Source organism: Desmodus rotundus, chromosome 6 (genome assembly GCF_022682495.2).
Source record: "Desmodus rotundus isolate HL8 chromosome 6, HLdesRot8A.1, whole genome shotgun sequence".
Classification (NCBI taxonomy): domain Eukaryota; kingdom Metazoa; phylum Chordata; class Mammalia; order Chiroptera; family Phyllostomidae; genus Desmodus; species Desmodus rotundus.
The window spans coordinates 144,545,996-144,601,263 of record NC_071392.1 but is presented as its reverse complement, the minus strand read 5'-3'; the positions used below and the strand labels follow the sequence as shown (position 1 = coordinate 144,601,263).

At 42.4% G+C, this 55,268-nt stretch overlaps 1 protein-coding gene, 1 non-coding gene and 2 pseudogenes across 2 annotated transcripts; 3 read left to right on the top strand and 1 right to left on the bottom strand.

The window, feature by feature from the left end:
* Positions 1-3,537: 3,537 nt before the first annotated feature.
* LOC128781300 (small nucleolar RNA SNORA57) lies at positions 3,538-3,660 on the top strand (annotated as a pseudogene).
* Positions 3,661-9,176: 5,516 nt separating this feature from the next.
* Positions 9,177-38,546, top strand: LOC112319477 (hepatitis A virus cellular receptor 1 homolog). Its single transcript, XM_053927420.1, has 10 exons — positions 9,177-9,222; positions 10,837-11,175; positions 14,047-14,120; positions 23,918-23,935; positions 25,676-25,754; positions 30,222-30,320; positions 32,273-32,328; positions 34,938-35,118; positions 35,876-35,912; positions 38,111-38,546. The coding sequence occupies exons 1-10, from the start codon at positions 9,177-9,179 to the stop codon at positions 38,217-38,219; spliced, it is 1,038 nt and encodes a 345-aa protein (XP_053783395.1). The 3' UTR covers positions 38,220-38,546.
* On the bottom strand, positions 10,137-10,240 carry LOC112319775 (small nucleolar RNA U13). The gene has a single exon (XR_002976375.1). It is a non-coding gene; the product is annotated as a small nucleolar RNA U13 (small nucleolar RNA).
* LOC112319774 (small nucleolar RNA SNORA79) lies at positions 16,797-16,958 on the top strand (annotated as a pseudogene).
* Positions 38,547-55,268: the final 16,722 nt, after the last annotated feature.

Genomic DNA, 55,268 nt, shown 5'->3' with positions numbered 1-55,268 from the left:
AAAAAAATGACTCTGTCTATTGGATGTCATCTAAACCACTAATAATTTTAGACCAAGTAGAGACAATATGTTCATGAAGACGAAATAGTCTGCAGTAAAGAAGTCAAAAAGGTCAAGTAAAATATGTAATTATCAGGAGTTTAAAATGATCTATGTCACTATTGTTTCTTAGAGGGGAAACCTGAACTGTGATAACATTCATAGGTATCAGTCACCTGCATCAAATCACTATTTGTGACATGATTTGGTCAGTGTTCATCTCTACCTGTACAGGCAAACTGCACAGAAAATGAGGGACTTGTCTGCCACATGCGCAACTGGATCCCCCAGCGCAGTGACGGATACTTACTAGGCACTTAATAAATATTTGATTACTGAATGCTCCTTGGGGCAGCCTGGTGACATAGAGCACTCATTATTCCCATCCTGCAGATGAGGATCCCGAGACACAGAGTTTACTAATATGAAGCCTTCATGAGATTTGTGTATTTTATTCACTGCTGTATCTCTTCCTGCGTAGAACAGTGTGTAACACACTGAATACTTCCTGAGTAAATGAATGAAAAAACAAAACCCAGCTTACCTAAGGTCATATAACAGAGAATTCAAACTCACATTTGCTTGGTACATAACATAAATCATTTCTTTATACTTTGTTCCTTGCTTCATCCATTCACCTTTTCACTTAGTCCCCTAAGCCACCTCCCCTCTGATAATTGTCCGTCTGTTCTCTGTATCTATGAGTCTATTCTTATTCATTGTATTTATTGATTTCTAGAGAGAGAGGAAGGAAGGGAAAAAGAGATTGTAACAACACTTTGTTTTCTCACTTATTTGTGCATTCATTGGTTGATTCTTGTATGTGTCCTGACTGGGGATCAACCTATGGGGATGATGCTCTAGTCAACCCAGCTACCCAGTCAGGGCTCTTCTATTGTTTTTAAAAATTGTTCCAGAGCATAGGAGAATTGAAATAATAGGACAATAAACAATAGAACCCTTTTCCTAAATCTGTGAACATTTTGACACATTTACCTTATATATTTCTCTATTTTTACACACTTCTTGTTCTGAACCATTTTAAGGATGTTTCAGATATCTTCACACATCACTATACTTCCACCTGAACCTCCTAAGAATAAGGATATTCTCTGAGATCACACAATGCCATTTTATACCTAAGTAATTCAGAGTGATACAAATTTTCTCAGTGTTCCTTACATTATTTTGTTCTGTTTTATGGTTTCCCCCCACTCAGGACCCAGTCAAGCCTCATGTACTGCGTTGGGTCGGTGTGTCTTCAGCAAAGCCTGTCCTCTTTAGTCTACAATGCCCAGGAAATGCTTACCTCAACTGCAACATTTTATTTCCACAGGCTCATCACGCTGGCCAGCCTCCCTCCCTCAGGCTTAGAAAACACATTCGCAGAGGGGATGCGCTCAAAGGAAAACATCTATACGATCAAGGAGAACATACACGAGATAGAAGACCCGTCAGAGTACTACACCTACGTCAGCTGTGGGTAGCGGTCCTGACAACATCTGGGTTGTCACTCTTCTTCGCCATCACACCCAGCTTCATTTTTGAGCTTGGGTTGTCCTCTCTGGAAACTGTGAAGCGTATAAGCTGGTGTTGTGTCTGCCATGGTTACCGAGCACCCTTTTCCATTTTCTGAAGATAATGGGCTCACAGAGGACTGGCCCCTGACCTACCTGCACAACACCCAGGCCAGTTACAGCATTACCTCTGCACTCCTGCCAACGGGGCTACTCAGCCCAGAGACTGCTCACTGGGGCATCAGCACTCAAGTGAGCTTCTGTGTAAAGTAGGAATTCTTACTGGGGGGGTCCCAGAGTTCCAGGAATTTCGGTTCCATAATGTGTCCACGAAGCTCCTGAAACTGTAGGGAAAGTCATGTGCTGGGGTGTGCGCGTGTCTTTTTGTCCAGAAAGTCTAAGGGCCACTGATTTTCAAGGAGCACAATGACTCACAGAAGGTTAAGAACCCACTGGAGCAGGACTAGGTGGTCTTGAAGGGTTCCCTTGAGACTCAGGGTTTCTGCTGCTTTGAGGGAAGACTCCAGCAGCAGACACCCCTGCACAGCTCTCCTGCCCCAGTCCAGGAGATGGCCCAGCGAGCTGGTGGCGGGGCAGGAGCACCTGGGGAAAAGGGAAGCGTGCTCGGTGTATGTTGTCAAGTTCTGCTTGGGGCGCACTCAGAGGGAAATGTGTCTGACCAACTTCTCCATTCACGGAGAGGACTGGAGCTGTGCTGTTCACAGAAGAAGAAGCAGTGACTGGGATGCAATGTCTGTTTCTTGGTGGAAAGAAGGCAAAGGGCTCCAGCAATCCCTGTTTGTCAGCAGTAAGCCCCTTGGTGGAAAGTCCCTGAGCTTCCATCCCAAGACCGTGGAGACTAGGTCTGCCTTACTTGTCTCCCTAGTGCCTGTCACTGCGCTCACACATCACAGAAATCCACAGACTTGGCTCTGTGACCTCGCTTCCTGGAGAACTCACAAACACCCCTAAGCTCCACCTGTGCTCTTATGCAGGCCAAAGTGGCTGTTGTCTCTCAGCATCATCTCCCATGTCAGGCGCTTGGAATCTGTTACCCCCCCATCTGTTTCCCCTTCCTGCTGAGCCCTCCTCAGCACACCAGGACCTAATCAACAACACACACCTGCCCCTGCCTGGGGACCGCCCCTCCCAGGTGGTGACTAAACTGCAGCTGTGCCCCAGGCCATGGATACTAGTCCCCAAAGGCACAGGCAGCCTGTTGGGTTGTTGTTAGGAGGCTTTCTGGCAGTCTGAAGTCTTGTGTGAATTCTAGTGTTCGGGCTGCGTCCAGGCAGTTTGGGGAAGCACTGGCTTGTTATAGGGAGCTGTGGGAAGAAGATCGTTTTGCAAAATCCTAGGCAGTGGCTATCACACCAGTTGAAAAATTAATTGTAAATGTTTTAAAGTTATGAAATTGTGGAAGGAAGGGACTTGAGAACACATTGGAGCAGCTCAGTGGCTCCCCTTCAAAGGAGATTCTCATCCTACAAAATCTTTAATCGAGTGTGTTTGTACACGGATTACCATTGCAAAGATGTGGGAGACTTTTTCCATCAACGGGAATCGTTGATTATTGTGATCCACGAGCACACGGGTGCAGGTAGAATTAGGTAGTTTTCATCATTGAGCTGTTTTGCTAATTGAACAAAATTTATGAATACTTACTATGTGCCAGGTACTGTGATGCTGAGACCAGAGAGGCAGAGCAAACAGACACATCCCTGAACCCCCCAGAGCTCCTAGTTCGACCGGCAGGAGTCCCGGTTCCATCCATTCTGTCTGTGAACGTTCGCTGGCGTCTAATCTGTCGGGTACTGGTTTAGTCCCCAGGAACAGCAGATAAAACCCTTCCTCTGACAAAGCTTATGTTACTTGTCAGAGGAGAATGCTGTATTTCTACTTCCAAAGAAATAAAAACTTTCAGAATAGATATATGTAGTTAATGCAATTTTTTTTCTTTACCTTAAAAAAGCCTGAGGACCCTTCTGTTCTTGGCAGAAGTAAGGTGTGCGGACCTGGTCTCTATAATATATGGAGGCAGAGGGAAGGGGCTCTGGCTCCTTTTGCCAGTCTGCCAGTTCTATCCTCTAGGGCTGGGAAACTTGTAAAAAAAATCTGGAAGACATTAAACAAATTAATATGTTTACCCCACAGGGGCAAATGGTCAATAGGTAGACTTTCACTTTTTTTCACATGCTTTTCTGTACCTGTCTAATGATCTCTATTTTCTTTTGTGATCAAAGGATAAGACTGAAGCATTACAGCAATTTGTCTTGTTTGCCCTCCTCTTCCTAGTAAGCAAGGTAGGCTGTTCTCTCCGAGGAGTAGGCACTCCCTCTCACTGCTTCACCAATAAACTCTCTTACACTAATTAAAAAAAATAGAAGGCAAGGAAGAGAAAAGAAGAGAAAAAAAGAAAAGAAAAGAGAAAAGAAGACGATAAGACTGGGACAGGTTGAGCAAATTAGAGGTCAAGGCTGGCAGTAGAGTGTGGCAGCAAGCTAGGGCTGTAACCCTGGTTTTCAGAGTAGGGTCCGCATTCCATCAGTTATTTGGAATGGGGAAAGTGGCAGAAAGGGGAACCAAGAGCTACCTCAAGTGCCCTGGAGATGACAAGAGTGTAGTAGTATTGGATATGTGGTTTGTTCATAGAGCTCTGCCTAAGAGACTCAGAGTTTCTTTTTAGAATGAAAAAGTGAGGGCTTACTATGTTTTATCTGTCTGTTACTTTTTCTAGGCTTGAAATTCCTGAGGCAGAAATTCCAAGTAGTTCCTCCTTCGTACTTCCCTTTATTGTGCTGCACCGGGGTGGAGTTATTTTTACAAATGGAGGGCAGGGTCCTTCATCAGCAAAAAGCTTCCCACTGGATTTATTGTGGGTGATCTGGGATTGAACCCACAAAATCTCCAAGGTGTCCCTGCAATTAATTTTGGGGTATCCCTTAAGCTTATTCTTACTTAAATTTAAAGTTCATACATTTACATTATTAAAAAAAATGAAACTAAATCACATTAGTTTGTCTCCAGCTTTCTAGTGAGAAAGTGTGGATCCTTCTGGAGATAAGTAGAGATGCCCCAGAGCTGTAATTTTTAAAAGTGCCGTCAACATTTTCTGGGACTCAGTTGGAAAGAGGGGGAAAGGAGTGGGGCAGCTGGGGGACCATTTGGGTAAAGGTTCTCAATCTTTAGGAGGGCTCAGATTTTGACCGATTTTAACTAGAAACCTGTGCAAAGAGCGGTATGAGTCAGAAATGTTGCTTTCAGCCTTCAAGCTCCTCTGTGTCTTATTATCAGTTAATTGACAACAATTATAAAGGACATTCCAAGTGACTCATTTCCTCATAGTAGTGATTTTTTTTTCTGAATTCTTGTTCAAATTCCTTTTGCTTATTGTGAATCTCTTTTCCCACAGAAAACAGTGAGATTTTTAAAAAAACTTTATTTATTTACTTTTAGAGAGAGGTGAAGGGAGGGAGAAAAAGAGGGAGAGAAACATCAACGTGCAAGAGATACATGGAGAAGTTGCCTCTCACATGCCCCCAACTGAGGACCTGGCCCACTACCCAGGCATGTGCCATGACTGGGAATCGAACCAGTGACCTTTTGGTTCTCAGGCTGGCACTCAATCCACTGAGCTACACCAGCCAGGGCAAGATTTCTTTTTTAATGGTTATTTAAGATATTCATGTGTGGTGGTGATGGTGGACTATTTGTTTAACTATGAATATTATTTTAATGTAGTTGTTTTGTGGTTGGGCCACCTTTAGAATATATTTTATAATATTTTATCTAGTAATAAATAACAAATCTTGGAAATGCCCAATGCTATTAAATCTCTTTGACCCCACCATCTTCTCTAAAGCTCATGTGAAGGACATGTCTTACAATCACGTGATAATGCTACAAGGCACACCGGTTACAGGTGAAAGTGTGGATCCTAAAGCAAATCTGTGATTTTTGTCCATGTTTCCAAGTGGATGACACCATTATTTTCGTTTTGGGGTGGGGTTAAGTCACCACGAGAGCATAATTGCTCAGGGAAACGGGCTGCTGTGCACAAGTAGTACTGCAACTGAACGCAGGTCTGACCGCCTGCCGCTGCGAAAGCCAATTCTCGAGAGCGGGTGCTGATGTAAAGGAAAGTGGTTTATTGGCAGATGCTGGCCACCTATAAGATGGGGGACTCACATCTCAAAGCCCATCTCCACACCTCAGTGGAGGCAGGGCTTTTTATAAGGAGAGGGGAACAGAACAAGGAGATCAAGGAAGGGGATTGAATAGTTCTTTACCTGCAGACAAGCACACTCCATTCCGATTAAGGCAAGTGACGGTCTGGTGTTCCTTATCCTGGTTTTAAGTCATCTTGGCTTCACATCATCCTGGCTCCAAGGATGAAGGTCTCAAATCTCCTGGAGCTGGGATGGCTGAAGGTTGGAGTTTGTATTTTTTGAAGTTGATTCCTAGGATCCTTATACAAACATGCTTTTTATCTACAAGCTACATATTAGTCAGAGTCAGCACTTACAGAAAGAATGTGAAAAGAATGGTGGAGTGGGTTATAATTCCCCATTATAATATTCCCCTGTTAAAGTTCCCTCTAGCTGTGTGGGCAGGAGCTCAGCTGACACTCAGCTTTCTGACATCTCTGTCATACACAAGTTCAATGCCCTGAGTGTCAGTGGACATGCTATTAACACCTGAAAGATGTGTATCAATTATACTGGGGTCTAGTTCATTTTTATTAAAGGTAGCAACTTGTTTCCCTAAATTTTTTTAGGGTAGAGTCTATAGGTTTTCTTTTATTTGGGGGAGGGGAATAGGATGTTCCCTTGCTTAGCATGGGTTGCTCAATGAATATTTGGTGGAATAATGTTCGTTGAGTGACAAGAACAGGCAGTAGGAGTGGGCACACCAGGCTTTCACATCTGTGTCTGCCCCATAGTATGTCTTTTATGGGCCCCATCCCCTAGTCCTTCTTTTGGTCCTCAGTTTAGTCCTATAAGTTGAACAGTTGCCTCAAGTAGTTTAAATTCCCTTTGTGTATAAACAATCTCAAAATCTGCATGACTTTTAAGGCCTAGAGTCTGACCTACAGTCAAGCTCTGTGCCAAATCTTTTAAAGACAGCCTAGCAGAGGACAGAATATTCCTTGTAATCTGTTTAAGTGAGTAAGAGGATAAATTCAGCAAGAAGGCTATCTTTCAAAGATACTTCCCAATGTTCTTATGTGAAGGCGTGGCAAAGAGATAAAGAATGGAATTCTGGAAGGTAGTTGTCTTTACCCATAAAACCTTTGGGGGAAGGTCAGTGACAACCACCAGAGGAGCTGGAAGCCTCCTGACTTACTGGTAAGTAGAACCCTGTAGAAATTTATGCCAAGGAGAAAATCAGAAATTTGTTGCTTGAATTTTCTGAGTATTATAGGGCATATTAAGACGATGATGACTGAGCCAATAGGAATTAGGGAAAATTTGGAGGGGGGCGGAGTCTATGCGGCTGAGCTGGTACATCCTGAACTCACTTCTTCCCAGAAGCACGTAAGAATTAAATCTAAATTGTAGCACAGCCATCGCTGGTAACCACCTGAAGACTAGCTGAACAGGAGGTCCTCTATGGTTATAAAGAAGAAGCCCCAGAGAGACAGGTAGGAGGGGTGGATACGTGGTCGCGGCAATTCCCACACGCCGGTGTGGGGAGTAATGAGTTGGAGGGACAGCTGGGCTGCAGAGGTCCCCCCTGATGAGCCAGAGCTCTGAGCGCCACACTAGGCTCCCTAGCATGGGGCACCTATGCCAGGAAGATGAGTCCCTGTAACAATCAGCTTTGAACACCAGCGAGGATTATGTCTGAGATAGAAGATGGGTTGCGGGAGACCAAGGCTCTGTACTTAGAGGGCTGGGCAGAATGTCACTCACCCTCTGCTCCAGCGCAGAGGCAGCACTTCCAAAATTGCCTGGGACATAGGGGAGGAACTAAATTGACTAACTTGAGGGCAAAGGCTGGAGGGACAGGGGTTGGTAGGAGCTGTTTTAGGGGACAGAAGCTTTGGCGGGTGTTATTCTTCCTTTGTTGTGCTCTCCTCCTATCTAGCTTGTCCTGAGGGAGCAGGCATGAAATTTCTCTTTCCATCAACCTGGCTAACACTGTCTGCCCTGCTCTGGCTTTTCCATGAGACCCTGCCCCCTACTCCCAACCCACTCAGCCTGCTGGGCCAGTTCTAGCAGCTCCACACCCTTCACTGGAGCCTGGGGGTCTTTGTTGTCTCTTCTAAATCCCTCTAGCACTATAGGATTACTGGGTTGCTTCTGGTTTTCCTTACAATCTCTCCCAAATGGCCCTCTAGCTATATGAGAGCAGCAGTTGGGCTGGGTACACTCTACTGCCCCTCCCAAATGCCCTCAAGCTCCAGAGGAGCAAAGGCAAACGGCACCCCCACCATCCCCACCATCCTCTAGAGTCTCCTACAAACCCTTAAGCTCCCTACAAATCCGTGGCTAGCCTCAGATCCCATTGTAGCTCCTGCCTTAGCACAAATGTCGCCAGCCTCAGCTCATACTGTAGCCTTTTGCAAGTGCCCTCAGCCTGGCACAAGTAGTGACTGGCCTGGGCTTACTCCAAGATAGCTTCAACCAAGTGGCCCCAGGTCTGGCACAAGTAGCAAATGGCCTCAGCCACCACCAGAATCCCACCTAAGCAGCTCTAAAACTGACACACCTGATGTGCAGCTAAAATAATGAATACCCCATAGGATAAGGTGGGTGTCAAAAGGTGTTAGTATAAATATTGCCACTAGCACAAAAGTGCATACCTTCCAAAATAAAAAAAATAATAATATGGGAGAAAATAAGCCACATAGCTATAAGACATTGAGAAAAGAAACTGAGGATGATACAAATAAATGGAAGGCTATACCATGCTCATGGGTAGGAAAAATGAACATTGTTAAAATGTCCACAATACCCAAAGCAATCTACAGATTCAATACAATCCCTATCAAAACACCAATGGCATTTTTCATAGAAAACAAATAATCCTAAAAATGTATATAGAGCTGCAAAAGAGCCTGACTAGCCAAAGCAACCTTGAGTTGGAGGTACTATGCTATCTGATGTCAAACTGTACTAACAGGCTAGAGTAATCAAACAGCATGGTACTGGCATAAAAACAGACACAGATCAATGGAACAGAATAGAGAACCCAGAAATAATCTCATACCTATATGGTTAATTAATCTATGAAAAATGGACAAACTATAGAAAAGATTAAAGGCAGCCTCTTCAGTAAATGATGATGGGAAAATGGATGGACATATGGAAAATAATAAAACGGGGTTACTTTTTTGCACTGCATACAAGAATAAAGGAGCTGGGAAATAAGGGTCTGCTTCTGAGGACAGCTTTGCTGTCTGTCGAAGGTGCAGAGCCCTCAGCCACCCTGAGCTAACTGGGACCTAAAGCCATTGTACACGGCCTCCAATCCCCAGCAGGGTAGGCTCGTGCGATTCACCCAGTCGGGGTGAAAGGAAAAGCTGCGGTCTGAGAATTGAGACTTGTTCCCATACCATCTGGTGGGGGGCACACCAACCAGTCCGTTTTCTCTCTCCTTTAGGCTGATACCGTCATGCATTCTTGGGTAGCCTTCACAAGCCTCGTGCTACTTTGGATAGGTAAGTGAACGGGGGGCTGGGGTTTGGAAGCCTGAGGGTGTGGGCGTGGTGGAGGAAGATGGATGTTCTTGGGCTCTGTTGGAAGGTAATGGATCAACAGGTGAGCAAAGACCCAAGCTGCAATCTTCCTACATAGAAATTGCTTACATGCTCTGAGTTACAAAACCTGTAGCTAGGTATAACTGTGTCATATGCTGCCATTTGTGTTTTAACAAAAAGGCGGTAGGTAGATAGTTGGTCATGCATGTGTGTGTAAGGAATGGTATCAGTGTTGTCATGGGGTGGGAGGGGATGGAAAGAAGAAATGGGGATAGGATGGGGAAGCGACCAGTCTTTCATTGCCCACTTTGTGCAGTTTGATTCTTAGGAAGACGATATGGGGTTTTAGTGCCACCAGCACAGGAGAGAGTTTTTGTTCTTAAGTGGCATAAGTCAGCACTTGATTGAATATTTTCCAATTCTCTGGCTTCACCAGGGGAGGTGGGCCGTGCTCTAGTGCTGCTGGCTTTCATGCACTCACGGGAACAGGGACCTACTTGGGTTTTTTAGAACAATCCTAAAGCACATGATAAGCCTTTGCTCCTCCTGGAAGTATTAGAAACCCATTTTTCAAAAATTGATTTCTAAAGAGTTTAATAGACTTCTGCCCTTAAGCCAACAATACTTTATTTTTAAAAATTTTTTATTTATTTATTTTTGGAGAGAGGGGAAGGCAGGGAGGAAGAGAGGGAGAGAAACATCAATGGGTGGTTGCCTCTCATGCACCCCCAGCTGGGAACCTGGCCCACAGCCCAGGCATGTGCCCTGACTGGGAATTGAACCAGTGACCCTTTGGTTCACAGGACGGCAGTCAATCCACTGAGCCACACCAGCCAGGGTGCCAACAATTATTTTTTATTTTTAAATTTTTTTTAAGTCAGACGGGTAATGTGCCAATGTCGTAACAAGGTTTGTGGGAGGCACATGTCACACAAAAGTGAGAACACCCAATCATCACACTTATGAACTACTAAAGGATCAGGGCCAACAATGCTTTACACAAAACATTAGCCCTGCTTATTTTTATGAGAGAGGGGTAGTGAGGTGACTTCATCTGCAATAGACATTTAAAAAATTGCAATAAAAATTAAAACCTCAATGGCAATTGAATTTTCAAACATATTCAACTGAGACACAGTGTGTGATTGGCTCTTGGGGACGGGAACAGCGACATGCTTGTGTTTCCTGTTTCATAAGCAGATCCTGTCAAACCCAGAATGAAACTCACGCCCTTGTGTTGCTACAGTGTCACTTGAACATTTTGGAAAGAAACTTGAAAAAAAGATGGAAAATATTTCTGCTCTTTATTCTGATGATTTCTCTTTTGGAAATTTATCCTATTAAGAAAGAATCCTAAATATAGAAAAAAGTTTAAATTATGTGTTATTGACAAACAGCAAAAAACAAAATGGTGATAAAGATGTAAACAGAACAGTGCTTACAATAAAATTTGTAGACTGAAGATGTAAAGTCACAGGATTACAAATGAAATAAACCACGTAAAGAGAGAAGCGTGGGGATAAGTGTAAAGCTAAAAAAGCGAGGCCTCGTGCCCTGTGTTCTCTTTATTTGCAGACGCTGTGGCTTCTCAGGCACGTGTGAATGGGGTGGTGGGTGAGGCTGTCACGCTGCCCTGCACCTACTCCACCGCTGTTGAAACCACGTCCATGTGCTGGGGCCGAGGGGCATGCCCCCATTCTCAGTGCCCACAGCAGCTCATCTGGACGGACGGCTACCGCGTCACCTTTCAGAAGAGCAGGCGTTATAACCTGCTTGGAGTGATTGCGCAAGGAAACGTGTCTTTGACCATCGAGAATGCGGCCCAGTCTGACAGTGGCGTGTACTGTTGCCGGGTTGAGCACTCGGGGTGGTTTAATGATTTGAAAGTCAACATATTATTGGATGTAAAGCCAGGTGAGCTTGTCTGCCTTTGATCGCTTCACGTGGGTGCACTGAGGTGGTTACTGTGTGGGAGTCATTTTCTCTCCCTTTAATAAAGAAAGAGGAGGTTCCTACAATCCCGTGTTTTAGTAACTCCTGGGAAACAGAAGTACTTAATTGTGTAGGATGAAGTGTTAAAGACAACCTTGATTCAAGAACATAGGCTAGAAGATCTTCCCAGTCAGTAAGCTGTCTCTTAAAGTGGTGCTTCCAAAGTGTTAGGTACTTCATGAAAGAGCATTCACTGCTCCACTGTGAAATATACTGAACGTGTTTATCAGGCCGAATTTATTCAGTTTTAAAACATCTATTTTTCTCTGAATTTGTGTCTTAGAAAAATAATGGAATGTCTTCTTAATATTCTAAAATTATTATGGAAAATTTCAAATATGTAAATAAGCAATATTTTACATAATGCTATCAAGGAGATCTGTCACCTAGTTTTCATATGTATCAACTCAACTGTGCTGCACATATGTTGTCTGCATGTATGTAGTTCAGCCCCACCCTCTGCCCCTACCTTGGATTTCAGGAAGCATAATTCATATCATATCACAACATCGCTTGTTTAAAAATTAAAATGAGTTTATTGCAATATGAAAACATTTGCATCCCAATAACTGTTCACCACTTGCTTTTAAGATTTTCCTGAAATGCAACAATCTGCAAGTTTACTTTGCTTTTCTCTTGAGGTGGGCATCTTAAAAGCCTTCTTAAGGCCTTTTGTTTTCTTAATCTCCTTCTAGTAAAGTCTTGTATTGACAACAGAACACAATATTTGTCCCCTTAATAAGCTGTATCTCTATTTCTCTTTTATTAAATTGGGAAAACTTTATTTGCATACTCGTGATGTTTGGACTAGGTTATTTCTCTTAAAATGGCAAGTAAGATAAGGTCAGTTTCCATGGAAAAACAGCTGACTCTGGGGAAAGTGTAGCTGGAAGGCAATTCAGGGAAGCCAAAGAGCTGATGAGAGAGAGCTCTAGAGACAGATGTGAGGAGGCAGCTCGTGAAGAAGAGATCATAACTACAAAACTTTGGGAGTTGTGAAATTATTTTGACCTGGTTAAATTTTTGAAAATGTCATGGAAAGGAACTAGTAGGAGGCTTTTACAGTGCTTACCAATTCCTTGATAGGCAGGTATTTAGAAGGCCACTACTCTATCTGGTGGGAAGTGGGTGCATAATTGAGACTAAGTGACTCTCCGGCTTCAATAACCAAGTCTTTGCTGAAGTTTCCTTGCATTTTTCACAGGCTCAGCTTAGTCTTCAACTTTCTGTTACAGCTTTTCCTCACCTGCATCTATATTTGTATCTTCCTTGCTTCTTTCTGGGGAAGATATTTCCCTTTGGTAAAGGCAAGTTCATTACTGATCTGTCTCGGTTTCCTCCACTTCATTTGTTCCTTATGCTCCTTTGATGAGATTTTTTTGCGTGTTTTTCCCTCTAGATTAGATTTTAAACTGGAGGGAAAGGACTAGGTTGTATACTTCTTAAAAGCCACTGACTCCAGCTTAGATGAGGGTCAGCAAACTATACAGCCCAGGGCCAGATCAGATTCAAAACAGGCCCACCGAGTGTTTTACAAAGTTTTATTGGAACAGCCATTCTCATTCATTATACCATCAGGCCTATGGCTGCTTTCACGCTGACAGACTTGAGCATCTGCCACTGAGCCCATCGGGCCCCCGCAGCCTAACACATTTACTGTCTGCCCCTCTCCAGAAAGTTTGCTGACCTCTGCTTTAGACTGATGTCTTGCACGTAATAGATGCTCGCAAATATTTGTGCAAAAAAATTTGTTTCCTCTTTAAGGCTTAATTCCAAAGTAAACTGATTCTCTAAAAAGAAGAGCATTGAAACCAATCATCTGCTCTCCAGGGGTGTCTTTTATAGTTAGTAGAGCTGAGTTTTAAAGAATCTTCTTGTAAAAAAAAAAAAAAATGCCTATTGAGAAAAATGTACATATTCTTTCTTTAAATTTATTGAGAGAGAGAGAGAGAAAGATTGAGAGAGATTACTTTGTTGTTTCACTTATTTATGCATTCATTGATTGCTTCTTACATGTGCCCTAACTGGGGTTTGACCCTGTAACCTTGGTGCATCAGGACAACACTCTAACCAACTGACCTAGCTGGCCAGGCCTTCCTTGATCCACATTTGTGCCAGGCACTGTGTTTAGGCTTACTTCTAGTTTCAGCTCTCTGTCTGGGTAGCTCTGAGACCTTTCTTAAGTGGTTTTGAATCCCACACCCCTCTGACCCTATGGTCTAGTCCACCTTCTAGCCAAATGTATAAATCATCTGTGTGATCTGACATAGGCTAGTGAGTGTGAGCTAATCCTCATTTAGGGTGCAGGTCCTTTGGGAGGGTATGCTCAAGACTGACTAAGTTTAATGCTATTTATTTATTTATTTTTAACTTCCTGGGCCTAGAAACTACTTTTTAAGTGAGTTGTTCACCACTGAAAGGACCATGAAGGTCCAGGTTCTAGACATTTCCCCCTCTCACTGATCTTTACGAAGATGCATAAATCTGACAGGCAAGGCTAGTCTTCTCAGAGTGCTTCAGTGTTCATCCCAGGTATCCTTTTCTACCTCTGAACTTCCCAAAATATATGCTTTTCAATCCAGCTGTGTTTTTGTTTGCACGTTTGACTTTTCTTCAAGGCCTCCTCTGCAAGGATTTCATTGACCAAGGATAGGAACTCTGAGTCCAGGGGAGGTTAGTGCCCATGTCTGCCTGGGGACACACAGTCTCTGTTCGTTGTGTGTGTAGAGGCCCAACACAAGGCTCTTAGTTTCCTGCTGCTTGATTAATCCTCACTTTCACATTTGTTTCTAGCTCCGCCTAAGACCACCGGGGCTCCGACATCACCTCGGGTCTCCACCTCTGCTCCTACAACTGCAACGCCCACAGTGAACCTTACGACAGGTAAACTGATGTGTTTCTGAGGCCAGAGGCTTTCTAGTGAGAGGATGTAGACCATCCATGGCATTGTGTTAGGTCAGATGTACAATCCAGGTTAAGGGTTCTTAGGGGGCTCCAAATGAAGGTATCACAGGGTTTGCGAGCCCTGGTCCAATACTACATGCAGCTTTTGTAACTTCAAGTACTTTCAGAATGAGCAGACCCCTTTGTTTTTATAGTGAGATTCATTATTAGCCAAACACCCCCAGGATACTGATCTTTGATATCTAATGAGGATGGTATTTCCACAAAGAGCACAGGTTTAAGAAGCAAATACAGGAAATGCCAGGGAAAAATGGTCATGTTAATGGGATTCTGTTCTCCCAAGGAGTTCTGAATAAAGATCCTTTACTTGACTCCTTTCCACAGAATAAGACTGTAGCAAGGTTAATATTTACTCTGTCTCTTATGTCAGGAGACATTATCACTTAATTCTTATCACAACCCTATGCATTGTAGGTGTGATTCAAATCTATTTTATAAGATACTGTCAAGCAGATGCAACACCAGCTTTAATAACTGTCCCTTCAATCTTGTTGCATATACCTTGTGTAAGCCCTAAAGAAGACAAGTTCATTAAACAATCTGGTTAGTTTTTCTCCTCTTTATTTTTCCTGTGTTTCTTAAATAGACTTTTTTGTGTGCTTGCTTTTTCCTTCATGTTAGATTTAAAACTAGAGAAAGGAGATTGGATTGTATCTTCCTAAAAGCCTCTGAAAGCCTCTGGCTACACCTTAGGTCAGGCACAGCTAACAATAGCTGCAGGACCAGATCTGATTCAAAGCAGGCCCACCTCCTGTTTTATAAATAAAGCTTTATTGGGACAGTCATACCCATTTACACTACCTTCCTATGGCAACTTTCACACTGACCGAGTTGAGCGACTGCCACTGAGCCCGCCCAGCCTAAACATTTACTATCTGTCCCTTTACGTCAAGTTTGTTGACCTCAGCTTCACATTAATGCCTTGCATGTATGTCATAGACACAAATATTTGCTGAAAGAGTTTTTTCTTCTTCAAGGAAACCATTGGCTTAATTCCAAATTAAACTAGATCTCTCTAAAGAAGTTTTCAAGTCAGTGGCCTCCTATACAAGGTTTGTCTTTTATACTTAGTAGAGTTTAGATTTAGGAAAGCTTCTTGTAAAAAAAAAGAAAAGGTACACAGTGAGAAAAAGTTACACATTCTTGAATCAGGCCTTCACTGATAGGCTCCGGAGCCAGGCATTGTGATTGGGGTTAATTTTCGTTTCAGCTCTCTCTGGATGGCTCTGAGACTTTCTGCAATTGACTTGCAAATCCTACACCTCCTCTGACTCTGGAAAAAGTCAAAGTCATTACCTGTGATGTACTCCCCTTCCATCCAAATCTGTGTTGTATAAATCCTTTCTGTAATCTAGCTAGTGGGCGTGAGTTAATCCTCTTTTAGAGAACAGGTCCTCGAGAGGGTACCCTCAGGACTGACTCAATTTAATGCTACTTATTTGTTAAACATTTTGGGTCTGGGAGCTACTATTTAAGTAAGTCTTAGTCATTCCCCACTGAGAAAACTAAGACACGTCCAGGTTCGAGACATTTTCTGTACCTCCCAGATGTTTATATGAAGACACATAAATCAGATAGGTACGGATAATGTTTTGAAAGTATTTCCGCCTTAATCCTGGGTAACCTTTTTCACTTCTGCACCTCCCAGAATGTATACTTTTCAATGCAGCTGTTTTCCTTTTGTGAGCTTGTCCTCATGCCCTCCCCTGTCAGACTGTAGTAGAACCAGGACAGGAACTCTGACTTCAGGGGAGATCAGTGCCCCATCTGCCTGGGGACTGTCTCTCATTGGTTATGTTGAAGTCCAGGCCCAGCACAAAGCTCTTGTCTCCTGCTGCTTGATTAACCCTTGCTTTCCTGTTGGTTTCTAGATGCACCCAAAGTCACCAGTGTTGGAACATCACCTCGGGTCCCCACCTCTGCTCCTGCAACTCCAGCACCAACACTGAAACTTAACACAGGTAAACTGATGTGTCTCTGAGGCCAGAGGCCTTCTAAGGAGAGGATGAAGACCACTCGGGGCATGTGTTAAGCCAGAAGAATGATCCAAAGTATAAATTGTTCCCTGGGTTCCAATCATGGTCTTCACAGGATATAAAGTCTCTTATTATATGTAGGTTTTGTGCCTACAGGTATTTTCAGAGGTAAGGGTCCATTGGTTTTAAGATCAAATTCTTAAAGTTATTTATTTTTAGGCAATAAACCACCAAAATTTTTGATGCCTAATGAGGATGGTATGAGTTTGGCCCCGTTGAGCACAAGTTTATGAGGAAAATATAGGGAAAGCCGAAGAGAAGGGTCAGCTTAACGAGACCCTGACCTCACACAAGGCTCTGAATGGAGATCCTGTAGTCCTCCATGAAGGTGGACCCTCCAAGGAAGGATAAGATTTCAGTGACGTTAACACTTAGTCAGTCCTCTCTGTGCCAGGAAGCATTGTAAGGGGTTTTTTTTTACAAGTATTATATCACTTAATTCTTATGACAATTCTATGCAATGTAGGTGTGATTCAATCCTGTTTTATAGTTGTGGGTACTGATAGGTAGAAACATCACCAGCACTAACAATTATCAACTCTTTGATGATAGGTCCTTCCATTGCCTTTAGGGCTAGCACTAGAATTTTAGGTCATCATAAATTAAAATTTGATTTTCTTTACTCAGAGCATATTAGAATAATATGTTTATTCTATCTGTTAGGACTATCTGTTTATTCTTTAAAAATTGAGGGATCAAACATTTAGGGAAAACAATTATCAACTCAATTTTATTGCATATACATTGTGTGAGCCTGTATAGTTCTACCCATACACTTTGCCCTATCTTGAATTTCTTGGAAGCATGTCTGACATCATCACAACATTGCTTATATAAACATAAAAATGACCCTATTGCAATTGAAAACACTTGCATCCCAATAACTGTTCACCAGTTGCTTTAAGATTTCATGAAATCCAGAAACTGGGAAGTTTACAGTTCTTCAGTCTTGATGTGGACATGCTAAGCCTTATTCGATGAAAGAAGTAGGTGTTTGAGGATTTCCTGCTTTCTGGTGCTCTTTAATAAATCTGTCCACCGAAACTTTATATTGACAGCAGAATACAAGGTCTGTGGCCTTCATAACCTGTATCTCTCTCTCTCTCTCTTTAATTAAGATAAACTTCCTTTTGTAAATTCACGTTTTTGGACTAGGCTTATTTCCCTTAAGAGAAGGAAGATAAAAGTCAATTCCGATGGAGACAACAGCTGACTCTGGGGAAACTATATCTGGGAGGTGATTCAGGGAAGCCAGCGAATCTGATGTGAGGAGGCAGCACGTGGAGACGAGATTAAGACTGCAAAATTTGGGGGTTGTGAAATTATTTTGATCTGGCTGAATATAACATGGAAAGGAATTAATAGGAGACTTTTACAGTGTCCCCCTATGTTTTTTTACTTTAAAAGATATTTTTATTTATTTTTAGAAAGAAGGAAAGGGATGGGAAAAGAGAGGGAGAAAAACATTGATGCGAGAGTGAAACATTGATCAGTTGCCCTGACTGGGAATAGAACCGGCGCTCAACCAGCTGAGCCACAGCCAGTCAGGGCATGCCTACCAATTCTTTAATAGGCAAGTATTTACAAGGCCACTGCTCTATCTGGTGGGAAGTGGGTGCATAACTGAGACAAAGTGACTCTCCGGCTCCAATAAGCAAGTCTGTGCTAAAGTTTCCTTGCATTTTTCACAGGCTCAGCTTAGTCTTCAACTTTCTGTTACAGCTTTTCCTCACCTGCATCTATATTTGTATCTTCCTTGCTTCTTCCTGGGGAAGATATTTCCCTTTGGTAAAGGCAAGTTCATCACTAGATCTGTCTTGGTTTCCTCCACTTTATTTGTTCCTTATGCTCCTTTGATGAGATTTTTTGCATGCTTGCTTTTCCATCTAGATTAGATTTTAAACTGGAGGGAAAGGACTAGGTTGTATACCTCTTAAAAGCCACTGACTCCAGCTTAGATGAGGGTCAGCAAACTATACAGCCCAGGGCCAGATCAGATTCAAAACAGGCCCACCGAGTGTTTTACAAAGTTTTATTGGAACAGCCATTCTCATTCATTATACCATCCGGCCTATGGCTGCTTTCACGCTGACAGACTTGAGCATCTGCCACTGAGCCCATAGGGCCCCCTCAGCCTAACACATTTACTGTCTGCCCCTCTCCAGAAAACTTGCTGACCTCTACTTTAGACTGATGTCCTGCATGCACGTAATAGATGCTCACAAATATTTGTGGAAAAAAATCTGTTTCCTCTTTAAGGCTTAATTCCAAAGTAAACTGATTCTCTAAAAAGAAGAGCATTGAAACCAATCGTCTGCTCTCCAGGGGTGTCTTTTATAGTTAATAGAGTTGGGTTTTAAGGATGTTTCTTATAAAAACAAACAAACAAACAAAACAGGTGCCTGGTGAGAAAAATATACACATTGTTGAGTCTGGCCTTCACTGATCTGCTTTTGTGCCGGACCCTGGGTCTGGCTTAATTTTAGTTCCAGCATTCTCTCTGGGTAGCTCGGAGACCTTCTGTAAGTGGTTTTGCATCCTAGACTCCCTCGGACCCTGGAAAAAATTGAAGTTATTTCCTGTGGTCTTGTTTACCTTGTAGCCAAATGTATAAATTGTCTGTGTGGTCCAGCACATGCTGGTGAGTTAATCCTCATTTAGGGTGTAGGCCCCTTGGGACAGACTGATCTGAAGGCTATTTATCTGGTAAACGTGCTTTGCCTAGGAACTACTGTCGAAGTCTTAGTCATTCCCTACTGACTAGACTAGGACAGCTTCAGTCTTGGACATATTTCCCGTGTGGGGCATGCTGATGAGGAGATACTTAGGTATATATCTGATAGGCGTGGCTGAGTTTTTCAAGTGCTTCAGGGTAAATCCCAGGTATTCTTTTCCAACTCTGAACTTCCCAAAATATATTCCTTTTAATACAGCTAGGTTTTGGTTTTTTTTCCTTTCAAGCCCTGCTCTGTCAGATTTTTGTGGGACCAGGACAGGAACTCTCAGTTCAGGGGAGATTAGTGCCTAATTCTTCCTGGGATCAGAATGCCTCTCATTGGTTGTGTTGAGGTCCAGGCCCAGCACAAAGCTCTGGTCTCCTGCTGCTTGATTAGTCCTCACTTTCCTGTTGGTTTCTGGCTCCACCTAAGGCCACCAGTGTTCGAACATCACCTCAGGTCTCTACCTCTGCTCCTACGCAGAAACTGACGACAGGTAAACAGATGTGTTCCCAAGGCCAGGGGCCTCCTAATAGGGGATGTAGATTGCCCAAGGCACTGTGTTCAAACAGAAGTCAAATTCAAGGCAAGGTTTTTTAGAAGGTTTCCAGGAGAGAATTTCACCATGTCTGTGAACCCTCATCCCATATTACGTACACCTTTTGTATAAATTTAAGCAGAATGAGGAAACTGTTAGTTTTTCAGTCCGATTCTCAAAGGGGTACATCATTAGCCCAAACACTCCAGACCACAGATCTTTGGCACATAATGAAGATGGTGTGGATTTGGCCCTGTTGAGCACAGGTTTCTGAGGAAAACATAGGGTTATGCCAAAGAAGAAGGATCATTTAATGAGATTCAGGCCTCACAAGCAGCTTTAGTCCACTCTGAAGTTGGATCCTACGCTTGAGGATTCGATTTCAGTGAATTTAATGTGTATTCTGTCTCTTTCGTCAGGACCCATGCTAAGTCCTGTGGAAGTATTACATTACTTAATTTCTAATGCCCACCCTATGTACCGTCGGTGTGATTCAATCCTATTTTTAGTGGTGGGTACTGTCGAGTGGAAACATTGCCAGTTTTAACAATTGTCCATTCAATCTTTTTGCGTATACTTCGTGTGAGCATGCGTAGTTCCACATCTACCCTTTGCCCTGCCTTCAATTTTTAAAGCATATCTCATACCATAACATTGTTTGAAAATTAAAATGACCTTATTGCAATATGAAACTATTGGCATCCCAATAACTTCACCCACTGGTTTAAGGAATTTCAAGAAATCAGAATATCTGGAAAGGTTACACTTTTTTCCATTTTGAGGGGGACATACACATAGCCTTATCATTTGATGAAAAAAGTAGGTGATACTTGGGGGTTTCCTGGTTGATGTTCTCCTTAATAAATCTCCGTCCACTAGGGTCTTATGTTGACCATAAAACCCAGTACCTGTGGTCTTAATAGCCTACCTCTACTTCTATTTAAGAGAAACTTTGTTTTGTAATCTCCCAAGTTACCAGCTGGGCATGTGTGTTAGGAAGGCGAATAAGATAAGGTCAGTTCAGATGGGGAGAACAGCTGACTCCGTGGAAACTGTATCGGAGAGAGGATTCAGGGAAGCAAAGAAACTGGTGAGATAGTGGGCCAGAGACAGATGTGAAGAGGCAGCAAGTGAAGAAGAAATGATGATTACAGCATCCCTGGGAGCTGTGAAATTACTTCACCTGGCTGGATTTTTAAAGTAACGTGGAAAGGAAGTGGGAGGAGACTTCAGTAGGTGGGTAATTACGAGACAACTGCTGTGTCCAGTACAAAGTAGGTCTGAAACTGAGCCAAAGTGACCCACGGCTTCCAAAACCAATTCGGTGCTTAAATTTTCTTGCATTTGCACAGGCTGAGTTTGCTCTTCAATCTTCTCTGAAGGCCTCTCCTCAACAGCAACTACCCCAGCCTTCTGTAGAGGATACTTATGACTGAGTAAGACAAGTTGAATAGACAATCTGACTGGTGTCCTCCTCTTTCTTGTTCCTTATGGTCCTGTGATCAGATTTTTAATTTTTTTTGTATGCTTGCTTTTTTTTCTCAAAATTAGATTTTAAACTGGAGAGGAGATAGGATGGGGCTCTTTTTTTTAGCTTCTGACTACACCTTACATCAGGGTGAGTAAACTATAGCCCAGAGCCAGATCATGTTCAAAACAGTCTCACAAACTGCTTTATGAATAAAGTTTTATTGGAACAGTCATACCTAATCATTATACTATCTGGTCTATGACTACTTTTGTGTCGACAGAGTTGAGCAACTGCACAGAGTTGAGACCATAGGGCCACCAAAGACTAAACATGTACTTTCTGGCCCTTTACGTGAAGTTTGCTGACACTCACAAATACTCGTTGAAAAACAGTTTTTCCTCTTCAAGAATTGGCTTGATTTCAAATCAAACTGGATCTCTTAAAGAAGAGCTTTCAAATCAATGGTCTCCTGTGCCAAGTTCTCTTTTCTAGTAGCAGAGTTGACATTCAAGGAAGCTTCTTGCAGGATAAAAAGGTGCCTTGTGGGGTAAAAAGAAAAAGTACACATTCTTGATCAGACCTTCACTGTTCTGCTTTGGTGCCAGGCGCTGTGTTTGGACTTAATTCTAGTGCCAGCTCTCTCTCTCTCTGGGTAGCTCCGAGACCTTCCGTAAATGCTTTGAAATCCTAAACCTGCTCTGTCATGGAAAGAGTCAGAGTTATTACCTGTTATCAGGTCTTAGTTGGAAAGTGACCATTAATGGCCGAATTCGCCTTTCGGCCAAATGTATAATGTATAATCGTCTGTGTGATCTAGCATATGCTACCAGGTGTGAGTTAATCCTTACTTAGGGTGCAGGTCCCTGGGGGTGCTATCCTCAAGACTGGCTGAACTTAATGTTCTTTATTTAGTAAAATTCTGGGCCTGGGTACTGCTGTGTAAATCTTAGTCATTCACCAATTAGAGAACAAAGACATTTTCCTTACTTCACCCATGTTTATAAAGGTAGCATATCTGATAGACACGGTAAATCTTCTCGAAGTGCTTCAGTGTTAATCCTGGGTAACCTTTTTCACTTGTGCACCTCCTAGAATATATACTTTTCAATGTGGCTGTTTTCCTTTTGTGAGCTTGTCCTCATGCCCTCCCCTGTCAGACTGTAGTAGAACCAGGACAGGAACCCTGACTTCAGGGGAGATCAGTGCCCCATCTGCCTGGGGACTGTCTCTCATTGGTTATGTTGAAGTCCAGGCCCAGCACAAAGCTCTTGTCTCCTGCTGCTTGATTAATCCTTGCTTTCCTGTTGGTTTCTAGATGCACCCAAAGTCACCAGTGTTGGAACATCACCTCGGGTCCCCACCTCTGCTCCTGCAACTCCAGCACCAACACTGAAACTTAACACAGGTAAACTGATGTGTCTCTGAGGCCAGAGGCCTTCTAAGGAGAGAATGAAGACCTCCCAGGCACCTGTTAAGTCAGAAGTACAATCTAGGGTATGAATTATTCCTGAGGTTACAAGCACGGGCTTTAAAACAATTGTCAAATTTGTTCATTATTAGCCAACCAACCACAGATCACAGATCTTTGACACCTAGTGAGGATTGTGTGGATTTAGCCCAGTTGAGCACAGGTTTCTGAGGAAAATATAAGGAATGCCAGAGAAGGGTCAGTTTAATGAGAGTCTGAGCTCACAAGGAGTTCAGGATGTTCATCCATTAGTCCTCTCTGAGTTCGGACCATGCACGTAAGGATAAGACTTAGCGAAGTTAACATTTACTCAGTCTTCTATGTGCCAGGAACTATTCTAATTTACCTTTATTATTTCACCTAATTCTCATGACACCCCTATGCACTGTAGATGTAATTCAACCCTCTTTTGTAGTTGTGGGTATTGACAGATGGATCACCATCCTTAACAATTGTCTACTCAATGTTATTACATACCCATTGTGTTAGCCTGTATAGTTCTACCTATGCCCCTGCAGTACCGTGGATTTTTGTAGCATTATCTCATATCAAATCACAATGTCGTTGGTTTAAACATTAGCATTTTAAAATTTAAAATATTATTGCAATATGAAAACAATGACAACCCAATAACCAATAACTATTCATCAGTTGGTTTAAAAATTTCATGAAATCTGTGCCCTGGTTGGTGTGGCTCAGTGGATTGAGCACCGGCCTGCAAACTGAAGGGTTGCTGGTTCAATTCCCAGCTAGGGCACATGCCTGGGTTGAAGGCCAGGTCCCCAGTTAGGGGTATTCAAGAGGCAACCAATCTATATTTCTCTCTTATGTAGACGTTTCTTTCCTTCTTTTTCTCACTTCCTTCCCCCTCACTAAAAATAAATATAATCTTTTAAAAAAAGAATTTCACGAAATCAAAAAATCTGGGATGTTTATATTCCATCTTGATGTGTACATCCTAATAGCCTTATTATTCAGTTAAAGGAATAGGTTCTTAATGCATTTTCTGGTTTCTGATGCTCCTTCTAAATGAATCTCTGCCAGTTTTTTTTTTTTTTTTTGACAGCAGAACCCAATAATGGTTGCCTTAATAATCTATGTTCTCTCTTTTTAACTGAGAGAAAATTTATTTTTTAATCTCCCACCTTTGGCCTTGGCTTGTTTCCCCCTGAGGAGAAGTACGGTAAGGTCAATTCAGATGGAAGAAATAGCTGATCTGGGAAAACTATATCTGGAAGGTGATTCAGGGAAGTCAACGGAGCTGGCGAGACAGTGGGCTAGAGACCGATGTGAGGAGGCTGAAATTGGGGAAGAGATTATGGTTTCAACTTTGTGAGTTGTGAAATTTGTATCTGCTTGAATTTTTAAAAATAACATGGCAAGGAATTTGTAGGAGAATTTTATATTGCCTCCCAATTCTTTTTTTTAAAATTTATTTTATTTTTAGAGAGAGGGGAGGGAGGGAGAAAGAGAGGGAGAGAAACATCAGTGTGTGAGAGATACATCAATTGGTTTACTCTCATGTGTCCCCAATTGGGGACCTGGCCCACAACCCAGGCATGTGCCCTAGCTGGGGATCGAACTAGCAACCCTCCAGTTCACAGGCTGGTGCTCAATCCACTGAGCCACACCAGCCAGGGTGTCTCTCAATTCTTTAACAGACAAGTCCATTGCTCTACCCAGTGCGAAGTGGGTCCATAACTGAGACACATGACTTTCCGCTTCCAATAACCAAGTCTTTGCTTAAGTTTTCTTGCCGTGTTTCACAGGCTGATGTTACTCTTCAAACTTCTGTTAGGGTTTTTCCTCACCTGCATCTATTTCTATATCTTCCTAGCTTTTTCCTGAGAAAGATATTTTCCACTGATGAAGTCAATTTCATGACACAATCTGACTAGTTTTTCTCCTTTTTATTGTTTCTTATACACATTTGAGCATATTTTTTGCATGCTTGCTTTTTTCTCTAGAGTAGACTTTGAACTAGAGGGAGGGAATAAAATTATACTCTTCTTAAAAGACTCTGACTAGACCCTAGATCAGTCAATGAATTATATCCCAGAGCCCGATCATATTCAAAACAACCTCACCAACTGTTTTATGAATGAAGATTTATCGAATGGATATACCCACTCGTTACACTGTCTGGTCTATGACTACTTTCCCACTGACAGAGTTGAGCAACTGCCCCAGGACCATAGGGCCACCAGAGCCTAAACATGTACTCTCAGGCCATTTACATAAAGTTTGCTGACCTCTGCTCTAGACTAATGTCACATATATACTAGACACTCACAGATATTTCTGGAAAAAAGTTTTTTCCTCTCAAGGCAAAAATTGGCTTGATTCTAATTAAACTGGATCTCTCAAAGAAGAGCTTTCAGAGCAGTGGTCTCCTGTGTCAAGTTTTCTTTTCTAGTGAGTAGACTTCAGATTTTTTGAAACTTCTTGCAGGATAAAAGGTGTCTGGTGAGAAAAAAAACATACAAATTGGATCAGTCCTTCCTTGATCCGTTTTTGTGCCAAGCAGTCTGTTTGGACTTAATTCTAGTTTCGACTCTTTCTCTGGGTAGCTCTGAGAGCTTCCGTTAAGTGCTTTGAAATCCTAAATCTGCTCTGTCATGGAAAGAGTCAAAGTTATTCCCTGTTGTCATCTTTTAGTTAGAATCATTCATCTTTCGGCCAAATGTATAATCATCTCTGTGATCTGGCGTACAAGTGGTGTGAGTTAATCCTCATTGAGGGTGCAGGGCCCTTGGGAGGGTACCCTCAGGACTGATTGAAATGACCGCTATGTATATGGCAAACATTCTTTGTCTGGAAACTACTGTTTAAATCTTAGTCACTCACCATAGAGGGGACAGACACGGGTCCTGGCTGTAGACATTTTCCCCACTTCGCCAATGTGTATGAAGATATGTAAATCTGATATGCATGGTTAGTGTTTCAAAGTGCTTCAGTGCATAACCCAAGTAACCTTTTTCACCTCTGAACCTACTGGAATATGCATTTCAATGCAGCTGTTTCCTTTTTATGGGTTTGTTCTCACCCCTCCCCTGTCAGGTGGTAGTAGAGCCAGGCAGGAACTCTAAGTTCAGGAGAGGCTAGTGCCCAGTTTTGTTGGGAGACTGCCTCTCATTGGTTGTGTTGAAGTCCAGGCCCAGCACAAAGCTCTGTCTCCTGCTACTTGATTAATTCTCGCTTTCATGTTGGTTTCTAGCTGCACCTAAGGCCACCAGTGTTCCGACATCACCTCGGGTCTCCACCTCTGCTCCTGCCACTGCAGCACCCACAGTGAACCTCTCGACAGGTAAACTGATGTGTCTCTGAGGCCAGAAGCCTTCTCATGAGAAGACGTAGACCACCCAGGGCAGGTGTTAAGGCAGAGTTACAATCTGTGCTACAGGTTCTTTCCTTGGGTTCCATCCGGCCTCACGTGTTCTGTGAAACCTTGTCCCACATTACATGCATCTACTGTACCTACATGTATCTTCAGAGTGAGAGGACCCAGTGTTTTTTAAATCAGGTTCTCAGGGGGATTCATCATTAGCTATATACCCCCAGACCACTGATATTGGACGTCTAATGAGGATGACGTGGATTTGGCCCCGCTGAGCACAGGTTTACGAGGAAAATCTAGGTAATGCCAGAGAAGAAGGGTCAGGCTAAGGAGACGCTGTCTTCACAAGCAAATCTGGGTGCAGTTCCTTTAGTCCTCTCTGTCCTCAGACCTTCCACTCAAGGATAACAAGCCCACCGCTGGTTTTGTATGAGGATTTTATTGGAACAGCCATATCCAATCATTACCTTCTCTGGTCCATGGCTGCTTTCACACTGACGGAGTTGAACAAGAGCCACTGAGACCACGGACCCTCAAACCCTAACACTTATTGTCTGGTCTGTTGCATAAGGTTTGCTGATACTTGCTTGACACTAATGCCTTGCATGTAACGGGCACTCACCGATATTTGTTGAAAACAGTTTTTTTCCTCTCAAGGCAAACATTGGCTTGATTCCACATTATACTAGATCTCTCAAAAGAAGAGCTTTCAAATCAGTGGGCTCCTATACCAGTGATTTCTTTTATTATTAGCTTAGATATAAGAAATCTTACAAGGAAAAATGTGGTGTGGGGAGAAAAAAGTATACATCGTTTTTTATAAAATTATTTTTTAAGTTTTTGAATACATTTTCCCCATCTCACCAATGTGTATAAAGATATGTAAATCTGATGGGCATGGCTGGTCTTTCAAAGTGTTTCAGTGCTAAACCTGGGGAACAGTTCTTTATTCTGAACATCCTAAAACATATACTTTTCAATGCAGTTGTTTTCCTTTTTATGAGCATGTTCTCAATTCTAATGGACCAAGGATTAAGAATTCTAAATTCAGAGGGATTAGTGCCTCAGGGAGATTAATGCCCAGTTCTGCTTGGGGTCAGTCTCATGGGTTGAGTTGATGTATAGGCGCAGCTCAAGGCTCTGTTTCCTGCTGCTTGATTAACCCTTGCTTTCATGTTCATTTCTAGCTCTGCCTACAGTCTCCAGTGTCCCAACATCACCTAGTGTCTCTACCTCTGCTGCTTTGGCACCAGCGCACACGCAGGACATTCTGAGAGGTAAAGCGATATATTTTTGAGCTCAGAGGACTTCTGATGAAAGGAGGTCGACCACCCAGGGTATTATCTTAAGGCAGAAGTACAATCCAGGATTCATACTCTTCCCCTGGGTTTCATTCGTGAGTTTCACAGATCCTGACAGTCTCTATTCCAGATTACACGTACCTATAGGTATTTTCAGAGTAAAGAGACCCATTGGTTTTAAAAATCAGGTTTTCAAGGGCATTCATTATTAGTCAAAAAAAAAAAAAAATCCCCAGGCCACTTATCTTTGCTGTCTAATGAGGAGCTTTGGATTTGGCTCAGGGGAGCACAGGCTTTTCAGGAAAATTCAGGGACTGCCAGGAGACAAGGGGCAGGATAATGAGCTCGGTCCTCACAGGGAGCTCCGAGTGGAGACCCTTTAGTCCAGTCTGACCTTGGAGTCTCATCTGGAGGAGAAATTTCATTGAGGCCATAATTGCCTCTCTCTCCTATGCCACAGGATTCACGCTAAGTTCTCTCTGTCTCCTTTTTTCTCACTTTACAAGTTTTTACTTATTTTTAAAATGCACTTAATGTATAATCTTATGTTTCAGGTGTATACCCCTGTGATTAGACATTTATATAACTTAAGAAGCGATCACCCTGATAAATCGAGTACCCACCTGACACCATGTCAAGTTATCCCAATATTGCTGACTGTATTCCCTATGCTGTAATTCACATCCCCATGGCTATTCTTGTAACTAATAATTTGTGATTCTAAATCCCTTCACCTTTTCCACCCACCCCATCTGCTAAGTTTTTTTTTTTACAAGTGTTATATTACTTAATTCTTACGACAACCCCATATATCATAGGTGTGATTCAATCCTATTTTATAGTTGTTGGATCCTGGGCACAAAGTCTAAGTTCATTGTTTAAAGGCATGGGGATAGAAAGTGGTTGAATCAGGATTCGATCTCCATTAATTTGAATTTGGGGCCATAGTTGTAACTACTGGCTCAGGCCTTCTAGCATGAGCATTGACTGAGGTTATATTAGAGTGAATTTGCCCTGATCTGACTCCCTCACTGAAAAAGCCTTTATGTAATTTACTCTGCTTTTTCATGTCAGTCAGCAACTTACACCGTTTTGCTTCAAGCATTCTTTATGTAGCATAGAAATAGAAAAAAAAAATGCTATTTGTATAATGACATGAGATTTAAGGATTTCAGGGATTTAGAATGTATTGTTCTGTTTTCAATTCAGGCTTATGTGGTTTAAACTTAAAATTTCTGAGAGTTGAGAGTTCAGATGTAAAACAAATGGTGATAACTCAGCTGATGAGTAGGGAAACAGCTTGATTTCCTGAGGACCAGTTTAATTTCAAACCTTCTATTTGTAGGCTTAAAAAGATAACTTTCAGTGAAGAGTCTCAAAGCCTTCACAACTCTTGGACACTTTGAGGTGGTCTGGATTCTGAGGAGTAACAGAGACGTCACAACCTCTTAGCCAGAAATTTCTGATGGGACAATTGATTTTCCTTGACTCCCATTGAACCACCTGTATGTTTACCATGAAGGACCCTGAAGCACTGGGCTATGAGCTAACTTTGGAAGAGAGGGCTTCAGGGTTAAACTGGGATTTTAGAGTCATAAAAGTTTGTAGAAAACAGCTTTGTATATACTAAGGCAGCTGAACATACTAGAGAATCTGTTGACTTTCTCAACATTGATTTGGCTTGTCTGTACTTAGGTTGAGTTAGTGTGTGCCTGCAAATATGTGAGGATTAGTGAGCAAGGTTTAGTGAACATACGTGAGTTTTTTACTTCATTTAAAGCAGACAGTCAGAAGAAAAAATATGTGTGACCTCCTGGGGAATAGTAATTGTTTTATTAACTGAATTGAGCCTTATCCTTATCCTGATAGTTTCGTAAGGAGTTTGAGTTTAGAGGTGAGCTTTACAGTACAGGAAGAACGTGAACACTGGAGCTAATTCAATGCAGAGACATTTTCCTTTACACCCACCCCCTGCCTGTCCTCAGTGCCTCTACACGTGCTGGTTCCCTAAGACACTCAGGGAATGGTTGGGTGTAAGGTTACAGGAGCAGGTGAGAAAAGAAAGAGGCCCACAAAGAACCACACTGGGGAATGAGGTTAAGGTCAAGAGGTCTTGTGCACGGATCTAAGGTGGATAGACTCTGGTCATCTGACTTTCGTGTATCGTCTGGTTGTTTGTCCTGAGGAGAGTCACATCCTGTAATCAGGTTCAGTATTGGAGGAAAACATGAAATCAGTTCAGAACATAGGGAAGGGTGATGTTGAAACGTGAAGATGTTGGTGGCAAAGGGAAAGAGAAAGACCAGTGAGAGGCAATAAAGAAAGTGCAGGTTTGAGAATCCTTGCCTGGTCAGCACCACTCATTTGCTCTGGATGTCTGTGGTGCTCTCAGGGGCGGGAATACAAAGGCCTGATAAAGAGGCAAGATATGCATAGCTGAGTGTTGGAGATTCTAGTGAATCATTTTGGTGGGAAATGGAAGATGAGTCAGAGAACACAGGAAATCAGTCTTACAAAAGGTGTGACCAGAATGCCACTGCAGAAGGAGCTGGGGTCAAGGTCTACCAGAACCTTGCTTTGAGGGTTGTGAATGATTGCCAAGTTGAGACTTTGGGCAGTATAGTCAAGCTTGAAGAGACTTCCGGAGATTAGGTATTGTGCATGTGTGTTCTGTGCTGGTCCTTATGTGCATCTCCCTGGCAAGATGTGCGGTTGGATAACTGGGAACTTCAGTAAGGTCAGAAAATCCAGGTTGGGGTTTGTATGAAGATGGGAGGACAGAGGAGTACAAACTGCCAGGCCCTGTTCCATGCAAACGGAATGCCATTTGTATGAAGAAACCTTAATTTGGTTTCCCGCATAAGACGCACCATTGTGGGCATTTTGCACTCGGGGGGATCCTAGAAGTATGAAGAGTGTGAAAAGTTGCTGTCTATGGCTGACAATCTAGAGCACCATCAATACCAGATTTATTACTACTAATGAAATACCTAGATGGCAGTACAATGCCTCAATGTTGTCTCTGAATGAATGTCTAGGAAAGAGTTGAAGGTACTTCCTGATTTTAGTTTTGCTGGAGGTGGTTGGGAATTTTTCTCCGTACACGGAACAGAACTCTTCATCCTTTTTATTTCAGAAACCACTTCATCTTCTCCAATGCAGACATCAGGCACCCAGCCTATCACAACACAGGAAATAAATACGACCAGCTCGCCATCGGACCCTTGCCCAACAGGTAACCTCATTTTCTTCCCTGAAGACCTAGAGCATTCAAATTTGATGATTGCTGACGTGTTGTTAAGAGCACCTGCTCCGACATGAATGCCGACACTGGCCCTTCCAATCAGCTGTGTGACTTGAACAAATGTCTCACCCTTTCTGAATCTGTTTTCTTCACTGACCATGTAGAACCCTTTTGAGGGTTAAATGAGAAGAACAGCGTGGGACATAGCTACAATGGCCACTATGATGATGACTTAGATGCCCAGGCACCTAAACCTGGCCAGCATAGGGAACTTGTATGATGTGGGGCCATCCACGTGCATATCTCCATTTTTCTAAATCACATGAACCAGTCCTGACTCCACATGTATTTATTACTGGACTTGCTACCTTGGGCCAGAGCTGTAAGACAGTTAAATCTGGATAAAACTTGTCACCTGTGTTGACCTCTGGCCTCAGCTCCAGAGCCTCGGTACATCTAGGAGGCTGTCCTACTGCCTTGTGAGGCCTGCAGGTGGACACTTAGAGAGGGTCTGAGGCCACCAACACTGGCACCAAAGAGAGAGGCATGCCCCACAGACAATCTGCTATTGCCTTCCCAAAAGTCTCCCCCATGGACCCTTTCTGGGTCCCTTTCTGGGCTGGTCCCATGCACTCTCTCCTCTTTTGCAATGGAAGACTGACCTGTCTTTCCCACAGTGGGGAAAGGTGATCCTGAAGCCGGTCATCTTTCCCAGCTAAGGCTGTGACCCGGAGTGGTGAGTGTGGGAGTGGCACATGCTGAAGCCCTGGGTAAAGCAGAGCTGGCTGTGCGCCCTGTGCTTGTGCTGTGTCCAAACAGGGCAAACCTTGCAAACTCCTCCTGTGCATGACTCACTGCACTCAGGAGCTGCCAATCTGTAGGCCCCCTATGGCCTGCCTCTTGCCAATCATTCCTGGAAGATGGTTAATTGAAAATGGACCTGCAGTCAGAGTGGCAGAGGGGCCCGTTCCATTGGGATGAGAGAATGGTGACATTTGTTTTTGAATGTGGAACCCTTACATGCGAACTGTTTCCAGACACATAAGCACAGTGAAAGTAGGCAAGAACACGGGGACAGCAGCAGGAGCAGCTGCGCCCACACTTTCAGGGGTGTGAGGGGGAAGAAGGTAGCAGTGGGGAATGACTGTGTAAATCCCGTGTCACTCTAACCTGGGGAAGGCAGAGCTTTCCGTGGTGGAACAGACATTGGGGCAGCTGTGTCCCCATGCTGGCTGGTATGTGAGGCTCCAGAGCCAAACCCTCACTGTGCCCAAGTCAGCCTCCTGTCGGCTGCAGCTTCCCAGAAGCAAAGAATGTTGGCTCTGGAAGGGAGTTGGGTTGTCATAGGGCCCACCACCCACCTTTGACGGTTGTATGTGCCAGGAAACTTCATACTTTCTCGTTTAATTTTTTCAACGTAGGCCTGACTAATTGCCATTGTGAGACTGGGGAGGCCCTATGGCTGTGTTTTGGAGTCAGCTCCCAGTTCCACTGCCAGGGACTGGCTGCGTGCCCAAGGGCAAGTGGTTGCATTCCTCACTGGAGGCTTATGCTGGCTGAAGGCTAGAGGTTTGGAAAGTCATGGCACCTGTGTATTACCTATGTGTAAGTGGCATGCTTAACCTGGTTCCCAGAATGGCCTCTGTGCTCCTAAAATTGTAGGCAAAACTTTTTATGTGATGCATTTTTTCCATAAAAAAAGAATAAAGAGGTCCGTTTTCACAGGGTCCATGACAAAAAATGGACTCATGTTAAATGCAATCTCACAGGATAAATTCATAAACACTAGTAATTTGGTATAATTCCTGCAATGCTTGCTGCATTTGGGCACATTATTATTCATCTTTTCATTTTCATCAGAAAACAATGTGAACATATTTGGTGTTTGTAGCAAAAACTCAGTATTTTTTCTCACTCTGAATAATTTTCTCTTTGTTGAGCAGATGGGAACAGCACTGTGATGGAGCCTTCAGAGGGTGGTTGGCAAGGCTGTGGAAACGTAAGCAAATTCCCCCCATGTTATTCACCTTCCCCTGCATGTCCCTCTGGAAGCAAGTTGTAAGGCTCGCCCCCAGGTTGATTCTTTCTAGTGAAGAGACAAAGAAGAAAATAATTTGTTTCTTAAATAAGGATGATTTAAATAATTTGTAAACTTCATGTAGATATAGGTAGGCTAACTTGTTGGAGATGCCCAATAAGTGATATTTTACTCACACAAACACACACACACAACCCTCACAGACTACAGAGTTTCTCTTGGCCAAAAATCGGACAAAAAATAATGAACTAATTTCAGGAGAGTGAGGTAACACAACACACCCAGGAAGACTCCAGGCACCATCAGGAGAGTAACGTGCTTGGAGTCTCCGCAGTGGCGAGGAGGCCGTCCCAACCCAAATGCTGAGTAAGGGAAGGGTGCTATGTCCACACAGGCTCCCTAGTGTCCTTTCCATCCCGATAGTTTTCTTATGTAGATAACCTGAGGGCACCGCAGAGTTTTTCTGCACCGGAACCTCCCCATGGGATGACTTATTAAGGCATTAACTGTCAGAAGTGATGAGAAATGACGACCCACAATAGTAAGAAATTCAAGCTGGGACAAAGTGGGGAGGTTTAGTGTAGGGTCAGATTACTTTATATTGTCAACCTTTGTTACAAAGAGAACACTACGTTAGGAGTGATATGAACTATTTTAACAATTCATATGGCATGATTGATGTGATGGATGTGGGCTTAATGTGTAGATACCTCCTAAATATCAGAACTGCCACCATGGAAATGATTATGACATTGCTATATGGCCGGATTTATGCTGAGTTAAAAACACCCTCACACACACTCATCCTCTGAATGGTGAGATTGTTCTTGACCTCAGTTACCTGTAGGACAGGTATGTTTATCAGCAAGGAGAAGCAGTGTAGAAGCAGGTTCACGACAGGCAGTAGCAAAATTGTGGGCTTTTTGTGCCTTGATTCTGAGGATATCGCGATGTCTCCCTGGTATCTCGAAAACATGCAGCATATAATTTGACTCAGCAGACCAACCTCCTGGCCACTATGTTAAGGAGAGAATTGAACATATACATGAGGATGTATGAGAAAAGATGTTCCTCGCTGCCGTTTAAAATCACGAGAATGTTGTGAACAACGGCTATGCTCGATAGGAAGGGACTAATTAATGGAGCACACACACGTATCATTGCCATTGAGCCTGTCGTCCCTGCAGTGTGCCTTCTGGCTTGGGATGACAGTTGCCACTGATAGTTCAGTGGAAAACTAACTTTTAAACTAATATATATACTTCATTACATATTGAATGGAGTAATTACTTATGTTAAGAAAAAAGATAGAAACAAAAAATTCTAAAGGAGTATGTAATAAATGGTAGCAGTGGGTGTTTGGGGATGTTAAGATTACGGTTGATTTTTCCTCCCTTTGTGCTTAGCTGCACATTTTAAGAAGAACATGCCCCTTTTATGTAATATAATAGTTTTGACGTGGAATGCAAAGTCTCCTTTGGCAGCCCCGTGTACCGTCTACCACTTCAGTCCCCACAGGTTAGGTAGTCCCAGCGCAGCTTTCCCTCCCAGACAGTGGCCGATTCCCCCGCTAAACATGGATGGTTCAAATGCTAAGTGACTCTCCTCACATTCCTCTTAGTGCTTTTCAGGAAGTATCCAAATGTGCCTTTCCCAAGCACTCTATTAATCTGTAGTTGACTGACACAGAAACAGAGGCTCAGAGAGCTGAGTAACTTGTTGAGGGTCCCAAAGCAGTTAAAAGAGCCAGGATTCTGACTCCAGAGATTAAACTTTTATGCAGCAAAAGGTTTGATCCTTCTCTCTGATCTTCTGCTTCCTTTCTGTTAAAATATCTACCCTGTGGGATCTTTTTAGGATTGGAGTAAGCTATATAAAGGGGCCTGGCATACTTCAGGCTTATTCTAGGAGGGCGGTCCTTATGAAGTGCAGCAGGGGATTTAAACCAAATTCTGCATCTCCACCCCATTGCACAGCATTTTAAGTTAACTATTAATCAGCACCATGTCTGTGAGCAGTTGCTTTTGGGCCTATTATATAGACATAGATAGAGTCTTGAATTACATGTATAGTTAAAAAATAAGGACTATATCAATGACCAAATTCATTAATTAAATACATCCAGATGATATCATACAGCACCACCAACTCCTACATAGCATCATGGCCTCACAAAGTCCACTTACATATGAAGAAATTGTTTTTCTTGTTTAATATCATAATTGGATGTATTTATGGGCATAGTGTAGTGATTTTTTTGAAAATATGGGTAATTTACTTACAATAACACCCTTTGAAGTGTACAGTTTGATCTGTGACAAATGAACACACCCATGTAAGTCCCACTCCAGGCATGATATAAAATATTTCCACACCCCTAAATACACACTGAATTTCAAATTCTTTTATAATTTCACCCTGGTTACAAGGTCAGATCATTTGGTCTCACCCCTCATGATCTAGAAGGAGACAAGGGTCAGTAAAGATAAATGTGTCTGAGTGCATTACTGTAGGAAACATTTTCTGCCCATAATTCTAACAAGATGCTTGTTCAATCTGCTGATCCTTAGCACGTGAATGTGGGGAAAAATCCATGGATGAGCACCAGTACGGCTCTCTACATTGGACTCTTCTCTACTGCGCTGCTGCTGCTCAGTGTTTTGGCTGCCGTAATTACCAAAAGTAAGTCCCCTCAGGATGGGGCCGAAGGGAGCAGAACGAGGGTCCTGGAGCCAAATGGCCTGGTTTCAAGTAGCTCCGCACACCATGTTATTCTGATTTCACATAACTTCCCTGTCTCATAACCTCGTTCTTTTCCTTTTTTGTTAAAAATATTGGTCTGTAAAGAGAAAAATGAAATTTAAATGTGCAATAGGAGAAATTAAACACTAAGAAGTAAGAACTTGTTGGGTAGAGTTGGGATTGGAAGGCAACACATCTTATTGTGTCAGACTTGTTTACTCTTCCTCCCGTCCTTCCCTCAAGACCCCGTTTTTGTCCTTATGAAGGATAACGTTGTTGAGAGTCTTACAACACGCACTTAACTGAGGAGGCAAATGGGACAGTGGAAGGGAGACAGGTTTCAGCAGCCACCCACCAGCTCTGTGTGTGTGTGTGTGTGTGTGTGTAACCGGCCTCTGTGAAGAACCACACACTCCATTTTCTACAAGTGAAGTGTAATCATTATAATTGCACTAAGGTAAGTTGGGGCATGTCTATGAATACACTAAACCAACAATGAACCTGAGATAGTTTGCATGAAGGGGCTCGTTTGGGTCCTACATACTCAAAAGCAGTTACCTGAAGTTACCAGGTAAGAGCGTAGTCTGAGTTTTATTTGTTTTCTTTTTTAAAAAAGATATGCTTCTAAATTTAAATTTCTCAGACCCTATCACTGTACTGATTTTGTCTACATTAAAGTAACAGCAGAAATAATATACATGTTTAGGAAAAGATCTCATGAAACTCCTGGCTGACATATTTAATTTTCAACTGTTCCCCAATTTAGGATATTTGTGTGCGAAAGGAAAGGTGTTGCATATAAGGTAAGCTCGAACGGTTTGTGTCACTGCCTTTTGATGGCTCCTACCCTAATAAAAACAGAGAAGAATTTCTGTCTGTCCCTCTCCTCTTTCTCCTGAACTCTCCATGTTGCACCCTGGATCCTGAAAACTCCAGTTCAGTGAGTGCCTGCATCGCTGTCTGCAGCATCCAGTGACAGCTTTAGCTTTCTGTATTCCCCTGGCATTGTGCCAGCCAGGGACCACTGCAGAAACAGCACCCCAGTCCTCACCCCTGGGAGTAAGGAACCAAGTCACAAACTGTATCTGATGGCATTACATGGGAATGGGTTGTCTGGTTTGTCCCTGATTTCATCCAGTGCTTTATTCACTGAAAGCCAATTATATTCCAAAGAGACGAACAAAACAGACAGAACACAAAAGCGACCGAACAGGGTCCTGTTAGTGCTTCCAGGCAAATACCATGGGGAAGGTAGACCTGTGCAGGGGGCTGTGTGCGCGAGCCCTGATGGACCAGGAGGCTGCTTGCAAAGACCTGGAGGGAGAGAACACCAGGCTGAAGCAGAGCAAAAGCTCTGAGGTGGGGTGGGGGCCTCCAGGGCTCCACATTCCCCCCACCCCACTGTTCCATGGGCAGCCTGCTCTGTCTGCTCCTTTATGTTGGTTATCTGGCCTTACAGGCTTTTGACTTACAATTTTTGTAAATGTATCCTATCCTACCACCCAACTAGAGTTTAAATCCCCTTTACTTTCATCCACGCCCTGGGTTCATCTGAGCAAACACCCGTATTGCTGTGAAACCACTACTCACTCCCAGTTCCAGGTAGCCTGCTTCATTCAGTCCAGTTTGGGCTTTAAGCCAGGTCTGTCTTTGACTCAGAAGCCACCCTGTGAGGCTGCCATTCATCACTGGTGGATGTGAATCTTTCCTTTGTCTTCATCACACGAGCCAGTCCACCGAGTTTGCCTTGGACACCACCCACCATGCTGCAGGCGCTCCGTCAATGTGGGCTTCAGTTATTGCCGTCAGTCCCTCCTATCAGCACACCTGCAACGCAGACACTGCTGTCCTCACTCCCTACACTAGAGAACGGGTTTAGCAATAGTAAGTGGTGTCCAAGTTCACAACACACAGCAGATAAAGACTCAATACTAGGTCTTTCAGAGTTCAAAACCCAGACTGACGGAAGCTTTGACCTCCTGCTTCCATCCATAGAAGGGGCAAAAGACTTCTGACAGGCAGAAGCATGGACTACAGCATCCCTTCAGTTGCTGTCTGTGCTTTCACTGCCAATGTTTTCTTTATGTCCACCTCTCATCACTTAATTATGAATGAAAACATGTAGAAAATGTTGTAAAATATAAAACCCCCCTCTCCTCCAAAAAGGGCCTTTTATTATGACACTTTTTTGGCAGCTCTATGACACTGAGTCATTTCGAGCTAGTGCTACCTGAACGGTTTCACACTTGTGTGACTCGTTCAGTTAAAGGTGAACTGAGTGAAGATGCAGTACATTTCATATCATTTCTGGGTGGGCTCAGGTAATAAAAACAGTCACTCTACACGAGTTATGAAATAGCAGGTGTACGAAAGCTTTACTCATACCCCTTTGTCCAATTGACGAGTGAGTGTGGGTCTGGAACAAGTCAACCAGCTCATGGCTTTCAAATCATGACCATAAAGACAGGAAGAGTTTTGACACCATCATCAGCACACACTCGTGTGAAACAACGCTGTTTTACTGCATTCAATATGCTCTGGTATTTTGTATTATTCTCTGTTTATCTTACATATAAGATGTACATCACCCCCTAGATTTAAAAACTCGCCCCGAAATGACTCAATCCACAGCTGGGAAAGCCCCAGCCAAACCATTTGCTAGCCACCTTGGAGAATATTCACCTTGATTTATTAGTACTTCAATCGGATTTCTGGTAATTGTCTTAGACTGATTTTTCTATTCTTCTTTTTTTCAAATTTTTCTGTTCTGTTTCATGAATCTCTTCAGAGAGGATAGTCTGAATACATCTTAGGTTTTGTTTTGTGTTTTAATTTGGCTTATTAAGCAAACTTTCCTACAACTTAATATTCACAACCCTGGAAGCCTCTCTACTCATGTAATAGGTTGTGTGAGTGGGCTCTGGTGTTGCAAATACACAATTGTGCTGCTCATGATTTAGGAGTGACCTGCTTTCACTTGCTCATGTTATTCTTCTTGTAGCAAGCCTTCATCTATAGAGCTGACCGGAACTTCGCCAAGCGAAACTGCAGTGCACTACCACGCAGCTGAGAATGTCCACTTTGAGAACAATCTTTACAGTGTGAATTAAGACCCAGCAGCCGTCCGAGCTTTATGCCCTCGCCACAGAAGACAATGACCAGCTCTCACCATGTCAGAGTCCTGTTAAGATCCAGGATGACTTTCCTATCAATTTCCCACCATATTCCAACCTGCCAGTGATGTTGATTCGAGCGTTTCTAGCGCATCTGTGTGTAGTCGACCTTCGCGGTAATAGGTCCTAATTTTTTATGTGAAACTGGCTCAGTTGTTCTGATCATAGCTGAGCTCTCTCCCAGGTATGAAATGAACACTTCAGACCTTATTAATCCCGTGTCCTGCAAGAATTCTCACTGGAGAGACAGGAAAAGAACTGCTACGTCGGTCACATAGGACTTGAAATCAAAATCTGACTTGGTACTTAGATGACTTGACTTGGAAGCATTCAATGATTATCTCTTGTCTTTTATCTTATTAATTCCAAATGTTACACTTCTTGATATTCTCGGGCTTCAAATCATGGGGGTGCATAGGTTTTTATTTCTTCAATGGGGAAATAAATTCAGTGTGATTTCACCTTGGATCTTTTCATGGTTCTGAATATATAAAGTTTTAAAAAATATATTTCATGCATTTCTTTTTTTTTAATAAAAATATTTTATTTAACTTTAGAGAGAAGGGAAGGGAGTGAGAAAGAGAGGGAGAGAAACACCAATGTGTGGTTACCCCCTACTAGGGACCTGGCCTGCAACCCAGGCATGGGCCCTGACTGGGAATCGAACCATTAATCCTTTGGTTTGCAGGTGGGAACTCAATTCGCCACACCAACCGGGGCCAAATATGTAAAGTTTTAAGTATTTGCTCTTGGATCAGCATGGGGTTTCTAGTAGTCAGAAGCTAGGGTGGTGAGTGGACCAAGCAGATCAGGGGAAGAAGGTCAGTTGCCACCTGCTTTACCGCACATACTCTTATTTCTGCTACGTCTGTGCCATAGCTCCCAGCACTTGTGTAGACCACTGCCAGGGAATCTGAACTAATTTTTAGAATGATGCAGGGCAGAGATTTGTTTCAAAGAAAGAAAAAAGAAAGGGAGCGATAAAGGAAGAAGGCTTGCTGCCTTAGAAAAGTATAATAGCATTGTTTGAGAATATTACTAGTTTCAACTGAAATTCCAAATTGTCCCCAACCACTTTGATTATTAGTTATTTTAGAAAAATGAAGGTTTTATTTCATATCTAATCAATTTCAGTGCTCTTCCTTTTTTACAACTGAATTAAATTTTTGATTTTGCTAAGAATTAAACAAGCAAAAAATAAGGATATGTTTAGCCACCAGAAACAGTTTTACATTAATAGTTCACAAGGCTGGGTTATTAATTCCAATTTGAGTTAATCCTGAAATAATTCTCGCTTGGGGTTCAGTGCTACTCACACCAGAGTGGTCCTGGAGGGCAGGGTGCTTGTACTTGAAGGCAACATTTTTGACATAATTCGGCAGAATGCTAGAAAATTAATAGCGAGCACCTGTGAATAAAGGTTATATGGGTAAATAAGATTGTTAGACATTGTCTATCAGAGTTCCCAAATTGGCCCAGCCTAATCTGGTCTAAAAGAGTTTGTTCAAACTACAGTGTTTTTCTTTTAAATTCAAGACAACATGTGTGAACATGGAGATTTCAGCTCACAGCCCAGATCTGTAGCTTCTCTGGAAAGACCTGTGACCTTGGATGGCATTCCTATGCCTCCAGGACCTTGTAGGTGGCATCCCACCTTCTCACCCCCTAGTCCTTGCACACTCATTACCTACTTTGTGACTCGTGGCGCTTCGAACTATGGTGCAGTTCTCTTCTCCATAACCTTAATGACGGCACATCGAAGACTCTGGGGTTCTGGCAAGCTTTGTTTATTCCAGCATTCCCAGTACTTGTTCGAAGCTCATGAGCGCAGTGTTAGCTGCTGGCCTGCGTGCTGGCGCCCACGAATCAATATGGGGGGGGGGCGGGCAGCAGGTGGTATGCAGAGTTAGAACTAGGACTTGAGCTCCAGTCTAACTCTTACTGGTGACACTGGATGACATGGGGCAAGTTGTTCCTAATGCCTTCATTTTTACATCTGTTAGAGATCATTATTCCCATACCTAGGTCATAGCACAGTGGCAATTGTGAGAAGTCTGAAAAGTGAACACCGTTGCAGAAATAAAAAGGGTTTCTATTTTGTTCGAGTTTTTAGTAAGAGTAGGTCTAGTATTAGTGCTCAGTAAATAATTTCAATATTGTTACATTCATAAGTCTCTTGCTATACAGTACCTCTTATATTTTTTAAATAATGATTTTTTTAAAGTTAATTTGGCTATGATTTGAAACTAGAAAATAATTGTAACAACAGGAAGGATGGGTAAGAAGCAAAAAAGGGGAGGTATTTAGTTAATATTAGATTTTTTCTATAAATGTATTAACCTTGTAGAATGTATAGAGTTTTGTTTTTGATCTTTTGAAACTGTCAAGTTTTCATTTTCTATAATCTGTCCTGGAACATCAGGACATGGGTGTAATTAAGACCGTATTTTAAACGTAGGAAATTTGGCACATCTTTAAGAAGTAGCAGAACAAATCTTTCACCGATGGTGGTGAAGATAATTGTGAGTACATGAAAGTGTGAGGGTCTCCTATTTTCACTGTATGAACACTCACCAGTAAATGTGCTTTTTGTTTTCATTTTGAAAACTGACCTTTTGCTTTTCTCAGGCTCATCAGTGGTCTCTGCCTGGCATCTTCAGTGTGCCATGGGTCCCCAGGACAAGGGCAGGTGGGGCAAGATTGGCGAGTCAAGTGTGCCTGGCACTCCTCCAGGTGCTGGGCCGGAGCAGACAACATCTCTGAACTTCAGTTCTTGAGGAGCTGCAGTTCAGTAGGGGACCCCCGCCCCCAAACCATCAATTCCGGCACCAATTAATGCTGCAGAGAATGAGCATATAGTGACAGGGCCGGGTTTCTCAGATGTGGCATTTGGAGCCAGATAATCGTTTGTTGTGGGGTCTGTCTGTGCGTGGTAGGGTGTTTGGCAGCATCCCTGACCTCTACCAATGAGGGGACAGTTGTGCTCCTCCAGTGGTGACAAGTGCAGATGTCTTCTGAGAGCAATATCATCCCTGGTTGAAATCAGCGTGATACAGGATGCTGGGTGGGGGGAGGTGAGGTGTGTGGGTGGGGAGTGGTGTGAGGTTGGTCAGGGACTGCTTCTGAGAAAGAGGTGACCTTTGAGTTAAACCGAACAAGGCAGCTTCTATGAGGAATCCAATGGCTTTGGCAGGAAGAAGCTTGTGCATTAAGAGGCAGAGAGTAAGGTGGGATCGATGTTGCTCTCTCACATGATCGATGTTGCTCTCTCACATCGATGTGGCGCTTCACAATCTCTTCCCTGTCTCTAAAAATAAATAAAATCTTTTTTAAAAAGCCAGTTTGGCTGCAGCAAAGTGAGGGAGGAGGTTTGAAAGATGACGCTGGAGACACGGGCTCTCTCCCATGCGTGCTGGCTGCAAAGGGCTCTGTGAACACATCCGTTTGAGAAGAGTCTCACTCTTAGAAACATTTACGTATTAAGGGTTAAACCTGCTTATTATACTAACATTTATTAACATGCTTCAGTGACGTGTGCTAAGTTTACATAGACAAAGCCAGTTTGATGGGGGTGCCAGAGAGAGTAGATTGGGGAAGGATAGTGGGGGTGGGGTGCATTCTGGCAGTGAGGGACTTTTCACAAGGCCGTGTGAGGGCTTCGGGAGAGGGATCCTGAAAGAAGAGAGACAGGGTGTCAGAGTTAGAGCCACTGGGCTGGGCAGCAGCTGAACGCAATCTTCCCAAACTTGCATCTTGGAGGAGTGGAGACACGGGAGCTGGGGGTGATAAATGCCTCAGATACCCACTCTCCGCTCCATAGGTGGACCCACTTTTCGGGAATGCTTGTCTCCTGTATTTTCTCTGGGCGTGTCATTCCTCAAGGCTCAGCTCAATTGTCATCTCTCTACATGTGCTGGACCTTGTCACTCCTGCCAGAATTACCCCCCCTTTTGGGGCACTTCCATGCAGCCCTTTTTATCACTTGACAAATGTGCCAGGCATGGTGCTGTGTCCACCTTAAGTCATTCTGCACAAGGCCAGGGCCCTATCTGGCACGTGGAGCACATTTGGGTGAATTACAGAGATGCCCCTGCCCCCCTTTCCTGGCTGACAGCCCCTGAGCCAGGGCAGAGGCCTGTCAAACGGAGTTGACCTACAAGCACGCATGGCGACTCTCTAGTGATGCTACAACTCAGGCCTCCGTGTGAGAGACATGCGGGTGGACAATATTTTGTGTACTGAGTCTTAGAGGGAGGGGTCCGCAGTTTCTCAGCACCCAGCTTACACATAGTAGATGCTCAATACGTTTCTCTGAAAATCATAGAATGTTTCCCAGATCCTTCCTGTGTGCTGAGGTTGGTGGGGGGGAGAGAAGTGTGTTTAAAACTCTCTTTTATAATATAGAACCAACACTGTTCATGAGTGGCTAGAGCCTGGGCACCTCAGTGTGTTTAAAACTCTCTTTTATAATATAGAACCAACACTGTTCATATGAGTGGCTAGAGCCTGGGCACCTCAAAGGCTCTCTGAGACGGGTGCTTTGCAACCTTGGCTGTGCCTTAGAATCGCCTGGGAAGCCTGGCCAGCTGTGTATGCCCAGACCAACTGAACCAGAATCTCAGCAGGTGGGACCCAGGTAGCATCAGTTTTTCATTCTCCCCAGGTGATTTCAATGTGTAGACGAGGCTGAGAACCACTGACTTAGATTTGGTGAGGGAAGGTGAGTGCATGTTTTCTTGTTCTGTGCGACGGGTGCTCTCAAAAAGCGTGAGAGATACAGATGGAAACAGAAAAACATCAACAATGGGCTGCGACAGGTGAACGACAACGTGGGGCGTGACGCTGGGCAACAGCAGATCGTTCCTGAGTCTGGCTTCCGTGACAACAGGACTATATTGGTGGCAGCCCTGGGAATAAGAAGTTGGCCCTGCCACGCTTCCGAAAGCTTCTCAGGAAACGGGCCCACACGCCAGCTGACTGTCCCGGGGCCTCCTAAGAGCTAGATGTTTTCTTCTACAAGCTGTAAAAATAAGCAAAGAGGAAAGTCCCTCTGTGCTCTGAGGAATTGCTCTAAGGTAACCTTCTTTGTCCCACACTGTGGGCTGCTGAATGGGCTCTGTGCATTCCACCGATGCTGAACCCGCCTGAGGCTGAACAGCACTTGGGTGACGACTGATTCACACATTTTTCAGTGGAGTTCACTTTTCAATAGTTTACTTTTTATTGTATTGTTTCCCATCAGCTTGTATCCCTCTTATGCCCTTTTCCACCTCCACCTACCCTCCCCCACCCCCTCTCCCCCTGCAGACAATCACCACACTGTTGTTCGTGTCCCTGAGTTCTTTTTTCTCTTTTGCTTCATCCCTCCCCTGCCCCCCGCTGCTCTCCATCTCTGAGTCTGTCTCTCTTTTGCGTATTAGTTTGGTTTGTTCATTAGATTCCACGTATGAGTGAAATCATATGGTACTTGTCTTTCTCTGACTGGTTTATTTTACTTAGGTCCATCCATTCTGTTGCAAAGGGTAAAATTATCTTCTTTTTATGGCCTAGTAGTATTTCACTGTTAGACTTCATTTTTTAGAGGAGTTTTAGGTTCACAGACAAATCGAGTAGAAAGTACAGAGTTCCCACGTAACTACCCTCTTCTCCCCAAAGCACACAGGATCCTCACCATCAACCTCTTCTCTGAGGTCATAGAAGTGATGTTCTATGAAGTGTTGAGTGATGTTCGTTTGGTGCAGTTGACGAACCATCATCTGTTTATCCCCCTTAGGCTCCATCTGTGTCCCTCTTCCCCCAAACCTGTGACAACCACTAACCTCTTTGCGATTTTTATAGTTTTAGCCTTTCCAGTACGTCGTATTGTTGGATTCGTGCAGCGTGTATGGAGCCTTTTCATACCGACTTCTTTCACTTAACGATATGAATTTACATTTTCTCTCTTGCTTTTCATGGCTTTATAATGTATTTCCTTTTATTGTGGAGTGGTATTTAATTGTTTGGGTGTACCATAATTTGTTTCTTCATTGGCCTATTGAAGGACATTTTGGCTGCTTCCCAGTTTTGGCCATTTGGGTAAAGCTGCTATAACCAATCACGTGCGGTTAAGAAGTGTGGCTGATGAATTGTATGATGAGAGTGTGTTTAGTTTTGTGGGAAACTACTGAACCGTCGTCTTTCAAAGTGGTGGTGCCGTTTCGTGTGCCATCAGCAAAGAATCAGTTCCTGTTGCTTCACATCTGGTCATGTTTGGTGTTGGATTTTAACCGTTCTACTACATATGTAATGGTATCTAATTTGTTTAAATTTACACTTAATTTCCCAATAACATGTGGAAGATGTTGTCATATGCTTATTTGCCATCTGTAATCTTCTTTGGTGGTGTGTCTATTCAGATCCTTTGACCATTTTTTAATCAGGTTGTTCATTTTCCTATTGAGTTTTAAGAGGTTTTTGTGTATTTTGCTTAACAGTCCTTTATCAGATAGGTCTTTTGCAAATACTTTTTTTCCCAATCTGTGGCTTATTGTCTCATTTTCTTTACAGTGTCTTCATACAGCAGAAGTTTTTAATTTTAATGAAATCCAACTTACCACTTTTTTTTTTTTTATGGATCAGGTCTTTGGTGTTATACTTGAAAGTCATTGCCATGACCAAGGACATCTAGATTTTCTCCTGTGTTGTCTTCTAGCAGTGTTATAGTTTGGTGTTTTATATTAAGGGCTGTGATTCACTCTGAGTTAATTTTTGTGAAAGGTATAGGTCTGCACGTAGGTTTTTGTTTTTTTTTTCATTTGTTTGCTTTTTGCATGTAGATATCTAGTCCCTTATATTGAAAAAACAATCCTTTCTCCATTGAATTAGCTTTGTTCTTTTTTACCAAAGAGCAGTTGACTCTACTTGGGTGGATCTATCTTTTGGCTCTCTATTCAGTTCCGTTGATTTATTTTTCTGTTCTCTGGCGGATAGCATACCGTCTTGATTATGGTTAACTTTGTAATATATCTTGAAGTTGAGTGATGTCAATTTGAAGACTTTATTCTTCAGTACTGTGTTGACTATTCTGGGCATTTTGTCTCTCCACCTACGCTTTAGAGTCAGTGTGTCATTATCCACAAAATAACTTGTTGGGATTATAACTGGGATTTCATAGTCTATAGGTCACGTTGGGAGGAACTGACATCTCAGCAATATTGACTCTTCCAATTCATGAACAATGGACTGTCTCTCCATTCATTTACTTTTTTTATTTCTTTCATCAGAGTTTTTGTAGCTCTCTTCATACATATCTCAAACATATTTTGTTAGATTCATACCTAAATATTTTACTTATAGGTGCTAATGTAAATGGTTTTATATTTTTTTATTTCAAGTTTTAATTTTTTTTATTGCAGGTATAAAAGGCAGTAATAGACTTTGAATATTAACTTTATATCCTGCAACCTTGCTGTAATTGCTTATTAATTTCAGAATTATTTTTTTGTCGACTCTTTGAGAATTCCTTTGTAGACAGTCATGGCATATGCAAACAAAGAGAGCTCCTTTTCTTCCTTCCCCATCTATACACCTTCTCTGTACTTTTTGGTTTCATTGCATCAGTTAGAATTTCCAGTGTGGTGTTGAGAAGGAATGGTGAGAGGGGGTCTCTTGGCCCTGTTCCTGATCTTAGTGGGAAAGCATTCAGTTTGCAACAAGTGTGGTATTCACTGTGGTTTTCTTGTAGATTTTTTAAAATGAAGTTGCTCTCCCCTCTATTAATTCACGTTTTTATAACAAAGAAAATTTACATTGATTTTTCTACCCCCTAACTGGTCTTCCATTCAGATTTATTAAATCTTTATTGTGTACTTGTAACACAAGACAGGTTTAAGATTTTTATGTCTTTTTATTGATGAATAAACATTATTTTTAGAGTAGTTTTATTTTTGTTCAGTTTTATTGAGATTCATTTGCTTATAGCACTGTATCGGTTGAAGGTATAAACCATAATGACTCTACTTATGTATATTGTGAAGTGATTATCACAATAATTCATCATCTCCTATAGATACAAAAGAAAAAGAGAAAAAATTTTCCATGTGATGAGAATTCTTAGGATTAACTCTCTTAACAACTTTCAAATATGCCATATGTCGTCAGTGTTGACTATAGTCATTAGGTTGTAAACTGAATCCCAGTACTTACTAATCTTTTACCTAGAAGTTTGTACTTTTTAACTGCTTTATCCACTCTGCGCCCCCAACCCCTCACCTCTGAGAACCCCAAATCTGATATAAGTGAGATCATACAGTATTTATCTTTCTTTGTCTGACTTATTTCACTTGGTATAATGCCATCAAGGTCCACCCACATTGTTGCAAATAGTGGGATTTCATTCCTTTTAATGGCTGAATAATATGTATTCCGCATCCTTGTCCATTTGTCCATCTGTGCACAGTTAGGTTGTTTCCACATCTTGGGTATTATAAGTAACACTGCTATGAACATTGGGGTGCAACTATCTCTTCTACATAGTGTTTTTGGTTCCCTTGAATATATACCCAGAAGTGAAATTACTAGATCATATGATAGTTCTATTTTTAATTTGTTAATTGAACCTCCATCCTGTTTTGTATAGTGGCTGTATCGATGTACAAGCCAACCAACAGTGCACGGAGTTCCCTTTTCTCCACATCCTTGCCAGCCAGTGTTGCTTTTAAGATTCAAAGTAGGTAAAAATATAAGTGTAAATCTTCATAACCTTGGATTAGGCAATGGCTCTTAGCTATAACACTAAAGGGGTGAACAAGCAAAGGAAAAGCAGATGTTAAACTTTATCAAAATTTAAAACTTTTACTCAAAGGATTCTATGAAGAAAGTGAAAAGTTAACCCACATACTGGGAGAATATATTTGCAGATCACATTTTGGATAAGAGTCTGGCATCCAGAATACATAGAGAACTCTTACAACTGAACAACAAAAAGACAAAGAACCAATTCAAAGGTGCAAAGGACTTTAATGGACATTTCTTTAAAGAAGATACACAAATGGCCAATAAGCACATGAAAGGTGCTTAACATCCTCCTTAATAATTAAGAAAATGATAACCAAAACCACAATGAGATACCATTCCATGTCCATTAGGGTAACTATGCAAATAATTTTTAAAATTCCATAAAATAACAAGTATTCATGAGGCTGTGGAAAATTGGAACCCTTATACAGAGCAGTTGTGAGTACAAAATGTTATAGCCATCCCGGAAAACATTCTGGCTGTTTCTCAAAAAGTTACGTATACAGTAGCATTTTCATATGCTCCAGCGGTTCCACCCATACCGATATGCCCATGAGAATTGAACACATATGAGCATAAAAAAACGTGTGCCCTGGCCGGGTAGCTCAGCTGGTTGGAGTGTGGTCCTGGTGCACCCAGGTTTCGGGTTTGATCTCCAGTAGGGGCACATGCAGCAATCGGCCAGTGAATGCATGGATGGGGGGAGCAATGGGTTGGAGTCTCTCATCAATATATTAAAAAAAATAAGTTTCTCAAGAGGCAGGAAGGTGTAACAATAACATTAAAAATTGTATACAATTCTTCATAGCAGCAATCCAAATGTCCATACTGATAAATAAACAAGTAACATGTAATATATCCATATAATGGACTATTAGCCATAAAATGGAAATGAAGTACTTATTTATGCTACAATATAGGCGAACCTCAAAAACATTATGGTGAGTGAGAGAAGTCAGATGTAAAAGGCCATATTGAATATGATTCCCTTCTATAAAATGACCAGGCAAATACATAGGGAAAGAGAGTAGAGCTTTGGGTGCCAGAGGCTGGGAAGAGAGAATAGAGAGTGACTGCTAATGGGTATAGGAGGGGTTTTTTTTGGTGGGGAGAAATGAAAACATTCTAAAGTTAAATAGTGGTGACGGTTGTACAACTTTGTGGATATGCTAAAAACCACTTTAAAGTGGTAAACTTTATGTGTGTGCATTGCACAGGAATAAAAAATAATTAAGAGTAGGGAAAGGGCGTGTACTGATTGATAGAGGAATATGTGTGATTGGGGGCTGATGGGAGAGAGGATTTTTTTGTGGGCTCCAAACCCAGGAAAAGAAAAGCTTGGTTTAAGGGTATCTGGGCTTTGAACAAGGAGCAGGACTTTGAGAACTGTGTAAGAAACCTTGACACGTGCACACTCTATTCCCGTCTATATCTGCAACTCTGCTTTCTCCTGGGCCCTACCTCTCTGCCTGTGAGCGTGACACACGAAAGCCCCTACCGACTTTCCCTGGACCCTTTAACAACCTCTAGGTGCTCCCCTTTCCCTTTCCTTTATTTCTCAGCCAAACTGTTCTGTTGCAAATATCCATTCCCCTGCCTTCCTTTTACTCAGTAAACCAATGCAGGCTGGCTTCTGGTTCCACCCATACAATGAAGCTGTCAGACAAAGTTCCTTGTAAGGAACTTTGGCTATTTCTCAATCCTTATCATACTGGACCTTTTCAGAGCATTTGACCCCAATGACCAAACCATCCTGCTTACAACTCTCTCTTCCTCTTTGCTCTCAGGGAGTGGTGCCTTGTCTGGGTTTTCTTCCTACTGCTCTGCATTTGTGGCTGGATCTTCTTTCTCTGTCTCCCTAAGCCCTCATGGCCCCCAAGACTCACTCCACTACTTGCTTCTTCCTTGCCATCTTCTCCCTGTTAACCGGAGACCCAAATCTCTATTACAGTCCCAATCTCTCTCCTGAGCTACAGACCCAGTTGTGAACTGTAGGTTTATGTCTTTGCCTAATTGGAAGTTTCTAGCTATAATTTCTTCCCATTATTTCAGTTCCACTCTTTCTTCCCTCTTCTATTAGACCTCCAGTGATGTGGATGTTACCTGTTTTGTTACAATCATTCGGGTCACTGACATGTGGTTCCCCCTCCTCTGGTCTATTTTCTGTCTGTTACTCAGATCCAGTAAATTCTATTAATCTGTCCTCAAGTTCTCCGCTTCTGTCCTCTACCATCCTCTATCCTCTGTCATCTCCTCTCTAGGATAGAGCCCACCCGTCAGCTTTTGTTTCAGTTACGGTATTTTTCTGTGTATAAAGCACACACACGTTTTTGTCCCAAACTTTCAGGGGAAAAAAATCTTTCATTTTAATTATTTAATTCAATTATTTATGTATATTTAGATACCTGTTTTTTGTATTGAAAAGGAATTTAGCATTTGTTTTTGAACATATTATGGTACAAGAAATTTTATGTAACAAGTAATTACAAAACACAAGAACAGATACAAGGTATTTCAGGTATTACCCATGTATAATGCGCACCTTTATTTTTCCCTCAAAAATTTGGGCAAAAAGTGGGCATTATACATGGCAAAATATGGTATTTTATTTGTTGTATTTTTCAATTTCACGATTTCCATTTGGTAAATTTTCATAACCTCTATTTCTTTTTTATAGTCCTAGACATTTTTACATACAAGAATACTTCTAAAAGTGATATCCATTTATTTATGTATTTCAGTATGAAATACATAAACATAAAATAAAATTGTGAACTATAAAATAAAATTTATGTGTAATCACCATTATTGCACCTAACAAAATTTGTGATAACTCTTTAATACTAGTACATATTTGACTTCTTCTCATTTGCCCCCTTTCCAATTCTCTGTTTATGATTGGTTCACCCAAATCAGTATCCAAACAAAACTCATAGATTGCATTTGGTTGTTATGTCTTTTAAGCTTCTTCTCACTTAGAGCTGTGACTCCTCCCTTTCTTTCATGCCGTTGGCCTGCTGAAGGACTAGACGAGCCATTCTTAACATGTCCCATATTATAGACTTTTCCGATTGGATCATTTCCTGTAAATTAAAAGAGCTAAAAGTTTTGATTAGCTCCAAACCCAATATTTTTGTTAAAAGAATACTTCATAAGTGGTGTTATTAAGGTGCTCTTTTTAAATAGTAAAAATTGGGGGAGGACCTGACTACCTAATAGAGGGGACTTGTATAGGGAACCGTCTGCATGGCTTGGGAATGTAGCCCAGCCCCCACTCGGAAGGCCAGTGGGGAGCGAGGTCAGCACACAGGACCCATGCCCACGGATAGGTTCTCCTGCTGTGAGACTTGCTTTTGCTAAAACTCCCTCACCCTGGATTGAGGCAGCAAATGTTTACTGAGTATCTTTAACTTCCTAAAGTCTGTGCTAAACCTCCCAAGTGTGGATTGTAACCAGTTCAACCACTTTTCCCCTTGATCTGTAACATCCTTCTCTTTGAAGTAATTAGCAACAGTCTTTCTTTTGTTATCTGTAAAAGGTAATCACCTACAGTGAACCTGTGCATAGTAAATGAGGACCATCCTTGATGTAACATACCCAGAAAAGCAATAAAAGCCTGTCCAGGCAGGGGTCAGGCTTTCTGGCCCTCTCTCTCTCTTTCTCTCTCTCTCTCTCTCTCTCTCTCATAGAGAGTGGCCAGGCCGTCCCTTTTTCTCCACAGGACTTCTGTAGTCCAAGTGAACTTGTCCATTGCAGCCACAACACACAGACCCTGCCAGTCAGGGTCCACATCAGACTTGTTTAAATAAATTCTGATATATCCAGGCAGTATGCAACCAATTCTGAGGACATTACATGTGTGCAGTAAAAGAGAATTTAAATTAAAATTTGAGAACCTAAAACATGTCACAGTAAATTTTAAAAGCTGGTCACAAACATAGATGTGTCATAGGTGATTCTGACTGGCAGGCACCTAGGTCATAACACTATTGATGAGTGTTGGAGCATAGGCTCATTCTCCTGTTTTTCCTTTGGTGAAATAACAAAAAGATAGATACATGTGATCCTGCATTGCTTTGTAATCATATTGACATAAAACCAAAGAAAATCATCTTACAAAAGCTTCCCCCAGAAATAAGATGGTGTAAAGATGGTACAAGCCGCTGTGGCTTCCCACAGGTTCCTCACCTCTGCCAGACCACCTTCTTAAAGAGACAAGGCAGGGCGAAGCCAAGCCACACCTGCCCACCTCCATCATGGCTTTCTTCCATTAGGAGCCCAGAAACCAGAAAGGGGGACCACAGGAGAAACTGGAAACAAAACAGAAATGTCCTGTAGTTTAACAGGCAGGGTTGTTAACTGTTCCTTTTCAACCCAGAGGTCCAGGGAACCTTTAGCACACAAATGCTCTGCCCCGTGACTGAGACACAGTGGGCCATTGCCCTTGGCACAGTCCAGGCTGCCATGTGGGTCCCCTCCCTGTGCCCGTGGTACGGGGCACCAGAGGCCAGCTGGCCACAGATGTGAAAGGAGAACCTGACTGCTGGCACCTTGCCTTTTCTCCTTTGGGTTCCTTCTTCTTGTGTGGCCACCCCACCTTTCCCACTTCTTATTTCCAAAGGACTTCCTCCTCCCAGACCCCTCACCATCCCCTCGATGCTTCGCACTGTATGTTTACTCTGCAGAGGACTCCTCTTTGAGGCAGGCTGCCCGAGCTCTAATCAGAGGGAAGAGTCTGGCTCTTCCACTTATTAGTATGCATCCTCAAGCAAGTAATTAACAACGCTCAGACTCAGGTTGTCCAGAGTGTCAGAACGTGAACTTGGAGGCTTTCCAAATATTTAGTGTCCAGTGTTGGTTTTGCAAAGGTTTCCGATGGTGAGATTTGAGGCTGAGGCTGAAGCTGAGCAAGTTTTTTTCTCCTTTACTTTCTTCTCTCTACTTTCCAACTAAGTATTTAGCAGAGAACAGTATTAGAATAAATTAGAGGATATGTATTTTCTCCCGAACTGTTATATAAAATGTAATGCAGCTAAAAGAAATCAAAGGAATAAATGACATTTATTCTTCTTTCTCTTTGCTTACACCCACTACCCCACTTAGCAAAGGGAAATTGCCATTAGCTGAGTACACGACAAGGTTGCTCCTGTGGACGTAGTTTAGTGTTAAAAGAAATGCACTTAAGAAAAATTCCTGACATTCTGTGGAGCTTTGCATTTTACAGTATAATTCACATACTTCCTTGGATGTGTGTGAGTGTGTTTTAAGTTCTGCTGAGCGCTTCTAGAAACAGCTCTATTGAGGTACAATTTACACAGAATAAAATTCCCCCATTTGAAGCATACGGCGTGTTGGCAAACGCACAGTTACATAACCACCATCACGTTCTACCACAGACAGACGCTTCCGTCGCTCCGGCCCATCCCCACGGGCCTCTCTGCAGGCAGTTCTCTGCCCTTGCTGCCAGCCTCACCTGGCCAACTACTGACCTGCTTCCTGTCACTATGATTTTGCTTCTTTTATTTTTATGTTTTAAAGATTTTATTTATTTATTTTTAGAGAGAGGGGAAGGGAAGGAGAAAGAGAGGGAGAGAAACATCAATGTGTGGTTGTCTCTCACACGCCCCCAACTGGAGACCTGGCCCACAACCCAGGCATGTGCCCTGACCGGGAATTGAACCAGAGACCCTTCGGTTCCCAGGCTGACACTCAATCCACTGAGCTACACCATCCAGAGCTGTTGATTTTGCTTCTTTTAAATGGAATATTATAGTATGTAACCTTCCGTGTCTAGATTTTCCCCCTTGTGTAATGTTTCTGAGATTCCGTTAATGTTGTTGCTCATATCAGTAGTTTTTCTTATTGCTGGCCAGCGTTTCGTTGTGTGGACATTCAGTTTTGGGCTACACCCCACGATGCCGTGGATGTTTATGTATAAGTCTGCATGGGGACTCACTTTCATTTCTCTTGGGTAAATACCTAAGAGTGGAATCGAAACCAGAAAAAGCCAGTGTTCCTGCTGCCTGTCACCTACCAGACCCAATAAGCAGAGACAGGGATTGAGTCTTTATGCCCTGGGCGGTGGTCTTTATTTGTGCCCTGGGCGGTGGACATCTCACCCTGGAGCACAATGGCTCAGATGCTATCTTGATGGCTTGCAGTCCTCTTGAGGCACAAAGGTGGAACTGTTTATGGTTTCCTGGAGTCAAGGTGGGTCATACCTTCAGTTCCTGAAACAATAGCTTTTTACATCCATTGATTACTAAGCTTATTAGCTATTACCTGAAACTAAAATTTTTCCAACATTTGAGCCCAGCATCAGAATTGCTGGGCCTCATAGCAAGCATATGTTTAGTTTAATTGCTAACTGTTTGTGGGAGAACGTTTTCACTCATCGCAAAAACCCCATGCTGGAGGAAGGCAGCTCTTCCTACTTTAGACATAAAGAAACTGAGGCAGGAAGAAAATTTGGTGATTTGAGTGGACTTTTCTGCTGTTAGGTTTGGACACGCTAATATTAGGGCATACATCTCTAGTGCTCACTTGCTTTTTGGTTTAGGTTTTCTTTCTTTTTAAACTTTTGCCTTAACACAAGCATGTAAGTTACTTTGTACACAAAATTAAAAACTATAGAACGATAAAGGAAATGGGAGCCTAAAATCAGCTGTGTCCTCTGCGCAGAGGAGACCATTGTTAACATTTTGAATATTGCAGGCTTGTCTGTTGCATGTGTTCCTTCTTACAAAATAGGCTGAGATCGTGCGTACTCTCGTGTCTGGTTCACGTCCACAAATATACACCTACAATATTCTTTCAAATGGTCACTGACTCTTTATATTGATGACTCAGTATGAATCTTCATATGGATAACACATGGCACTCAGGTTATTTTAAATTTTGTACTATTATTATCAACAGTCTTGTATCCAGTTGGAAGAATTTATTTGTATCTTCATCTATTTCTAAACTGCATATTTGCATTTTGAGGTGATCATTTGATTTTAAGATTTGCTGTTTTTCAAAAGCATAACTTTAATTCTTTCCAAGTTACCCTAGAGATGTTGGGGAGGGGGGTGGACCTGCTGTATAAATGGAGAAATGGAACTCATCTACGTGAAGAAATGCGTCTGTTATGCAAGACACTCAGGTACTGAGTTTTGTACTTTGTCTCAGATTTTTTTTTTTAATTTGGATATGGGAAAAACCCCCCTGCTACCTCACAAAAGAGGAACTTTGAGTAAAATCTGGCAGCAAAATGTCTGAAAGAACAAGTTTCCTTTAACAATGCAACTCCAGAAGTTTCACTTCTCCATTTTCCTCTTCTCTTTCCAAAGTAGAAAAGGCTAAAACCCACCAACCCAGTTGAAAAGAGCTTCCATGTTAGAGTGGGAGTGGAGTGGATGGCAGGGAAAGAGCTGGGTCGGGAGCCAGCCAAAGTGACAGTGATAAAAGTAATCCAGGTCTTCTCCAAATGTGTCCAGTCTCGAATTGTCTCTGTGCATTTACATGGACTAAACTTATGGCCCTGGAGTTCCCATACAAAATAGCTGTTCTCAAAGTCTCTTTGCCTGAGAAAAGAATAGAAGAGGCAAGTCAGTAGAGGAGATTCATTCACACTTAAAATTCTTTTTCCCACTCCCACTATTCATTTTCTCAAAAGAATATGTTCAGAGACTTGAGGCAGAGGGAAGTTTAGATGATTTAGTATAGTTTCCTCATTCTATAGGTAAGAAAGTAGGTGGAGAATATCATATTTAGGTTTCATTCTGATCTTTGTTTTCTTTTCACTTTGAGGGGTTAGTTTTGCAATTCTTGGTTTATGTAACTTTTTGGAAGGGTTATTTCTTGAGTAACTCCTTCATTCACATGATTACACTGGGTTTTCTAACTTGAAGGGATGAGGTGTAACCCCTCAGGACTATTTCAGTTTCATGAATGAATCGTTCAACTTCCCATACGTAATCTACTAAATTTTTCTCTATCTTTAACCTTTCTTATTTCTCGTCTTCCTATTATAAAGGAAGATAGAGCCTTGTTCCTACAAAGGTGAACTTCCTATGTGTTCTTTTTTCCTTCTTCTGTTTTGTAAAAAAAATTTTGAAAAGTAACTTACGTTAATTGAATATAGAATAGAAAGTGGCTAAGATGTCAGTAGCAATCTTTATCTAAGCAATAATTGTCTAGAAAATATAGAATGGGCATAAATCAAAA

Excerpts from the sequence above, each read along its gene's own strand:
- LOC112319477 (XM_053927420.1), top strand. The coding sequence starts at position 9,177 with ATGCATTCTTGGGTAGCCTTCACAAGCCTCGTGCTACTTTGGATAG. Across the intron at positions 11,176-14,046 it reads ATTATTGGATGTAAAGCCAG|CTCCGCCTAAGACCACCGGG; the intron begins GTGAGCTTGTCT and ends ATTTGTTTCTAG. Across the intron at positions 25,755-30,221 it reads CACAGTGAACCTCTCGACAG|AAACCACTTCATCTTCTCCA; the intron begins GTAAACTGATGT and ends TTTTTATTTCAG.